Source organism: Mobula hypostoma, chromosome 4 (assembly GCF_963921235.1).
Source record: "Mobula hypostoma chromosome 4, sMobHyp1.1, whole genome shotgun sequence".
Taxonomy (NCBI): domain Eukaryota; kingdom Metazoa; phylum Chordata; class Chondrichthyes; order Myliobatiformes; family Myliobatidae; genus Mobula; species Mobula hypostoma.
The window spans coordinates 9,168,971-9,241,059 of record NC_086100.1 but is presented as its reverse complement, the minus strand read 5'-3'; the positions used below and the strand labels follow the sequence as shown (position 1 = coordinate 9,241,059).

The following is a 72,089-nucleotide window of genomic DNA, read 5'->3' as shown; positions in this document are numbered from 1 at the left end:
CATCATAAACTCCTCATTCATTAACTCTATTATTCCTGGGATCATTCTTGTGAACGTCTACTGGACCCTTTCCAATATCAGAACGTTCTTTCTGGATCAGTGAGATCTCTTCTGGGGAAAGTATGACATATACAAAAAGAACAGGTTACACCTGAACCGGAGGGGGACCAATATCTTTGTGGGCAAATTTGTTAAAGTTGTTGGGGAGGGTTTAAATTAATTTGGCAGGGGGATGCAAACCAGAGTGATAAGGCTGAGGATGGGGCTGTTGGTGTACAACCAAATGCAGTGTGTAGTGAGACTGTGAGGAAGGACAGTCAGATGATAGGACAAAATTGCAGTCTGTGGGTTGAGGTGAACTGTAACATGGGGACAAAGTCTAAAAGGCTGATGAATACAGGACTGAAGATGTTATATTTGAATGCGCCCAGTATCTGGAATAAGGTCGATGATCTTGTAAAACAGCTAGAGATTGGGAGGTTTGACTTTGTGGACATCATAGAATCGTGGCTGAAAGAAAATGATAGCTGGGAGCTTAACATCCAAGGATACACATTGCTTCAAAGGGACAGGCTGCTAGGCAGAGGGGTGGCATGGCACCGTTGGTAAAAACTGAAATCACATCCTTAAAAAGAGGTGGCATAGGATCGGAAGATGTTGAATCCTTATGTGTAGAGTTAAGAAACTGCAAGGGTAAAAAGACCCTGATGGGAGTTTTATACAGGCCTCCTAACAATCGTCAGGATGTGGACTACAAATTACAATGGGAGATAGAAAAAACATGTAAAAAGGGCAATACAGCAATAATCATGGAGGATTTCAATATGCAGGTAGATTGGGAAAATCAGGTTGATATTGTATCTCAAGAGATGGCATTTGTAGAATGCCTACAAGATGTCTTTTTAGAGCAGCTCATAGTTGAGCACACTCGGGGAACAGCAATTCTCGATAGGGTGAAGTGCAATGAACCAGAATTGATTAGAGAGCTTAAGGTAAAGGAAACTTGAAGAGTCAGTGATCATAAAATGATAGAACTCACCCTGCACTTTGAGAAGGAGTAGCTAAGGTCAGATGTATCAGTGTTACAGTGGAGTAAAGAAAATTACGGAGGGATGAGAGAGGAGCTGACTGAAGTTGATTGGAAGGGAACATGAGCATGGATAATGGCAGAAAAGCAAAAGCTAGAATTTCTGGCAGCAATTTGGAAGGTGCAGGAAAGATACATCCTAAAGATGAAGTATTCTAAAAGGAGGATGAGGCAACCATAGCTGACAAGGGAAGTCAAAGACAGCATAAAAGCTAAAGGGAGGGCATATCATATGGCAAAAATTTGTGGGAAGGAGTGTATTGGGAAGCTTTTAAAAAACCAACAGAAGGCAACTAAAAAGCCATGAGAGAAAATATGAAATATGAAGGTAAGCTAACTAATAATATAAAAGAGGATACCAAAAGTTTTTCAGCAATATAAAGAGTAAAAGAGAGATGAGAGTGGATATCAGACTGTTGTGAAATTACACTGGAGAGGTTACAATGGGGGACAAAGAAATGGTGCTGATCTTAATAAGTATTTTGTGTCAGTTTTCACTATGGAAAACACCAGCAGAATACCAGAAATTTGCGAGTTTCAGGGGGGCAGAGGTGAGTGTCATTGCTACTACTAGGGAGAAGGTGTTTGGGAACCTGGAAGATCAGAAGATAGATAAGTCACCGGGATCAGATGGACTACACTGCAAGGTTCTGAAAGAGTCGGTGGAAGAGATTGTGAAGGAATTAGTTCTGTAATGATATTTCAAGAATTTCTAGATTCTGGCATGATTCCATACAAATGGAAAATTGCAAATAACACCCCGTTCTTCAAGAGGAGAGGGAGGGAGAAGAAAGGAAATTATAGGCCAGTTAGTCTATGCTCAGTGATTGAGGAAATTCGGGGAGCTTGGAAGCACATGATAAAATGGCCAAAATCAGCATGATTTTCTAAAGGGGAAATCTAAAGGACAAATCTGTGGAATTCATTGGGGAAATACCAGACAGGATAGACAAAGGAGAACCGTGGATGTTGTCTACATGGATTTTCAGAAGACCTTTGACAATGTGCCACACATTGGCTGCTAAGCAAGATAGGAGCCCATGGTTAGATATGGCAGAATTATTTCCCATGGTAGGGGAGTCCAGGACAAGAGGGCACAACTTCAGGATTGAAGGATGTCCATTTAGAACAGAGATGCAGAGAAATTACTTTAGTCAAAGGGTGGTAAATCTGTGGAATTTGTTGCCACGAGCAACTGTGGAGGCCAAGTCATTGGGTGCACTTAAGGCAGAGATAGATAGGTTCTTGATTAGCCAGGGCATCAAAGGGTATGGGGAGAAGGCAGGGGAGTGGAGATGAATGGAAGAATTGGATCAGCCCATGATTGAATGGCAAAGCAGATTCAATGGGCTAAATGGCCTACTTCTGTTCCTATATCTTATGGTCTTATGGTATTACAGAAAGGATTTTAGCATGGATAAAGCAGTGGCTGATTGGCAAGAAGCCAAGAGTGGGACTAAAGGGAACCTTTTCTGGTTGTCCGCCGGCAACTAGTGGTGTGCTACAGGGGTCAGTGTTGAAACCACTTCTTTTCACATTGTATGCCAATGATTTGGATGAAGGAATTGATAGGTTTGTGGCCAGGTGTACGGATGATGCAAAGCTTGTAGAGGAGTAGTTAGTGTTGAGGCAACAAGGTGTCTGCAGATCTACTTAGACAGATTGGGGGAACGGGCAAAGAAGTTGCGGATGGAATATAGTGTAGGGAAGTGTATAGTCATGCACTTTGGTAGAAGGAATAAAGGCATATTTTCTAACTGGAGAGAAAATTCAAAAATCAGAGGTGCAAAGGGATCTGGGAGTCCTCGTGCAGGATTCATTAAAGGCTAACTTGCAGGTTGAGTTGGTGGTAAGGAAGGTAAATGGAATATTAGCATTGATTTTGAGTGGATGAGAATATAAGAGCAAGGATACAATGCTGAGGCTTTACAGTTCATTGGTCAGACTGCACTGGGAGTATTGTTTGCAGTTCTGGGCTCTTTATCTAAGAAGTTCTGTTGGCATTAGAGAGGGTCCAGAGGAGAATGATCCCAGGAATGAAAGGGTTAAAGTATGAGGAGTGTTTGATGGGTCTGCGCCTGTATTTGCTGGAATTTAGAAGAATGAAAGGGGATCTCATTGAAACTTATTGAATTTTGATAGAGTGGATGTGGAGAGTATGCTTCCTATAGCGGCAGAGTCTAGGACCAGAAGATACAACCTCAGAACAGAGAGATGTCCCTTTAGAACAGAGAGGAGGAAAATATTTCTTTAGCCAGAGGTGGTGAATCTGTGGAATTTGTTGCCACATACAGCTGTGTGGGTCAAGTGACTGAGTGTGTTTAAGGCAGAGATTGATAGGTACTTCATTAATCAGGGCTTATGATCTTATAAACTGCTCACAATGGTCCAAGTGCGGTCTGGCGATGCCTTATAAGCCTTCAGCTTACATCCTTGCATTTATTTATTTATTTATTGAGATGCCACGTGGAGCAGTCCCTTCTGGCCCTTCAAGACGTGCTGCCCCAATTCAACCCTAGCCTAATTACAGAACAATTTACAATGGCCAACTAACCTACCAACCTGTATGTTTTTGGACAGTGGGAAGAAACTGGAGCACCCAGAGGAAACCCACGCGATCACGGGGAGAACAGGCAGCAGCGGGGATTCAACCCTGGTTGCTGGACTGTAATGCGCTGTGCTGCCACTACATCGCTGTTCCACATTGCATCCTTGCTTTTATATTCTAGTCCTCTTGAAATGAATGCCAGCATTACATTTGCCTTCCTTACCACAGACTCAACCTGCACGTTAACCTTAACGGAATCTGCACAGTTCCCTTTGCACATCTGATTTCCGAATTTGCTCCCCATTTACAAAATAGTCTATGTCTTTATTCTTTCTACCAGGGGAGAGTTGGGAGCAGGGCGTTTGGCAGCATTCTTTGTGCACTGAAGTTTAATGAAGGCAGAGTATTGTGAGAGTGGAAAGGAGACATTGGAACTGTTTAATCTGCCTGTACTGTATGTGTGGAGAAGGGGCAGATTTATGCAACATGGCTCATCGTTTGCTGAGTTTTCAGTTCTCAGGTATTTCAGACACATGTCATTCCTTGACTGTGTGACTCCACAGTTCTGTGATATCCAGATAATAGTGTCTCCCAGATACCAGCTCCTCTTCGAGCTGAACTCCCACTTGACGATTGATATGAATTTTCTGCGTACTGCCACTGTCTGGGATTGATATAGTTTAATTTAGAGATTCAGCACAGTAACAGTGATTCTGCCCAACAAGCCTGCGCCACCCAATTACATACGTGTGACCAATTAACCTACCAACCTGTACGTCTTTGGTGTGGAGGAAACCAGAGCTCTGGGAGAAAAGCCACACGTGTGTACCACGTATGTACAAACTTGTTACAGGTAGTGCTGGGAACTGAACCCAGGTTTCTGGCACTGTAATAGCGTTCAGATAAACGCTACTCTACCGTGCTGCTCCTAAATTATCTGCAGCAATGGTGTCTCCCACTCCTAATCGCTCTCTACCATGTGTGCTTACTGTTATTGGACTCTGCATTGCAAGTTCTCAACGCAATCTCACACCACTGCTCGGAGAAGATGAGAGGATTCCCACGGTCTCTTTGACCCATTACTGTCAGGGACGAAGTAGAGGAGCGTCAGGACTAGGACTGGTAGACCGAGTAACAGCTTCTTCCCTCAGGTTGTGAGACTAATGACAGCAAGATGTTTACTGTTTACTGCCCATGTTGCACACTTCACTTGCAATTTGAATTGTATTTTTTTAACTTACTTGTGGTTATATTTTGTTTAATGTGTGATATATGTATTTTGGGTTCACCTTGGTCCTTAGGAGCAGTCTTTAATTTGGTTATATATATGTATAATCAGTTGACAATAAACTCAAACCTCAGCTTGAATCGATGGGGAGGGAGTTAAACCTCAGAGGTACTTGATTGAGCAGATGCAGAATTTCCTGTGGTCAGGTCAGGACAGTTAGTCTTAGAGTCATGCAGCATGAATACAGGCCATTCAGCCCAACTCATCCATGCTCACCGGCACACCTACATAAGCTGGACCCATTTGCCTGCATTCGACCCATGTCCCTCTAAACCATTCCTATCCATGTACCTGTCGTAGAGTCACAGAACACTACAGCACAGAAACAGGCCCTTCAGCCCATCTAGTCTGTGCTGAACTATTAATCTGCCTAGTCCCAACGACTGGCATGCGGACCATAGCATTCCATACCAGCCCACCCCATTCATGGACCTATTCAAACCTCAACTAAATGTTGAAATCAAACCTGCATCCTTCACATCTGCTGGCAGCTCGTTCCACACCCTCACTGCTCTCTGCATGAGGAAGTACCCCCTCATGTTTCACCTTTCACCTTTAAACCATAAGCTCTTTATCCATTCTAACTGTACCCACTTCTACCACTTCCTCAGTCAGCATGTTCCATTCACTGACCATCCTCTGAGTGAGGAAGTTGCCTCTCAGATCCCCTTTAAAATCTTTCCCGTCTCACCTTAAACCAATGCCCTCTCGTTTTAAACTCCCCGACCCTGGGAAAAAGACTGTGATTCTCCACCTTATCTATATCCCCTGATTTTATAGACCTCTTTGAGGTCACCTGTCAGCCTCCTTCGCTCCAGATATAAAAGTCCTAGAATATCCAGTCTCCCCTTTATAGACCCAGTGGCTACTTTATTAGGTACACCTGTACACCTGCTTATTATTGCAAATATCTAACCAACCAATCACGTGGTAGCATTTTGATATATAAAAACATGCAGACATTAATTTTATTTTATCTAGAGCGAGGCCTTCTGACTTTTGGAGACATACTGCCCCAGCAGCCCTCGACAACACTGATAAACCCTAAAATAATCACAGGACCATTTACAATGACCAATTAACCTATCCAGTATGTCTTTGGATAGCAGCAGGAAAATGGCAAACCCCAGAGAAAATCCACCCATTCCATGGTCAGGGTGCATGGTCATTACGGGAGAGCTTGTGAGGGCAAGAGTCCATCTTATCAGGCAAGGAAGTAATTCAATAATCATATCAAAGGTTCAAAAGGTTCAAAGGTTAATTTTATTGTCAAAGTACGCATGTGCAATACAACTTTGATATTTGCCTTTTCCAGATAGCCATGACACGCAGAGAAACCATACATCAACTCTCCGCTGCCCCGATAAAGAAAAAGAAACAAAACAATAACAGGAGGTGCTAATAAAGTGGCCACTGAGTGTTTGTTCATGGTCTTCTGCTGCTGTAGCCCATCCACTTCAAGGTTCAATGTGTTGTGCAGTTTGAGATGCTCTGCTGCGCACCGCTGTTGTAACCCATGGTTATTTGAGTTACTGTCACCTTTCTGTCAGCTTCAGCCAATCTGGCCATTCCCCTCTGACCTGTCTCATTAACAAGGCGCTTTTGCCTAGAGGACTGCCACTCACTGGATATTTTTTGCTTTCCTCACCATTCTCTGTAAATTCTAGAGACTGCTGTGTGAGAAAATCCCAGCAGGTCAGCAGTTTCTGAGATACTCAAACCACCCTGTCTGTAACCAACCATCATTCCACAGTCAAAGTCACTTAGATCACATTTCTTCCCATTCTGATGTTTTGTCTGAACAAAAACTGAACCTCTTGACAATGTCTGCATGCTTTTATGCATTGAGTTGCTGCCACATGATTGGCTGATTAAATATTTGCATTAATGAGCAGTTGTACAGTTATACCTAATAAAGTGGTCACAGCAGAATTAGGCCATTTGTCCTATCGAGTTTGTTCTGCCATTTCATCATGGCGGATCCATTTTCTCTCTTAACCCCATTCTGCTGATGTCTCCCTGTAACCTTTTATGTCCTGACTAATGAAGAACCCATCAATCTCTACCTTAAATATACCCAGTGACTTGGCCTCCATAGTCACCTGCGGCAATGAGTTAAACAGATTTACCACCCTCCGGCTAAAGAAATCCCTCCTCATCTCCTCTTTAAATGTTAGCCTCTCTATTCTGACAAGACAACAAGGTAAGAGCCCATGGTATTAAAGGGAAGGTTCTAGCATGGCTAGAGCAGTGGTTAATTGACAGGAGGCAGAGGGTGGTTAGTGGTGTTCCACAGGGGACTATATTGGGACTGCTTCTTCTTACATTATATGTCAATAATTTGGATAACAGAATTGATGGCTTTGTGGCCAAGTTTGCAATCATTGCGAAGAAATGTGGAGAGGCAGGTAGTTTTGAGCAAGCAGGGAGGTTGCAGAAGGACTTGGACAGATTAGGGGAATGGGTGAGAAAAGTGGCGGATGGAGTGCCCTATAGGGAAGTGTATTGCACCTATTAGGAAGTGTACAGTCATGCACTTTGGTAGATAGAGTAAAATCATGAACTATTTTCTAAACAGGAAGAATCTGAGATATAAAGGGACCTGGGAGTCCTCCTGCAGGATTCCCTAAAGGTTGAGTTGTGATGGAGAAGATAAATGCAATGTTAGCATTTACTTCAAGAGGATTAGAATATAAGAGCAAGCATGCAATGCTGAGGCTTTATAAAGCACCTGTGGCATCACTCAGAGTCTTGCAGGACCATGGATCTGCGCCTGGAAAGTCTTCACTCTCCAGGGCACAGGCCTGGGCAAGGTTGTATGGAAGACCAGCAGTTGCCCATGCTGCAAGTCTCCCCTCTCCATGACACTGATGTTGTCCAAGGGAAGGGCATTAGGACCCATACAGCTTGGCACCAGTGTCGTCGCAGAGCAATGTGTGATTAAGTGCCTTGCTCAAGGACACAACACGTTCCCTCGGCTGGGGCTCGAACTCATGACCTTCAGGTCGCTAGTCCAATGCCTTAACCACTTGGCCGCGCGCCCACTCTCGGAGTATTGTGTGTAGTTTTTGGCCCCTGTATCTAAGACAGGATATGCTGACATTGGAGATGGCTCAAAGAAGGTTCACGAGAATGGTTCCAGAAATGAGTGGGTTAACATATGAGGAGTTTGATGGTGTTGGGCCTGTACTCATTGGAGCTCAGAACAATGAAGGGGGATCTCACTGAACCTATTGAATATTGAAAGTGGATGTGGAGAGGATGTTTCCTATAGTGAGGGAGTCCAGGATCAGGGGCACAGTGTCAGAATAGAGGGACGGCCATTTAGGATGGAGTTGAGGAAAAAGTTCTTTAGACAAAGGATGGTGAATCTGTGGAGTTCATTGCCGCAGGCGGCTGTAGAGGCCAAGTCACTGGGTGTATTTAAGGCAGAGGTTGATAGGTTCTTGATTAGTCAGGGCATGAAAGGTGATGGAGAGAAGGTAGAAGAATAGGGTTGAGAGCGATGATAAGTTGGCCATGAATGAATAGCAGAGCAGACTCAGTGGGCTAAATAGCTTAATTTTGCTCCTATATTTTGTGGTCTAATGATCTGATTGATATCTTTCCTGTTCCAACAAACATTGTTCTCTAACCCCTCGACCTACCAATGTTTCTGACAATATGTTTCTTGGAACGAGAGTTGTGAGATTAGTTCCTGTTGAGTTGTGATGAAATGACTGGTTGGGGGCTGGGGCTGGAGTCTCTTGCCATTGTTAGTGGTTTCAAATCCCCATGTTTTTAGCAAACATCCTGGATTGCGGTCACTCTCTTATGCACTAGAAACGTCTGCCATGACATTCCTTTCAAATGAACCGTTCTCAAATGTCCAAGTCAATAGATTTTTTCCGGTAAGTATAGGTGCCTCACCACAAGCCTTTCCTGACAATCCATTAAGTTTCCCTTTCATTATTCCTGCATTTGCCTCGGCAGTCATAGAGGGCCGATTATCACTTACTCTCCAGCGCAGTCCTCTAGTCCCCTCCTGTGAACTGAGCTGTCCATCCCTGTTGACCCTATGGTGATGAAAGAGAGCAGGACATCTGTTCACCGACGTACCCACCTCAACTAGCAGGTAACGCTACACGCCAAAGGTGCACGTTCACCTTGGCGAATTCCCGGACCTGCCAAAGGGGGGAGAGAAACAACAAAAACAAACAAAGATGCCAATTAATAGGGGGCAGCCCTCGTGGGCAACACCATCGACGTGTGCCAGCCGTAACCACAACATCTCGCCTAATGAAAACCCATGTCATTAGCAAGCTGTTCTCAAAACAGCATGCTGTTTGCTAACAAAGGCAGGCCGGGGGCTTTGTGGAGTCACACTAAATCCCACCCTCCACTTCAACCCCCACCCCCTCGGCACCTTCCTGCAAAACACCGGCCCGGCTTCCCAATGGAACAAGGTGACTGCCTTAGCAGAGCATATGTTGGTAATTAATACCAGCCCTCAGCACTGCAGGAGATGGGTGAATGGGGGGGTGGGAGGAGAGAGTCGGCAGTTCCTCAAGCGGAGATCAGATCAGCGCGTACATGCAATGAGGATGAAACTGAAGTCCAGCTGTGCATTGTCCACCGAATTAACTTCAGCCTCCATTGAAAAAAAAACAGCATGAAATTAGCCTTCCAGCGGAAAATAATCAAAATGTCAATCGGCTAATCTGACGAGTGGCTGGCTGCCTGGCCAATCACAGAAGCTTAAATATTTTGGCAGCTCAGCGGATATATAGTTTATTTGCTTATTTTGCTTTTGTGTTGTAATCGTGGAAGGACGTCTTAACGTTCAGTGGGGAGTTCTGTCTCTTTGAAATCATGGTAATTCTATAACTGCTCACTGCAACTCTCTTCTCCCTACACTATCTCACCGGAATGAAAACAGGAGTGATCCAGGTAGGACAATCACTCCAGCCTGTACGCTGTAGTCAAACTGGGAATGTTTCGAGCTAACCCCTTCAGAGAGAACATCGAGGATTGGGCCCTGTTGATATCTGTCTGATTTAACAAGGTGAGTTTTAAGAACTCTCCAGAGTCAGGTCTCAAGTTTGTTTAATGACATTTTCCATACGCAAGTGCAAGGAGAATTAAGTCATTGTTACTCCAGATCTGATGCAGCAGAAAAAAATTTGATGATGTTAAAACAGAACAATTCTCTATAATGTTACGCAGAAATTAACTCCTGTCATAGACCGAGCTATCCTGATCTAGGGTAAGTTCAGGGTGATAATTATCTGCAAATAATACCCTATCACAGATTAATTAACTAGGGTAAAGTTGCCCACCGGGGAGTTATTAATCTGCGAGTGATTGGGTATTTTGTGATCGTTATTCAGGAGTGTTCTGTTCTCCAGACAAGGTCCTCTTTGGGAGCGATTGCCCTCTTCCCTGGTTCCACACAGAAAAGCCAATCATTCCACTGGAAGTGAGGAGATTAAAATCTGTGGCATGTAGAAGGTTAATGTGCAGTGAGAAATGAGAATGTTGAAAGTGAAATAGAAACCAGGTTTTAATAATTTGAAGTCTTTGAAGATCGAGCATAGATGTACATTGAGTAACCACTTTATTAGATACACCTGTATACCTGCTCGTTAATGCAAATATCGAATCAGCCAATCACGTGGCAGCAACTCAATGGATAAAAGCATGCAGACATGGTCAAGAGGTTCAGTTGTTGTTCAGGCCAAATATTAGAATGGGGAAGAAATGTGATCTAAGTGATTTTGACCGTGGATTGATTGTCAGTGCCAGACGGGGTGGTTTGAGTATCTCAGAATCTGCAGATCACCTGGCATTTTCATGCACAATTTACAGAGTATGGTGTGAAAAAAAAAACAATTCCAGTGAGTGGCAGTTCTGTGGGTGAAAATGCCTTGTTAATGAGAGAGGTCAGAGGAGAATGGCCAGACTGGTTCAAGCTAGTAGGAAGGTGACAGTAACTCAAATAACCACAAGTTATAACAGTGGTGTGTAGAAGAGTATTTCTGAGTGTACAACACATCAAACCTTGAAGTGGATGGGCTACAACATTCACTTGTTCCTCTGGAATTATCAGCTGTGTGCAGAAGGGGAGCCTTCCACATGGGCAACAGCTTGTTCTCCATATTGGCTTGCGTATCATGTAAACACTAGGGATGCAACATCTGTGCTCATAGTGGCAGCAGGCTCCTTCTCCAAGGACAGCCAGGTGCAGACGTAACCCTGAAAGAAGGACAGACAGTCAACTTGGGCAGAACCCTTTACTGCCCACTGCTTGGACTCATGAATGACCATCTTGGCCAGGCTCAGAAGCCAACCCACCAGTAGATCCCTGAGCGACCCACCCCCATCTGTACTGGGTGCCCATATGTCAGGAGTGTGGGACTGATCTGCAGCCATAACTTGAGAAGCAGCCCTTTGGTGACTCAAATAGGGTCTGCAACCTCTCATACTCCATATAAACATTGTAAACATTTGGGTTTTCTTTAGCGTTGGAAATGGTTACATCCCGACACGTGAGACAGAAGGAAGGTCGCATTGTGTATTCCAGAAACCAGCAAATGCCGGCCGATTTAGCGAGTAGAGCGGCGGACACCCCTGCTGAATTCTGGAGGAAAACACACAGAGGATGCAAAGGGGTATCACAGAGCTGAGGAAAGAAGACCAGGTTGAGACAACAGAGACTTTTGAAGAAGAGGAGTTCGGTGGGTAATACCGTTCCGCCTGACCGGAAGTGCACTGAGAGTGCTAAGCGTAAAGGGGTTGGGTGCTTACTGCTCTGGCTAACAACGGATGGTGCAATCCGGGGCATATTACGATCGAGGAATGTGTTTGCAGACTGGATATTGAACTTTTTACTGTTGGACTTCGGCCACATTCCACTGTGATACAACACTTGGCGGCACGGGAGGTCGTTCCTGCCTGTGGCCATCGAACGTGCAGCTCCTCCCGTGGAGAGTCAGACACCCTCAGTCAAATAGACTGGTCCTGGACTTATTTTCCATCTGGCATAGTTTTCATTTTGTTGTTTATTGTTGGGGTTTTTTTGTATTGCTATATTTACGCTCCATTCTTGGTTGGTGCGGCTGTAACGAAACCAAATTTCCCTCGGGATTAATAAAGTATATCTATCTATCTATCTATCTATACCGTCTTCTCCTGGCCACAGAAAGGACAGGAGGATGGGGTGTACGCATCTTGGCTCAATACTCTGTTGCACGGCACTGTGCTATGTAACACTTCCACCCCAGGTCCCCAATGTACAGGGGAAGGACTCCTGAATAAAGAGACTTTCACTGGGGACATTCCTCATCACCAGATGGTAAAGCAGGTCACCACAGCCTGTCCAAATGGCATGGATGAAGTTATTGGCCAATTCAATCAGAGGAAGTGTATTGCTCCCCTTCTCAACGATAGATTAGTAATAATTTTTTTCACTGCACAATGAGGGAGATGTAACCCTGCTCTGACTTGAATATAAACCTTTGATGAGTTTGAACCCATGACCTTTTCCTTAGGAGACTCCTTCCACTCCAGTCGTGCAGTGTGTGATCAGGACAAGGCAGGATGCAGGGCACATCTCAGCCCAAGACAGGTAGGCGACAGGTGGGTAGTTAAAGTGTGAACTTCCCATCTCCTTCTGTGTATTTCTCATTGCATGGCCCAGGTGTCCTCCCCACCATTCTAAAAGACCCTTCACTCTTAATGAGAGCTATGAATTCTCAAGAGTCCATGGCCTCCTCTACTACCAAGACGAGGCCACTCTCAGATTTAAGGAGCAACATCACATATTCCATCTGGGTAGCTATCACTAAAGAGGTAGTGCTGAGCAAACTTGTAGGCCTAAAGGTACATAAGTCCCCTGATGGAATGCATCCCAGGGTACTGAAAGAAATGGCAGAGGTTATAGTTGAGGCTTTGGTGATAATTTACCAAAAATTCTCTGGACTCTGGTTGTATCTAGGTTTTCTGATGACACTACATTGAGTGGAAAAGCATACTGTGCTGAGGATACGGTGAGTCTGCAGAGAGATATGGATAGGTTAAGTGAGTGGGCAAGGGTCTGGCAGATGGAGTACGATGTTGGTAAATGCAAGGTCATCCACTTTGGAAGGAAAAATAGAAGATTAGATTATTTAAATGGTAAAAGATTGCAGCATGCTGCTGTGCAGAGGGTCTTGGGAGAGCTTGTGCATGAACTGCAAATGGTTGGTTTGCAGGTAGAGCAGGCTATCAAGAAGGCAAATGGAATGTTGGCCTTCATTGCTAGAGGGATTGAATTTAAGAGCAGGGAGGTTATACTGCCACTGTACAGGGCACTGATGAGCACTGCATGCAGTTCTGGACTCCTTAATTGAGGAAGGATACACTGGCTTTGGAGATGGTGCAGAGGAGGTTCACGAGGTTGATTCTAGAGATGAGAGAGTTGGACTGTGAGGAGGGATTGTGTTGCCTGGGACTCTCTGGAATTCAGAAGAATGAGAGGAGATCTGATAGAAACATATAAAATTAAGAAAGGGATAGATAAGATAGATGAAGGAAAGTTGTTTCCACTGGTAGGTGAGACTAGACTAGGGGACGCAGCCTCAAGATTCGGGGGAGTAGATTCAGGATGGAGTTGATGAGGAACCGCTTTTCCCAGAGAGTGGTGAATCTGTGGAATTCTCTGCCCAATGAAGCAGTGGAGGCTGTCTCAGTAAATATATTTAAGACACGGTTGGATAGATTTTTACATAGTAGTGGAATTAAGGGTTATGGGGAAAAGGTAGGGAGGTGGAGATGAGTCCATGGCCAGATCAGCCATGATGTTATTGAATGGCGGAGCAGGCTTGATGGGCCAGATGGCTGACTCCTGCTCCTATTTCTTATGTTCTATTGCAGTTCAAATGGAAGTTTATTGTCATTCAGCTGTACACATGTACACTGCCAAATGAAACAACATTTCTCCAGACCAAGGTGCACAACACAGCATGAATACAATAACTCACACATAAGACATAAAGTAATATCACCACCAGTAAATTAACAAATAATAAGGTGCATTTATGACACAAGTCAAAAAGTAAACAGTATAACACTACTTGCACTTCATAGGTGATGAGACCTAGGTGGTGGCAGAGAGTTCATTAGTCTCACCGGCTGGGGGATGTAGTTGTTTCCCATCTTAATATTCCTTGTCTTAATGCTGTGGTATCTTCTGCCTGATGGGAGGAGGACAAAGTTGGATGAATGGGAGGGATCATTGAAATGCTAAGAGCCCTGCCCTACGAAGAGCCTGGCAGAGCAGCATCGATGGGCTGAATGGCTTAATTCTGCTCCTATGTCTTATGGTCTAAATATTTCTGATGAGTGGAAGAGAGATTCCAATGATTCCTTCAGCAGTCCTTGCAATCTTTTGTATAGTCTTGTGGTCAGAATTTCTTTGTATTTCTTTATTTTCCTGTAAATGCCTGTAGGAAAATTAATTTCAAGGTAGTATATAACAACATACACTCAGTTACCACTTTAATAGGTACACCTACTCATTAATGTAAATATCTAATCAGCCAATCGTGTGGCAGCTATTCAATGCATTAAAGCATGCAGACATGGTCAAGAGGTTCAGTAGTTGTTCAGAGCAAACATCAGAATGGAGAAGAAATGTGATCTAAGTGTCTTTGATTGTGGAATGATTGTTGGTGCCAGATGGGGTGGTTTGAGTATCTCAGAAACTGCTGATCTCTTGAGATCTCTAGAGTTTACAGAGAATGGTGCAAAAAAAAAACAAAAAAAAATCCAGTGGGTGACAGGTCTGTGGGTGAAAACCCTTGTTAATGAGAGAGGTCAGAGGAGAATGGCCAGACTGGTTCAAGCTGACAGGAAGGTGACAGTAACTCAAATAACCACGCGTTACAACGGTGGTGTGCAGAACATTGTCTCTGAATGTACGACACATCGAACCTTGAAGTGGATGAGCTACAGCAGCAGGAGACTATGAACATACACTCAGTGGGGACCGTGTGTTTTCTAACATGAGGGGAAGAGGGTTAAGATTAATTAGGTGTTTTGATTTAATTCATTCTGCACCTTATTATTCTACCTTCTGTGTAAACATTACATCATCTAAAGATCTTTTTAATCTTCTGAAAATTTCAACGTGACCTCCTCATTTGAGTGCGTTCACCTCTGGAATACCATTCTACAGCGTTACTTCCTTCTCTGCCTCATTTGAATACTACAGTGCATCTCGCTAGTTGAATCCCAATCTGAATCTGGCTGGCTCAGTGCCAGAAAGCATTTTGTTACACCAATAATCAATCTGGTTCCGTCTCCACCGTGTCGACGTTAAGGGACAAGCAATTAACTGGGGAAACTCAGCAGGCCGAGCAGCATCAGTGGGCGGGCAGCACTGCCGATGTTTCAGGTCAAAACGGCGTAGAACATAGAACATCAGAAAAGGATCTAGTGCTTTCCCGACATACATGACGAATGAAATCTTCTCGCACTTACAGCTGGGTACAGGTATCGATTATAACCAATGTTTCGATGACAAAGATGGCAGAGTTTTTCATCGAAATGTCAGTTATAATTGATTCCCGTACCCAGCTGGAAGCCTGAGAAGAGTTTTCAGAATAGAATATAGAACATAGAATAGAGAATATGAAACATAGAACTTAGAGCAGTACAGCACAGTACAGGCCCTTCGGCGCACAATGTTATACTGGCCTTTTAACCTACTCTAAAATTACCTTAACCCTTCCCTCCCATGTTATCTTCATCATTGTGTGCCATGTCATATAACATTGGCGATTGTGGTCTTTATCACTATGATTATTCTAGCCAAATTTTTCTACAGAAGTGGTTTGCCATCGCCTTCTTCTGGGCAGTGTCTTTACAAGACGGGTGACCAAAGCCATTGTCAATACTCATCAGAGACCGTCTGCCTGGTGTCGGTGGTCACATAACCAGGACTTGCGATATGCACCAGCTGCTCGTACGACCATCCCCCACCTGCTCCACTGGCTTCACATGACCCTGATTGTGGGCTAAGCAGGTGCTACACCTTGCCCGGGGGTGACCTGCAGGGTAGTGGAGGGAAGGATCTCCTGATACCTTCTTTGGTAGAGATGTGTCTCCCCACTCCACCTACCCCTCCCATAAAACCTTCCATTCTTCTATCATCCATGTGCCAATCAAAGAGCCTCTTAACTGTCAGAATCAGAGTCAGAATCAGGTTTAATATCATCATCATGTGATGCGAAATTTGTTAACTTAGCAGCAGCAGTTCAATGCAATACATAATCTAGCAGAGAAAAATAAAATTAAAAAAATAATAAAAAACAAGTAAATCAACTATGTATATTGAATAGGTTAAAAAACATGCAAAAACAAATACTGTATGTTTAAAAAAATATGAGGCAGTGTCCAAAGCTTCAATGTCCATTTAGGAATCGGATGGCAGAGGGGAAGAAGCTGTTCCTGAATCACTGAGTGTGTGCCTTCAGGCTTCTGTACCTCCTTCCTGATGGTAACAGTGAGAAAAAGGCATGCTCTGGGTGCTGGAGGTCCTTAAAAATGGATGCTGCCTTTCTGAGACACCGCTCCCTGAAGATGTCCTGGGTACTTTGTAGGCTAGTACCCAAGATGGAGCTGACTAGATTTACAATCTTCTGCAGCTTCCTTCGGCTCTGTGCAGTAGCCCCTCCGTATCAGACAGTAAGGCAGCCTGCCAGAATGCTCTCCACAGTACAACTATAGAAGTTTTTGAGTGTATTTGTTGACATGCCAAATCTCTTCAAACTCCTAATAAAGTATAGTTGCTGTCTTGCCTTCTTTATTACTACATTGATATATTGCGACCAGGTTAAATCTTCAGAGATCTTGACACCCAGGAACTTGAAACTGCTCACTCTCTCCACTTCTGATCCCTCTATGAGAATTGGTATGTGATCCTTCATCTTACCCTTCCTGAAGTCCACAATCAGCTCTTTCGTCTTACTGATGTTGAGTGGCAGGTTGTTGCTGTGGCACCATTCCACTAATTGGCATATCTCACTCCTGTACGCCCTCTCGTCACCAGCTGAGATTCTACCAACAATGGTTGTATGGTAGCAAATTTATAGATAGTATTTGAGCTATGCCCAGCCACACAGTCATGTGTATACAGAGAGTAGAGCAGTGGGCTAAGCATACACCCCTGAGGTGAACCAATGTTGATCGTCAGCGAGGAGGATATGTTATTACCAATCTGCACAGATTGTAGTCTTCCGGTTAGGAAGTCGAGGATCCAATTGCAGAGGGAGGTACAGAGGCCCAGATTCTGAACCTTCTCAATCAGGATTGTGGGAATGATGGTATTAAATGCTGAGCTATAGTCAATGAACAGCATCCTGATTGTGAAGAGCCATTTAGATTGCATCTGCTGTTGACATGTTGTGACAATAGGCAAATTGCAATGGGTCCAGGTCCTTGCTGAGGCAGGAGTTCAGTCTAGTCTTCCAACCTATCAAAGCATTTCATCACTGTAGATGCGTGTGCTTCTTAGGCACTGGCATAATTGTTGCCTTTTTGAAGCAAGTGGGAACTTCTGCACGTAGCAGTGAGAGGCTGAAAATGTCCTTGAATACTCCTGCTAATTAGTTGGCGCAGGTTTTTAAAGCTTTACCAGGTACTCTATTGGTACCTTCTGCCTTGCGAGGGTTCACTCTCTTTGAAGACAGCATAACAACAGCCTCTGAGACAGAGATCACAGGGTCATCAGGTGCAGCAGGGATCTTCACAGCTGTAGTTGTGTTCTCCCTTTCAAAGCGGGCATAGAAGGCATTGAGTTCATCAGGTAGTGAAGCATCACTGCCATTCATGCTATTGGGTTTCACTTTGTAGGAAGTAATGTCTTGCAGACCCTGCCAGAGTTGCCATGTATCCGATGTCGCCTTCAACCTTATTCAAAATTGTCTCCGCGCCCTTGAAATAGCCCTCCGCAAATCATACCAGGTTTTCTGGTACAGACCTGGGTCGCCAGACTTGAATGCCACAGATCTGGCCTTCAGCAGATGACGTACCTCCTGGTTCATCCACGGCTTTTGGTTTGGGAATGTACAGTAAGTCTTTGTGGGCACACACTCATCCACACAGGTTTTAATGAAGTCAGTAACAACTGCAGCATACTCATCCAGGTTCGAAGATGAATCCTGAGTACAGTCCAGTCCACCGATTCAAACCAGCCCTGTAGGCGCTCCTGTGCTTCCCTTGTCCATACCTTCATGGTGCTGCAGTTTTCAGTCTCTGCCTATAGTCAGGGAGTAGAAGTACAGCCAGGTGATCAGACTTCCCGAAGTGAGGGCGTGGAATAGCGTGGAAGGCATTCTTGATGATGGTGTAGCAATGGTCCAGTGTGTTGTTTCCTCTGGTATTGCAGGTGATCTGTTGATGGTAGCTGCCTAGTGATTTTCTTCAGACTGGCCCAGTTAAAATCTCCCAAAACGACACCAGCACGTCCCACGCATTCACCGCACTCTCTGTTGTTTTGGAAGCCGAATCTGTTCCACCATTAGGAAATCTCCATCCATTCCCTACTCAGCTCTCCCCGCTGCATTGAAACACCAACTGAGTGACATCAGTAGGTTGTTTTGGAAGCCTAACCCTTCCTACCATTATGAAATCTCCATCCATTCACCACTCAGCACTCCCCGCTGCATTGAAACACCCACTTGCCCATGGTGTCACCTAACAGGGCTTTGTGATCCCTTCAAAGGATGAATATCACCTTGCAGCAAGAATCTTGGCTAAGGGTGCAGATTAAGGTCAGTGATATTTCTAGAACATTTAATGCAACCATCCACAAACTTCTTTGAAAGTGTTTGAACACATTATTAAAGCTATCAGATTGCAAGAATTGTAACCCTCTATCCCAGTTACTCCTGTTCCTCTTCCCATCCTAACTTCGCTATGTTTTTAAAGACTAGCTTTATTTGTCACATGTACATTGAAACATCAAATCATAGGGTGAAATGCATCATTTCTAACACAGTCTGACAATGTGCTGGGGGCTTTCCTCAAGAGATTTCACATCGTTGGCACCGACATAGCATGCCGGTACTTACTAACCCTAAGCCATGTGCCTTTGGGATGTGGGAGGAAATCAGAGTACCCAGAGGAAACCCATGCGTTTTACAGGGAGAACATACCAAATCCATATTGTGCTAACTTCAATGCTACCATGTCATTAGACCATAAGACCATAAGACATAGAACATAATTAGACGATTTAGCCCATTGAGTCTCCTCCACCATTCCATCATGGCTGATTTATTATCCCTCTCAATCCCATTCCCCTGCCTTCTCCCTGTAACCTTTGACATTCTGACTAGCCAAGAACCTATGAGCCTCCAATTTAAATATACCCAATGACTTAGCCTCCACATCCTTCTGTAGCAATGAATTCCACAGATTCACCACCCTCTGGTGGCTACTCATGCACCTATTTTCTATGTTTTCTATCGGTGCAGGCTCGAAGGGCCGAATGGCCTACTCCTGCATCCATTTTCTATGTTTATATGTTTTTCTATGAAAGAAATTCCTTCACATCTCTGTTCTGTATGGATGTTCCTATATTCTAAGTCCTCTGGTCCTAGACTACCCACTATAGGAAACATCCTCTCTACATCCATTCTGTATAGGCCTTTCAATATTTGATAGATTTCAACGAGATCACCGCTCACTTTTCTTAACTCCAGTGAGTACAGGCCCAGAAACATCAACCATGCCTCATCTGTTAACATTTACATTCGTGGAATCATTCTCGTGAATTTCCTCTGGTCCAGCTGATCTTTTCTTAGATAAGGGGTCCAAAGCTGCTCACAGTATCCCCAGTGTGGTCTGACCAATGCCCTAGAAAGCCTCAGCATCACATCCTTGATCTTCTGTTCTAGTCCTCATGAAATGAATGCTAACATTGCATTTGCCTTCCTTACCACCCATTTGAACGCACAAATTAACCTTTAGGGATTTCAGTGCCATTGTTGTCACATGTATATCAAAAAATTGAACGTACCCGTACGTAAATGCGTTGTTTTGCATCAATGACCAACACAGCGCAAAGATGTGCTGGGATCAGCCTCAAACATTGTCCCATTTCCAGTGCCAACATAGCATGGCCACAACTTACTAACTCTAACCCGTACGTCTTTGGGATGTGGGAGGGAGCTGGAGTACCCAGAGCAAAGCCACACGGTGTGCGAAGAATATACAGACTCTTTATAGGCAGCAGTGGGAGTTGAAACCAGATTGGTGATCGTTGGCGTGGTACAGCATTGTGTTAACGGCTAACTCACCATGCTGCCTTACTGAGCATATACTGTGCAGAGCTCCAATAATAAGACTGTTTAAAACACTGAAACCTGTAATAACTTCTCCTACTTCCTTCATTCAGTGCAACTCAGATCGCTAACCATTGCCGCACACTCAGAGCAGCTAAATTGGTAAATTGGTTTATTAATATCACATCACACGTACTGAGGTTTGGGGAAAAGCCCTTGCTTAGATCATTTTATCAAGCCAGTACTGTACAACAAGCCAGTACTGTACATCTAGCTAGTACAAGGACGGCAGGAGGAGAGAGAACAGCGCGCAGCCCTCCGGTGAAAAATGATATCGTATCCATTAAATAGGGGCCGTGGACAATTCTGATTTGATGGAGATAGACGTGAAAGCACAGAGGAACATCTGGAGAAATTTCTGAAATGCCAGTTCGCCGCTGTTGTTACTGCACGGTCGGTAATCTTCCAGAGGGAAGGCCTCAAAATCTCCGGCTTTGCCTGCTGTTGGTGACCGAGATTGAGGTCGAACCGTTCGGACAGAGATGGCGCTCAGTACTCGGGGTCGGAGAGCTGATCGGAGGCTCGAACTTTTCGGATGTCTCAGAGTTGGACTGTGGTCGAACATGGCAGGGAGAGTTTTTCTTCCTTCTCCAGTCTGCGTGAAATGTGGGACATTTGAGAAACTTTGAACTTTTTACTGTGCTCATGGACTTCTTCATCAAGTTATGGTATTGTTGCACTGTTGTAACTATATATGTTAGAATTACGTAGTTTTGTTAGTTTTTTCATTCTTGGCCTGTCCTGTGTTTTGTGATATCACACTGGAGGAAAAATTGTATCATTTCTTAATGCATGCATTACTAAATGACAATAAAAGAGGACTGTGTGTCTTCATAATCTAAAGCATTAACAGAACACAAAAAATACTGGAGGGACTCAGCAGATCAGGAAGCATTGATGGAAAAGAATGAAGAGTCAATGTTTTGGACAATATCCTTTCCTTAGGACCTGAAACATGAATAAAGTTATTCATTTCCATAGATGCAGCCTGACCTGCTGAGTTTCTCAAGCATTTTGTGTGTGTGTTACATTGGATTTCTCGCATGCGTAGAATCTCTTCTGCTTAGCACTAGCAGAATACATCCTTACTTTTGCTCAATGATTTAACAGTTCCATTTAATAACAGAGAATGTATACAGTTTACAACCTGAAATTCTTGTTCTTCACAGACACCCATGAAACAGAAAAAAATCCCAAAGAATGAAAGACGGCAAAATGTTAGAACCCCAAAGGAGCCCGCCATACACAAGTAGTATCAAAGCAAAAACCCCACCACACCTGCTTCAGCAAAAGCATCAGCACCCCCCGTCGACACCGCCCTTCATGCAAGCAATAACAAAGCCCCCATAGAGCCCATGATCTAGAGTCCATAAAAAAAAACACTGTTCATCCCAACACTCCAACATCCCACAGGATCTCTCTCTCACTAGTGAGGGAGAGAGTTATTGCTTCTGCCACAGTGAGAGGGAAAACCAACAGTTTGCTGTTTCGATGTTACATTTGACAGCGCCGCTCATTCTGACAGCAGTGTACACGGTTGTCTCTATGTTTCAATCTCCGGCAACACAGCAAGGAATTGGTCATCCACAGGACCATACCCTGAAGACGCATGCCTTCCAGGCTGTTCCTGGAGACATTGAAAATGCTAGGCTGCTAGGCGACCTCCAAGAGCGGGAAGCCACTGGCGTGAAGAACCAGAGTCTGGGTGCAGCTGTAGATCACGGACTCTGACAGGACCGCAGCCACCTTGAAAAGGACGGAAGAGACATTATAGAGAAGAATTTAAACTGTTTCACAGATGAACTGGAAGAAGTCGCTGTCTCGCCCTTTTCAATTACCTCCATGGCCTGAGTCCACTACAACCTATGTACTCTAATTATGTCTGTGAACCCCTCTCTGAATTTAATAGCAATTAACCATGCAAAAGCTGTCTGGGCATTAGGCTCTGGGGAGCCATAAGACCATATAAGACATACAGTTCTGCGCAAAAGTCTTAGGCACATATATATCGTTAGGTTAACTAAGACTTTTCAAAGCAGAATTAGGCAGTTGGCCCATTGAAAATGCTCTGCCATTACATCATGGCTGATTTGTTTTCCCTCTCAACCCCATTCTCCTGCGTTCTCCCTCTAACCTTTGATGCCCCTATTAATTAAGAACTGATAAATCTCTGCTTAAAATATACCTAATGACTTGACCTTCACAGCCAGCTGTGGCAATGAATTCCAAACATTCACCACACTCTGGCTAAAGAAATTCCTCTTCACCTCTGTTCTAAGGGGACACCCTTGTTTTCTTAGGCTGCGCTCCCTGGTCCTAGATTCCCCCACTACAGAAAGAGTCCTCGTTTAAGCCTTTTCCCTTATCACCTTCAAGACATTCTGCTTGCCCAAGACTGGTGAGGCCACATTTGGAATATTGTATTCAGTTTTGGTCATCCTGCTACAAGGAGAATGCCATTAAATTGGAAAGGGTGCAGAGGAGATTTATGAGTGTGCTGCTGGGACTTGAGGGCCTGAACTATAGAAAGAGTTTGATCAGGCTGGGACATTGTTCATTGAGGGACAGTATACAGCTGTATAAAATGAGAAAGGGTATAGGTAGGGTGAATGCATTTAGTCTTCTTCGCAGCATTGGGGAAGCCAAGAGCCAGAACATGGTTAACACTGTCATGCCGCAGTTAGTGCATCTCTATTTCCTGAGGAGACTGAGGTCCTTTAACACCTGTTGGACGATGCTGAGAATGTTCTACGAGTCTGTGGTGGCCAGTGCGATCATGTTTGCTGTTGTGTGCTGGGGCAGCAGGCTGAGGGTAGCAGACACCAACAGAATCAACAAACTCATTTGTAAGGCCAGTGATGTTGTGGGGATGGAACTGGACTCTCTCACGGTGGTGTCTGAAAAGAGGATGCTGTCTGAGTTGCATGCCATCTTGGACATTGTCTCCCATCCACTACATAATGTACTGGGTGGGCACAGGAGTACATTCAGCCAGAGACTCATTCCACCGAGATGCAACACAGAGCGTCATAGGAAGTCATTTCTGCCTGTGGCCATCAAACTTTACAACTCCTCCCTTGGAGGGTCAGACACCCTGAGCCAATAGGCTGGTCCTGGACTTATTTCCTAGCATAACTTACATATTACTATTTAATTATTTATGGTGCAACTGTAACGAAAACCAATTTCCCCCAGGATCAATAAAGTATGACTATGACTATGAGTATGACTTTACAATGTGAGCTATAATACTGGGTTCAAATCCCACCACTGTCTGCGAGGAGTTTATCCCTTCTTCTCTAGGCTGAGTGGGTTTTCTCCAGGTGCTCCTGTTTCTTCCCACATTCCAGCTTAGGGCTAGTTAGTTGTGGTCATCCTGAAAGTGTGGTAACACTTGCAGACTACCCAGCACATCTTCGGACTGTGTTAGGTGGTGATGCAAGCAATGCATTTCACTGCATGTTTCAATGTACATTTGACAAATAACACAAGCCTATAATCTTTAAATCTTTCTTTAGAAGACATAGGTTTAGTATGAGAGAATTAGTAAGAACCTAAGGGCTAACTTTTTCACCCAGAAGATGGTCTGTACATAGAATGTGCTTCCAAAGGAAATAGTTGATGCAGGTACATTCACACTTAATAAGGACAGTAATAACTTTATCAAGCACTTTTCACACAGTCAATGTAGTTCAAAGTGCTTTACAATGGCATAAAAGTACAAACATGAAAATAAAACAAAAAATAAAAAGAAAAATAAGAATAAGCATGAAAATAAGAGGCAAAAAGATGCTCATTAAAAGCAAGGTTAAATGAGTAGGTTTTGAGCTGACATTTATAAGTGTCAAATAAGTCTGCATCCCTTATAGTTTCAGGTACTAAATTCCAGAGTTTAGGAGTATAGTTCAAAAAACCAGACCTGCCAGTTACCTTTTGAGGAAGGTTGTTTAAATTTTTAGAGACTGGCAGAAGAAGACCTGAGAACTTGAGCAGGATAATCAAACGAAAATGCTTCTGTGATGTACTCCAGTTCTAGTGCATTCAGAACTTAAAAAACAAGAAAGAGAACATAAAAATCAATTATAAAAAATACAGGAAGCCAATGCAGAGTAGCTGGGATGGGAAGTGATATGTTCCCTCATCCTGGTTTTAGTTAAAAGTCTAGCAGTGGCGTTCTGAATGAGTTGAAGTTTGTCAATAGAATGCTTTGGATGACCAGTAGGAAGTGTGTTGCAGTGCATTTAGTCTATTCAATATAAAGGGGTGAATTTGTTTTTCAGTATCATTATGTGATTGTAATGGGTGTACTGTATCTTTGCAATATTTCTTCAGCATAAAAATGCTGCTCTGATCACTTTCTTTATGAGGCTTTTAAAATTCAAATTGGAATCAAGGATAATACCCAGGCTTGTTACTTCTGATTTTACAAGGCATTTTGCAAAATACAAGGTACTTACAAGGTATATTTAAAAGGTACTTTGATAGGTGTACAGACAGAAAAGATTTAGAGGGATATGGGCCAAACACAGGTAAATGGGACTAACTTCGAAGCTAATTTTGGTTGGAATGGACCTGTTGGGCTGAAGGGACTTTGTCCATGCTGTATGCCTCTGTGACTTACTTACCCTCAGCCTGTCACATGGGAGGCACTGGAGCAGGGACCCAGATGCAAGACACAGACACTGAAGTACAAGGAACAGGACTTGAATAGAGTAGAGACGTGACAGAATACAGACAAGGAGCAGGGACAAGAATGCAGACTTGGGCTAGGACATGGACTAGACAGGGAACTCAGACAAGGAGCTAAGAACTAGAAGCCTGGGCTTGAGTTCTGAGCCAGAGACTGGACAAGGACCCAGAACTTAGGTCTTGCCTCGGGCTCGGGCCCCAGAACCAGGCAAGGACATGACATGACATGGCTGGGGTCTGGGGTCTGGGGTCTTGGGTCTTGAGGCTTGAGCTTGGAGACAGGCTGGGGTCTTGAGGCTTGAGCTTGGAGACAGGCTGGGGTCTTGGGTCTTGGAATGCGGAGGCTGACAACTCGGAGGCTGGAGCTCGGAGACAGACTGGGAACTGTACATCAACACACAGCCGAGACTTATGTTTCGAAAAGCTGGGACTCATCTTTTACACGAAACCAACATATGACAGGATAGTACATAGACATTGAGCTGGGACTTATACTTAGACAAGCCGGGACTCAACTTCTTCTCCACACCAAGGTGGGACAGGACCATCCATTGGGTAATGGCAGAATGGCCTGACTTACCACGTGGAGGCGAGGACAAGACAAGACAGAAACCCCCGCAGGGCAACGGCAGAACGGCCTGACTTACCCCACGGAGGCAAGGACAAGACAAGACAAACACTGAAGAATGACAGACAGTTCCATCTCTGCATCGGGCGGGGTTAATCCGAGTCGCAGTTACGGCCAGCAACCTCAGCTGGCTACAGAAATAGCCGGATCCCTACCTAGCTCAGAGTGGCTGACGGCCACTCAGCCGGCCCAGGAAATGGCTGAATCCATACTGCAAAGACAGCTCCAACTACCGACAGCAAGGCTCCATGAGGGGATGGTTCCCCAACACAGCCGAAAGATGGCAAGTGGCCACTCTAACCTTCCACCGGCATTGATAGGCATTGATGGGTGTTGATGCTGATGATGTGTGTTGATGGCAGTTAATGAGTGTTGGGCATTGCTAGGCATTGATAGGTGCTGATAGTAATTAATGGATGTTTATGGAAATGATGGATGTTGATGTTCATTAATTGGCATTAATGTGTGTTAATTATGTTGATGGGCATTGATTGGTATTGATGGGCATTTATTCGTATTGATGGACGTTGATTGGTGCTGATAGATATTGGTTGGTATTGATGGGTGTTGATTGGTGTTGATGTGGGCATTGATAGATGTTGATCGGTGTTGATGGAAATTGATTGGTGTTGCTGGTATTTGATTGGTGTGCTGGGCGTTGATTACTGTTGATGGATGTTGATTGGTGTTGATGTGGGCGTTGATAGATGTTGATGGGTGTTAATGGATATTGATTGTTGTTGCTTGGAGTTGATTGCTGTGCTGGGCATTGATTGGTGTTGATGGGCATTGATTGGTGTTGATGAGTGTTGATAATGTTGATGGACATTGCTGGATGTCGATGTGTGTTGATTGGTGTTGGTGGGCGTTGATGAATATTCAATGGTGTTGATGAACATTGATTGGTGTTGCTGGGCATTAATTGGTGTTGCTGGATGGGCATTGATAGATGTTGATTGGTATTGATGGGCATTCATGGATTTCGATGAGCGTTGGTGGACATTGATTGGTGTTGATTGTTGTTAATGGGTATTGACAGGTTTAAAAGTGCATTGACAAGTGTTGGTAGATGTTGATCGATGTCAGTATGTGTTGATAGATGTTGATTGATGTTAATTGATGTCAATGGGCGTTGATGGTTTTGGATGGGTGTTTGGTGCAGATTAAACGGGCAGAAGGGTCTGTTTCTGTGCCGTATGTACAATGCCCTGTGCTACTGAAAGGATGGGTGAGGGAACTTATGCATTAAGATGAGTTCTTTTGAGGATGGAAGACGAGTTAGTAATCTAACTGATCTCTCTAAGTGTAGTTACATTGTTGTCACTTGTAATACATAGAGTGCAAAGCTCCGAATGTGTGACAGCCACTGTTCCCTGTAAGATGCGTCAGAGTGCAGCCGTGCAGCAGCTGAAATGCTCCCATGCACATAGCCTTTGTTGCCGTTCAGCAGGTTTTTTTCTTTTTTATGATTTCATAGAAGAAATGAGAGGGCTGACTATTTTCCAAATGGAAAGAAAATACACACAAAAAAAAAACACTGAGGTGGAAAGGGAACCTGTGCAGGTTTCCCCAAAGGTTAATCTGCAGGTCAAGTCTGTGGTGAGGAAGACAAATACGATGACAAATTCATTACAGGAGGATTAGAATATAGAAGTAAAGATGTAATACTGAGACTTTATGAAATACTGGTGTGGCCTCACTTGGAGTATTGAGAGCAATGTTGGACCCCTTATCTTAGAAAGGATGTGCTGAAACTGGAGAGGGTTGAAAGGAAGTTCACAAAAATGATTCTAGGATTGAATGGCTTGTCAGATGATGAGTGTTTGATGGCTCTGGGCCTGTGTTCATTAGAATTCAGAGGGGTGACTTAATTGAAACCTACCAAATAGTGAAATGCCTTGATAGAGAGGGTGTGGAGAGGATGTTTCCAATGGTGGAAGAGTCTAACACCAGGGGACACAGCCTCAAAACAGTAGGGTATCCTCTTAGAACGGAGATGAGGAGGAATTTCTTTAGCTAAAGAGTCGTGAATTTGTGGAATTCTTTGCCATAGGCAGCTGTGGAGGCCATTTTTATGTATATTTAAGGCAGCATTCGATAGATTCTTGATTGGTCAGGGCACGAAGGGATACAGGGAGAAGGCTGAGAGGAAAATTTGATTAGCCATGATGAAATGGTGGACTGTGGTCGGTTATGCCAGGGAGAGTTTTCTTCTTTCTCCCATCTGAGTGAGATGTGGGACTTTTGAAAGACTTTGAACTTTTTACCGTGCTCATGGCCTGTTCTTCATCAAGTTACGGTATTGCTTGCACTGTTGTAACTATATGTTATAATTATGTGGCTTTTGTCAGTTTTTCAGTCTTGGTCTGTCCTGTGTGTCTGTGATATCAAACCGGAGGAATATTGTATCCTTTCTTAATGCATGCATTACTAAATGACAATAAAAGAGGACTGCGTGTCCTCATAATCTAATCTAAGACTCAATGCGTCTAATGGCCTAATTCTGCTCCTATATCTTATGGTCTTACATAATTTTGAAATTATGCTAATTTAATTTTGAAATCTATGTTAATATAATTATGAAATACCCTGTAATTATGTGTTGATGAATGATCCATAAAATTTCTAAATAACAAACATAACACAACGTTTACTTTGAAACATTTTAGAGCTTCAACATATTTACATTGTCAGTGCTTCAAGTTACAATACTGACACAAATTGAAACAATAAAAATAGAATGGATGTCATTAGCTCATTGTTAATAAACCACCAGCCAACTGAATGCCAAAGCTATTTAAAATGATGCTTAGTTTTCAGGCCCTATAAAAAAATTTCCTGCTCAGAGCAATGGTTGGTCCGTGCAGCTGTGTTAAAAATATGGAAAGAATATTGCTGACAGCATGCTCCCACATTACACATGGCACATTGTATGTTTTGTGATATCATTGGCTTTAGCTTTTCAAGCTTAGGTTTTACATCAAAATATATGTTACCAATCCATTGAGTACCACGAATCACATATAATAATGCCACTTAAAACAGATTTTACAGAGTTTTGAGTCTTCAAGATTCATGATTGTTTATTGTCATTCATCATATATATATTCTGTGGCAATGAATAGCTAGTCGACTTATCGGGCAGAAACCCTTCTTCAGGAATGAGAAGGAAGGAATCCTAACACACTCCTTCTTCCCCAGCGCTTGACGTTTCCCACGCAACCGGCTTCACCAATCACTTCCCAGCTAGCTTCTTTCTCCCCCCCACCACCTACTTAATCCGGCAAATTCCCCCTTCCTTCAGTCCTGCCGGAGGGTCTGGGCTCGAACCGTCGATTTGCATAGATGCTGCCTGAACCGCTCCGTTCTCCATCATTTTGTGCGTGTTACTTTGGATTTCCAACATCCGCAGACTTTCTCGCGCGTACGTACACAGAGTGATTTTATGTTAATGCAGAAGGCGGCAAGCCCATATAATTCCCCGTTGAAACACCGATCTGTCCAAATTGGAAGGTCTGCGAGAAGATGGCACTGTCCGAATGGTGACGGTCATTATTTTACAGATTATCCTCCGCACCTTCCTTGATCTACAAAAGGATCCTACCACCAGACATTATCTTTACCTTACCCCCAAACCCCCCACACCCACACAAACACACACCGCTTTCTGCAAGGATCGCCCCCTCCGTGATTCCGTTCGTCCCTCGCTACTCCTCTCCCACCCGGCACATCCCTGCAAGCGGCCCAAGTGCTACACCTGCCCATTTACCTCCATTCAGGACCCCGAACAGTCCTTCCTAGCGAGGCAACACCTTACAGGCCGAGCGATTATCGGCCTGTAAGTTTGACGTCAGCGGTGGGTAAATTAATGGAAAGTATTCTTAGAGATGGTTTATATTTGGATAGACTAGGTCTGATTAGGAACAGTCAACATGGATTTGTACGTGGAAAGTCATGTTTGACAAATCTTATTGATTTTTTGAAGAGGTTACTAGGAAAGTTGATGGGGGTAAAGTGGTGGATGTTGTCTATATGGACTTCAGTAAGGCCTTTGACAAGCTTCCACACGGAAGGTTAGTTAGGAAGGTTCAATCGTTAGGTATTAAAATTGAAGTAGTAAAATGGATTCAGCAGTGGCTGGATGGAAGATGCCAGAGAATAGTTGTGGATAACAAGCAACACATATAAAAGTTGCTGGTGAACGCAGCAGGCCAGGCAGCATCTCTAGGAAGAGGTACAGTTGACGTTTTGGGCCGAGACCCTTCGTCAGGACATAGTGGTGGATAACTGTTTGTCAGGTTGGAGGCCGGTGACTAGTGGTGTGCCTCAGGGATCTGTACTGGGTCCAGTGTTGTTTGCCATATACATTAATAATCTGGATGATGGGGTGGTAGATTGGATTAGTAAGTATGCAGCTGATACTAAGGTAGGTGGCGTTGTGGATAATGAGGTAGTTTTCAAAGCTTGCAGAGAGATTTGGGCCAGTTAGAATAGTGGGCTGAAAGATGGCAGATGGAGTTTAATGCTGATAAATGTGAGGTGCTACATTTTGGTATGACTAATCAAAATAGGACATACGTGGTAAATGGTAGGGCATTGAGGAATGCAGTAGAACAGAGTGATCTAGGAATAATGGTGCATAGTTCCCTGAAGGTGGAATCTCATGTGGATAGGTTGGTGAAGAAAGCTTTTGGTGTGCTGGCCTTTATAAATCAGAGCATTGAGTATAGGAGTTGGGATGTACTGTTGGAGTATTGCGGACAGTTCTGGTCACCGAATTATTGGAAAGATGTCAATAAAATTGAGATAGTACAGAGGAGATTTACTAAAATGTTGCCTGGGTTTCATCTCCTAAGTTACAGAGAAAGGTTGAACAAGTTAGGTATTTAGTCTTTGGAGCGTAGAAGGTTGAGGGGGGACTTGATAGAGGTATTTAAAATTATGAGGGAGATAGATAGAGTTGACGTGGATAGGCTTTATCCATTAAGAGTAAGGGAGATTCAAACAAGTGGACATGAGTTCAGAGTTAAGGGGTAAAAGTTTAGGGGTAACATGAGGTGTAACATGAGGGGGAACTTCTTTACTCAGAGAGTGGTAGCTGTGTGGAACGAGCTTCCAGCAGAAGTGGTTGAGGCAGGTTCGATGTTGTCATTTAAAGTTAAATTGGATAGCTATATGGACAGGAAAGGAATGGAGGGTTATGGGCTGAGTGCAGGTCGGTGGGACTAGGTGAGAGTAAGCGTTCGGCACGGACTAGAAGGGCCGAGATGGCCTGTTTCCGTGCCGAAATTGTTATATGGTTACCTGCGAATCTGCTGGGGTCTTCTACTGTGTCCGGTGCTCCCGATGCGGCCTCCTCTATATTGCTGAGACCTGTAGTGAATTGGGGAGCAGTTTCGTCGAGCACTTCCGCTCCATCCGCAGAAGCTCCCAGTGGCCAAACGTTTGAATTCCGATTCCCATTCGGACCTGTTGGTCCGTGGCTTCCTGCTGTGCCAAGATGACGCCACCATCAGGGTGGAGGATCAAGAAGTTATATTCCGTCTGGATATCTGGGTATCCTCGAACGTGATGGCATGAATATCGATTTCTCCCTCCGGTAACAAAAATCTCTCCCCCCCCCCACCTTCTTTTGTTCCCCACTCTGGCCTCTGACCTTTTCTCACTTGCCTATCACCTCCTCCTGGACCCTCATCCCCTTTCTCCTATGGTCCACGCTCCTCTCTGATCAGACTCCTTCCTCTCCAGCCCTTTACCTTTCCCATCCACCTGGCTTCACCTATCTGCTTCCAGCTTGCTCCCTTCCCTCCCGGCCAACCCTCTTATTCTGGTGTCCCCTGGATTTCCAGCACCTGCAGAATCTCTCGTGATTATGATCTAGAGAAATTGGATAGTGACGGGCCTCTCCGGCCCAACGTGCCAGCACTGCCCAGTGACACCCACTAACCTACTAACCGGTATGTCTTTGGCATGTGGGAAGAAATCAGAGCATCTGAAGAAAACGCATGCGGCCATAGAGAGAACCTACAAATCTGTTACAGTCAGCGGCGGGAGTTGCACCTGGGTCACGGGCGCTGTACCACTGAACTGGTTCCACAACCACAACACTCACTTCAAGGGCTCTACAACTGATTTTCGCAATATTATCTATCTATCTATCTATCTATCTATCTATCTATCTATCTATCTATCTATCTATCTATCTATCTACTTATCTACCTATCTACCTATCTATCTACCTCCCTATCTCGCTAACTAGCTATCTACTTATTTATTTATCTACTATAAGTACTTTTTATAAACAATAAATTTACTTTGACTTTGAACGGCGCTGTGCTGTTCTCCACCCCTCCCCCCATGTTTGTGATACCGTTGGATTTAACTTCTCGGTCTAAAGTTTTACAGAAAAGTATATGTTACCCAACAATTATACACACGAAACACTGGAGGAACTCGGCAGTTCAGGTAGCCTCTGTGGAAATGAATCAACAGTTGATATTTGGGGCTGAGACACCCTTCATCAGGACTGGGAAGGAAGGGGGGAGTTGATAGGTGGGGAGGGGAGGGGAGGGGAGAGGGAGCAGTATAGGCCAGAGGACGATAGGTGAGACCTGATGAGGGGGAAGGACGGTGAAGGGGAGATGATGTAAAGAGATGGGAAATGATAGGTGGAAGAGCTAAGAAGGAATCTGATAGGAGAGGAGAGTGGCCATAGCAGAAGCATTAGGAGGAGAGGCATCATGGGAAGGTGATAGGCAGGCAGAGTGAGGAATTGAAGAAGAAGGAGAAGATCCTGGAAGTTTGAGAAAGTTTGAGATGTTTATGCCATCAGGTTGGAGGCTACCCAGATGGAATAGGATGTGCTGCCCCTCCAACCTGAGGGTGACCTCATCGTGAAGGATGAGGAGGCGATGGATCGACATGTCGGCAGGGGAATGGAGATTGGAATTAAAATAGTCGACCACCGGGTAATCTTGCTTTTTGCGGATGGAGCGAAGGCGCTCAGCAAAGCCCTCAAATCCATGTCGGGTTTCAGCAACCTAGACGGGGCCGCGTCGGGAGCACCGGGCGCAGTCTGGAGGGAGAGAGTGGCCTGCATCGGTTCCTAATGCGGACACAACAGTGCCATTTAATGTGGAATGGAGAAACAGGGTTAAATGTCGGCACTACACTGAGAGCCGAATGGCCTGCACAGTCCGAAAGACCCGACCGCTAACGACAGCAATGACTTACTCGTGTCTACGCGACACCAAAGTATATGGATCCCGGACTGGTCTGTACAGCCAGCCGAGGACGCACCAATAGTCAGCCCCTGAGGGGAACATCGAATCGAGTGTTTGGACTATTACCAGAGCGCTGTAATGTTCAGTGCTGTACGTTTTAAAATACCGGAGGAACTCAGCAGACCAGGCAGCATCTATGGCGGGAAATGAGCAGGGTCGCAATGAGGTATCAGAGCAGGTAAACCCATCTATCCACCTCCCTCAGAATCAGAATCAGGTTTAATATCATTGACATATGTCGTGAAATCCGTTGGTTTGCGGCAGCAGTATATTATAATACACAATAATAAAAATATATAAATAACAGTAAGTATTTTGAGAAATAAATAACTGGCGCAAAACAAGCAGTAGTGAAGCAGGCAGATGCTCCCTGACTTGCTGAGTTCATCCAGTGTCTTGTGTACGTTGCTGAAGCTTTCCAGCATCGGCGAATTCTCTTGCGCCGGGCAAGTGGAAACGAGTCGGAGGCGGCCGGGTAAATTGCCACTGGGAAACGCAGCGGGCAGATCTCGCACGGTAACTTCCCACAAGCGGCTGCCCGCCCCATGACCGGGGACGCTTGAGTGTATTCGGTCTGTGTGTGGAGCCGCCGCCTCCCCCACCTTCTCTCCTCCCAGGATCAATGTCCGCGTCGCGACTCCAGCCCCCTCTTCGTAAACTCAGTGCGGATCGGATTCTAGTCTTTTAAACCAGAGCGTGCGCGTCATTCATTAATACTCAGTCCAAAACAAGACGCAAGACAATAAGACACAGGAGCAGAATTAGGGTCATTCGGCCCATCGAGTCTGCTCCGCCATCAGTGCTGATTTATTATCCCTCTCAACCCCATTCTCCTGCCTTCTCCCCGTCACCTTTGACACCCTGACTAATTAAGAACCTGTCAACCTCCGCCTTAAATGTACCCAATGACTTGCTCTCCACACCCATGAATTCCATAGGTACACCACCATGTGTCTAAAGAAATTCATCCTCGTCTCTGTTCTATTCTAAAGATGTGCCCGCCGGTCCTAGACTCCCAGGAAACACTTTATCTAGGTTTTCAATACTTGATAGGTTTCAACGAGACGACCAACCGATTCTTCTAAGTTCCACCGCATACAGACTCAAAACCATCAAACGCTCCATTTCATGGCCGGGGTAATCCAGAACCTCCTCTGGACCCTCGCCACTGTCAGCATATCCCTTCTGAGATAAAGGGTGCAAACTGCTCACAACACTGCCAGTACAGTCCGACCAATCTCCACGTTTCGAAGTTCGGAATTAGTTGTGGTCAGGTGGAGTTTTTGGCTCATTGTTACGGAGAACCCCAGACGTACGGGCTCCTTCCTCGACTTCACAAAGCTCTTTTCTGCCAGCTGAACGGTTCCTTTCCTCCGGCTATCGGGACCCTATCTCCCCCTTTTTATTTCTCCAACAGGACCACAAATTTGTCGGGGTTTAGAAGCTTAGACTGAGAGTGATCCACCAGTCCTCCGGGTTCAAGGGCTAAACTCAAGGGCTAACAATCCTGACTGGTCAAACAAAACCGACAAGGAAACAATGAAGAATCGTTCTACATCTGACTGCGAAGGTGTTCCTGAGTCGCCACCCGGGACTTGCCAACAATGAAAACCGTAAGGAAGCTACTGACTCGACGAAGGAAGTCCTGTACGCCCCCCCCCCCCCCGCCCCAGAGATGAAGGATCTTCATTGCTGCCCTGTGTCACCGGTGTAGCGGGCAGTAAGTACGTAGCGACCCTCTCCTCCGGCTTTCCCTCGGGGGTGTACGAACCCTTTCCCTCAGGTCTCTACGGACCCCTTCCCCGTCTGTTCGTGCCCAGCCCCGGGGAGAAACATCAATCATTATTGTTAGTTGGTCGGAGAACGGTACGGTCACATTCTCAGTAACCTGGTGAGCTCCCGATTCATACATCCCGATACCTCGATTCCAAGAATGACTGAGGAACAGTACTCAGCATTGCAACTTCTCAAATGGGTCCGGTCGGTTGAATGAGACCCGCTTTAGAGCGCAGAAACAGGCCCTTTGACCCACAATGTTGTGCCGAGCCAATTAAATTCGGAATCAAATGCATATCTAATCTTCTCTGCCTACACAATTCCCACATCCTTCCATCTTCCTCACATTCTTGACGTCTCTTAAAAGTCTCTAATGTGTTTGCCCCAACCACCACCTCGGGCAGGGCATTCCATGCACCCACCCACCACTCTCTGTGTAAAAACCTACTCCTCACATCTCCTTTGAAATTACCCCCGCTCACCTTAAATACATGTCGTCTGGTATTAGATATTTCAACCCTAAGGAAAAAAAGATATTGTCTCCCTACTCTATCTATGCCTCTCATAATCTTATAAACCGCTCTCAGATCTCACTTCGGTCTCCGGCGCTCCAGAGAAAACAACGCAAGTTTATCCAACCTACCGTTTATAACCTTTATTTGCCCTAGCTCTGGGTATTCAATAGAATTATCCCCAGCAAAATCTGCCAAATATCGAAGGGGTCCTTCCGTAAAGGGAGTAAAGAGAATCGTCACGCCAGTTCTCGGATCCAAAACCCCGCTCCATCAAAACCCTCTAGTATCCACGAACTGGTCTCCAATTTGACCTAACGCGCGGAATCTTTCGTTTTCGTTTGATTTAGCGCTTCTATCGAGGATTCCTCTTCGAGCCACCACACGACCTGGGTCTTGGATGCGGTGCAATATTGGACAAGTGCCCAGCTGCCAACCCCTTCCCCTCTGGCCGACCAGGACCTTTGCGTAAAGCCAGCAGAGCCTTTGAACCATGGAAGGAACCCACGGGCAACCCAACTAAAGGCATACCTTTTCGGGCTATTTATCCCAGCGCATTCGTTAACCCTGCCCTTAGACAAGTCGCCAAGAAAATACCCGGCACCATTAGGGGGCGGTGTCTGAAATATACCAAAGTGAAAACCATAATTTCCCCTAATTTTTATTGCAATATATTTAAATATTTTAATTAATCCAATTTTTTTTTACCAAGGAACTATTTATTCTTCAAACATCTGAAGATGGGAAATAACACAGGAAAGATGCATGAAATAACCTGATATTTTATAAGTACTTGGCAATTCATTATAGTAATTTGCATTATACTTGGGGGGGAAAGCCTCCTTGCAAGTAAAATAACTTGCAATAATTGGTCACCGCACGAACGATAGTCTTAAAATTGATCGAAATTTTTTAAAAATCTTGCAAAAAATTTTAGCGTGCTTATTAAATAACACAGCCAAACGAATTATGCACTAAGAACCCAAATTTGTCATATTTATTCAACAATTATAAATTTTTTTTTGTCTTTGTAAAACTTGCTAGTTTATCTTTCTTCGCTTGGATATGTAAAGGGAATTTGAAATGAACGGAATATGTTAAAATGGTATCGAATATGATGATAATTTTATGGTTCCAAACCAAAAGAGAATAAAACAGATATAATCTAATGGATATTAGACCAGATTGGGCTGTGACCCGTTTGCAGCCACTTGGAGGTAGAAATTGCTGCTGTTCAGCACTCCAACTAATTTTCATCAGAGCAAATTTTGATTGGGATTTCTCTAGACATTAAGATGAGGGTGGGGGATGGGCAATGTGAATTTTAGCAAACTTTGATAAAGTTTTCAAAAAGTTTGGAGTGAAAGTGGACGCAAAGTGATGACGTCAACCTCAGCCAGGCTTTAACCTTTCAACTCTGCAACATGGCGGCAGTCCCGAGGAGTTTTAGGCCGATATTGGGGGCAATTTGCTGGAATTGTGCAAAAGGGCAGGCGCCCCTGAGGGAGCAGAGGCAGCAGGTCGATAGCTGGGTTTCTCCCCTCTGCATATTTTTATTTGTGAGCGATGAAATTGTGGCATTGATGAGTTATTTGGGAGGATTTCATCCCGAGCCGACGTGAGTTGAGGTCTCACAGGGTGCCAGGTTGTACTGCAGATGCAAGGCAGTTAGCATCCATCTATTGCCTAGAACCCTCTATAGTTACTGTGATAACTAAGTAGAACACAGAACCAACACAAGACTAATTCAGAATAGATAAAATAAAATAAAATAAATTAAAATAAAATATTAATTTAAAAAAATAAATAATTAAAAATCCCATCTCTATTCATTGACAAATTCTCTTATTGCATTTAGCGCTTTTGCATCTAGATAGTATCTGATATCACAATAAGTCAATTTAAAATGTGTGTTAGAATTATAATTTTATGTGAAGTGAAACATTTCTCTCTCGTTCCCGAATAACGGGTAAACCTCTTATCACCAATTCAGCAGGTGACCGTGAACTAAAACAGATTAACGAATGTACTTTGATTTTTTTTTTCAAATGCTCTCCCTGAACAAGATGGAAAATGAGCAGATGTGAGGCTTATTACATACATGACATCAAATATTCGTAATACAAACAAATCGGACCGTTTGTTTTGGGTCTTGTTTTGAAATGGTATCATTAATTTATTCATAATCTAAACATTTAAGCTTTCATTTCACTGAGTTTAATTCGACCAGAAAATGGAGAATTGAAAGGCACAGGCTTAATCTGATCGTTTGCAACCCTCCATTCCAAAGGGAGACGGACAGAATTGACATGATGTGGGTTAGTAATTAACCTCAGCACATGTTAGCAGAATGGTTAAATCGTGTTGTGTTAATGCTAATGGGGAAAGATTTGTCCTATTCTATTCATGCAAAATGCCTAATGGGTTAACTTAATGAAACACTCTCCAGGGTAGAATGAAATGTTAACTTTCCATATGTCGGTGTATTTTTTCCACGGGTGTTTTAAGCATCCCTGGGGTTGGATTTACTGCCTCACAGAGGAGAGGGGCGGGGTCAGATTACCTGCACACTCCTCCCCTGACAGCAGGTTATTAAACGCTTTCTCGGAGTCAACTCTAATTGAGATCTCCCCACGCCTTGCTGCCGGGCGCTTTGAAAGCTGAGGAAGTCCTGCTGCACAAAGGTGTCAAACGCCCGCTTGATGGACTTCAGGGCTTAGATGATTTTCATGTTGGCGTTACACGCTTTAAGTAGAGAACCTGGTTCTCAGTATTTAAAAAAAAAACGCACCCCGGTACAGTCTAAACCACAACAGTATGCGCGGTAGGCTGAAGGTCATCTTTTGGTGACCCACTCTTGTATCCTCGGGAGCTAGTTGTGCAGTGCAATAGAGATAAAGGGAGCAGTGACACTCAGAGGAACGGCTGCTCCCCGACAAACTGAAGGCTTTCTTTTTCTGCTTTGCTTTCCCTGACTTTTATTCCAGGAGGTTTGCTGCCCATTGCACGTCACGAAGCTGACAGCTTTTTGCACCAAATCAGATCGCTCGTCGAGCTGCTCCGGGAGGCGTCACTGATTTAGATTAGAAACTCAGCACCACCCTGGGGCCACACTCCGAGGTCGGTTTAAAGGGCTGTAGGAGTTTAAAACCGAACGTGTGCGCCCGTCTCTGTGACTGACTGCCTGTACTGACCTCTCACAGTACTCTTCAGGATGGTAAGTGAATTTGAGTTGGTGACCAAAGTAGAGGAGGGGCTCTTTTTAATAATATATACATTTTTAAAAAAAAGATGCAGCATCAATGGATAGTTTTTGAGATCTTTCAGATCAGTGGTGCACCTAGATTCGCGAGTCAGACTCGCAGCAAGTTGTAAAAAAAAAAGCTGCTCTCAGAGTCGCAGAGAAGGCTTTCTGTTTCTTTCTCGCGAATGCCGATTCTCTGCCTCCCCCCCCCCCCCCCACCCCCAGCTCCTTTCCCAAGCAGCTAAATGAAATCTGTGCTCATCACAGTCAGGCCAATGGAAGTCTCTTGCCCGGCGAGGGACGCTGTGAGGAGAGAGACCAGCAGCCTGAAGGGAAGTTGGAGCACTGCAGAGTCGTGTGAACAGCAGTCTCCTCACTCCACAGCACACACACACAGAGTCCACTCGCAAAGCCAGGCACAACAGTGCCTGGCGCTCCCTCTGCGCTTAGTTGCGCCCTTTTGACGAAACTCGAGGTGTGGAGACTGCATTTCGGTTTGGGGAATCCTCTTGCCCAGAGAGGCATCAGATCGCGGTGATGGATCGAGTCAAGTGTACTGTTCAAGGCCACTTTCTCTGTAGCTTTCCCCATGTGCCACCGAAGCCTCTCAGCTTCAGTTTCGGAAAGCTGGCATAGCCCGTCAGCGCGACCTTACAGAAGTATGCGCCGAAACTGCGCTCGTGCGGTTCGAGGTGAATTGAATTGGACGGAGAACCCGGTGTCTTTAATTCCGAGTCAAGCCCCGAATGAAGAGCCCCCCCCCCCTGAAAACCAGCAACCGAAGCAAATCCGAAACCTTAACTTGTTTCCCAAACTTGTTACCACTTCGTGCCGTGACAGGAGGCGTTTGCTGTGCGGTTTGTGGATTGTGCACTTAGAACACAATATTTCCTCCACTATAATCTGATTGTTGTGGTAGCTTTGTTTATAGTGTGTGGGCGAAGAGTACGATTCATTTCGTCCAATCCTGAAGGAACCTCGAAACTAACGCTCGAATAAATGGGATTGTATTTTTGGCTCTCTTTTCCGCTTCCTCTCTCTCTGCCCTTTTATCCTTTGAAACCCCTTTCTCGCCTCACTCCACTTTTTTTTTCTCCTCCATCCCACCCTCCTCTCCTTCCTTTCCTCTCTCCTTCCTTTCCTCTCTCCTTCCTTTCCTCTCTCCTTCCTTTCCTCTCTCCCTCCACCCCTCCCCTCCTCCCCTCCCTCTTCTCCACCCACCCCCACCCTCCCTCTTCTCCACCCACCCCCACCCTCCCTCTTCTCCACCCACCCCACCCTCCCTCTTCTCCACCCTCCTCTCCACTCTCCACCACTTCCTCTTCTCTCTCGAACCCCTCCATAATTCAATCGTTCAGACGACCTCCCCATCATAACGATGATCCCCTTTGCCTCTCCTCCCTCGACCTTCCTTTTCTCTCCCCCCCCTCACCCCCTTCTCTTCCCGCCCTGTTCCACCTCCGTTCTGTCCTCTTCATCTTCCACAAGTCTATTTCTACCACAGTTCCTGCCTCTCCCCCCTTTTTTTCTCTTCGGCCCTCTCTCCTCCTGCTCTGATGCCCTCTACACTCTTCTGCCTTTGTTTCCCCTCCTCCTCTCCCCTCCATCTTCCCCGCCTCCCCGTGCCCGTCCCCTCCCGCTCCCGTCGGCTTGGTGTCTATTCTCTTCGTTGTCCCTCCCTCTTTCTTCCCGTTTTGAGGCTCCCCTCAGACCGTCCTTCCCTCCTTCGGTACCCAACTCTCCTCGCCACCAGGCTGTGTTTTTTTTCTTACCCACCCCCATATAGTTTTTTTCAAGCGCTTGGTGGTCGCAGGAATTCCGCACACCAACTTGTAAAGCTGAGAATAAGAGTTCTGGATCTTGTGAAGTGGACCGGGGAGGGGGGAGGGGGGAGGGGAGAGGGGGAGTAGTGTTAGGGTCTGCGATCTGCCGCTTCCCGGGAGGTGGGTGCCTTGTGGGCAAACAATTTCTTCCCGGTATCCCACGGTCCCAGAGTGCGGGGAATGGGAACCCGCGCTGAAATGATCACAGGCTCAAGAGCTGGAGGCGTGTGAGGGAGCCTCCAACAAACGGCCACAATCCAGGGACAGAGAAAGAGAGAGAGAGGCGATCACACGCCAGACGTGGCAATGGCGAGGGTCCAACCCGCGAAAACGCGTCGCCGTCTCTGTACAATTTCGCTCATTAGCTTTTATATTGTGCGAATGTGTGTGTGTGTAAAAAAAAATCTTCTCTCACACTCCTCTTCCTTCTTCTTTTATCCCACCCCTTTCCCACACTCCCTCCACTTCCCTGCTCCCGGTCCCCTCTGTTATCCCCTCGCCTTCGCTCCTCTCCCTGTGCCATTCTAATCTCTCTCCCGCCCATTCCCTCCCGTTTCCCACTCCATCCCGTTCGTCCTGCCTCTCCTCGTCAACCCTCTTCCCCTCCGCTCTCTCTCTCCTCTGTCACCCCTTCTCTCGCTCAACCCGCTCGCCCTTTCCCTGCGTCGTCCTCCCTGTTGCTCTCACTCGCCAATCCTCTTGCCCCCTCTCCCTCCCTCCACCCTGCCTCTCCCTCTGTCGCCATCCGCAGAACACAGTCCTCTCCTGCCAGGACCAGCCCTTTGTAGGAGACCACAGCTATGAGTGTTCTTCCTCGCTCTCGACGTCAGCCTCTGTTGACATTTCCATGGAAACCTGGTACTCCCAATGGCCGGGCTGTATCCTGGACAACAGCGCAGGCAGCCAGCGAGAAGCTCCGCCGCGAGGTAAGACCCGCGCTGCGCAGGGCTGCGAGCCGCGAGCCGGGGCCGCCGGGGCCGCTGCACAGACCCCTGGCGGCGTGCATCCACCCTACCTCTCACTGCAGAACCACAGCCGCTACTCCCACCTCGGGTTTAAAACCCTGAACGTTTGCGTGCTCCCTGCCTGAGATTATTTTTCCTTTATTAATTTCTTTGCACACCCTGTTACTTCGACCTTTGGATCTTTTCGCTTGAGAGACTCCATAAATAACCCCGGCTAAACATTAACCGTGCAGTGGCCCCCCTGGCGTGAGGCGCGTGGAGCACCTCGAGTGCCCGCTGATTTACAGCCGCTGCAGTTGGCTGGCACCGCGGGGAGAGGCAGGGAAGTTGGCGGCGCCTCTGGCACCCGCGACCGGGGCTGAGCGCGACGCTTTACGGATCTCAGCGACCCCCGCATGCGGTTCCATTCCGCTGTCTGTACCTTCGTCCCCTGGGTTTCAACCACGTAGGGGTTAAGGTTAGCGAGCGCCGTCGGAAGCTTGTCGGCACTCGGGGGCTCGTCCCCTGCGTCCACCTCGGGCCGTGTTGGTCGTTGACACAAAACGACGCCTGTCACTGTAGGTTTCGATGTACATGTAGCAAATACACCGACCCGCCATCAAGACGATACATACAGAAAAGTATCGGAAAAGGTCGGTGACATTATGAAGGATGTCACCCACTCTACCCATGGATTGTCCATGAGGGAGGAGGATACCAAGCATCCACGCCAGCACCACCAGCCTCAAAAACAGTTACTTTCCCCAAGCAGTAAGGCTGATCAACACCTCCACCTGCTAACTCACCCCTCCACACCCCCAATGCCACTACTTTATCATTTCCTGTCAGAGCCACCTCATGTACAGGCATTCCTGTGCCTAGCATCACTCTATGGAAACAATCAATCCATGTATATAAGACCATAAGATGTTGGAGTTGAATTAAGCCATTTGGCAATCGAGTCTGCTCTGTCATTTCATCATGACTGATCCAATTTTCCTCTCTGCCCAAACTCTTACCCATCTCCCCTTATCCCTTCATGCCCGACTAGTCAGGAGTCTTTCAACCTCTGCCGTAAATACACATAAAGACTTGGCAATGAATCCAGCACTCTCTGGATAAATAAATTCCTCATCATATCCATTCTAAAAGGTCACCCCTCTACTATGAGGCTGTGTCCTGTGGTCTTAGACTCTCCCAGCATAGGAAACATCCTCTCCATATCTACTCTATCAAAGCCTTTCACTCTTTTGATGGGTTTCAATTAATTAAATCGCCCCTCATTCTTCTACATACCAGTGAATACAGGCCCAGAACCATCAAGTGCTCTTAATGTGACAAGCCATTCCATCCTGGCATCATTTTCATGAACCTCCATTGAACCCTGTCCAGTTTCAGCACATCCTTTCTAAGAAAAGGGGCCCAAAACTGCTCACAATACTCCAAGTGAGGCCTCACCAGTGCTTTATGAAGTCTCAACATTACATCCTTGCTTTTATATTCCAGTTCTCTTGAAATGAATACTAACATTGTATTTGCCTTTCTCACCACAAACTCAATGTGCAAATTTACCTTTAGGGATTCCTGCACAAGGACTCCCAAATACCTTTGCACCTCAGTTTTTTTTGGTATTTTCTCTCCATTTAGAAAATAGTTAGCCCTTTCATTTCTTCTACCAAAGTGCATGACTATACACTTCCCAACACTGTATTCCATCTGTCACTTCTTTGCCTATTCTCCTAATTGTCTAGGTCCTTCTGTAGCCTCACTATTTCCTCAAAACTACCCACCCTCCACCCATCTTCATATAGTCTGGAAACTTTGCAACAAATCCATTAATTCTATCATCCAAATTATTGATATATAACACAAAGAGAATTGGAGAGTATGTTTCTATGGTGGGGGTTATCCAGAACTATAAGACTATAAGACATAAGACAAGAATTAGGCCATTTGGCCCATCGAGTCTGCTCTGCCATTCAATTATGGCTGATCCTTTTCTCCCCCTCCTCAGTCCCACTCCCTGGCCATCTCCCTACAACCTTTGATGCCATGTCCAATCAAGAAACTATCTAGTTCTGCCTAAAATACACCCAACGACCTGGCTTCCACAGCTGCCTGTGGTAATAGATTCCATAAATACACCACCCTTTGGCTAAAGAAATTTCTCCTCATATCTGTTTTAAATGAACGCCCCTCTATCCTGAGGTTTCTTCTTGTCCTGGACTCCCACACCATGGGAAACATCCTTTCCACATCTACTCTGCCCAGGCCCTTCAATATTCAAAAGGATTCAATGAGATCCCCTGCCCCCCCAGTACTCTAAATTCCAGTGAGTACAGACCCAGAGTTATCAAATGTTCCTCGTATGATAACTATTTCATTCCCAGAATCATCCTTGTGAATCTCCTCTGAACCCTCTCCAATGCCAGCACATCTTTTCTTGGATGAGGAGCCCAGAACTGTTCACAATACTCAAGGTGAGGTTTCACCAGTGCCTAATTAAGCCTCAGAATCACGTCCTTGCTCTTGTATTCTAGACCTCTTGAAATGAAAGGTGACATTGCATTCGCCTTTCTCACCATAAACTCTACCTGCAAGTTAACTTTTAGATTGTTCTGCACAGGGACTCCCAAGTCTGTTTGCATCTCAGATTCTTCGATTTTTCTCCCCGTTTAGAAAATAGTCTTCACATTTATTTTTACTACCGAAGTGCATGACCATGCATTTTCCAACATTGTATTTCATCTGCCACTTTCTTACCCATTCTCCTAATCTAAGTCCTTCTGCATTCTACCTGTTTCCTCAACACTACCTGGCCCTCCACCATTCTTCCTATCATAAGACCATAAGACAAAGGAGCAGAAGTCGGCCATTCAGCCCATCGAGTCTGCTCCGCCATTTTATCATGAGCTGATTCATTCTCCCATTTAGTCCAACTCTGCCACCTTCTCACCATAACCTTTGATACCCTGGCTACTCAGATACCTATCAATCTCTGCCTTAAATACACCCAATGACTTGGCCTCCACTGCCGCCCGTGGCAACAAATTCCATAGATTCACCACCCTCCTAATCTGTCTACGTCCTTATGCAGCCTGTGTGTTTCCTCAAAACTACCAGCCCCTCCTCCAATCTTTGTATCATCTACAAACTTGGCAACAAGGTCATCTATTCCATCATCTAAATCATTGATATATAGCATGAAAAGAAGCGGTCCCAACACTGATCCCTGTGGAACACCATTAGTCACTGGCAGCAAATCTGAAAAGGATTCCTTTTATTCCCATTCACTGCCTCCTACTAATTAGCCAATGCTCTAAGCATGCCAGTAACTTTCCTGTAATACCATGGGCTCTTAACTTGGTAAGCAGCCTCATGTGTGCCACCTTGTCAAAGGCCTTCTGAAAATCCAAATATACACCATCCACTGCATTCCCTTTATCTATCCTATTTGTAATCTCCTCAAAGAATTCCAACAGGTTCGTCAGGTAAGATTTTCCCTTAGCTAGATGGCATAGTCTTATAATTGAAGGGCAACCCTTTAGAAAAGAGGTAAGGAGGCCAAGTCTGTGGGTATATTTAAGGTGGACTTTGATTGTTTCATGATCGATCAGGGCATTAAAGGATATGGTGAGAAGGCAGGTACATGGGGTTGAGTGGGATCTAGGATCAGCAATGATGGAATGGCGGAGCAGGTTCGATGGGCTGAATGGCCTAATTCTGCTCCTATGTCTTATGGTCTTATGGTCCCGACAAAGACCACTGTGAAACACCACTAGTCACTGGCAGCCAACCAGAAAAGGTTCCCTTTATTCCCACTCTTTGCCTCCTGCCAATCAGCCACTGCTTTATCCATGCTAAAATCTTTCCTGTAAAACCATCTTGTTCAGCAGCCTGGTGTGGCACTTCATCAAAGGCCTTCTGAAAATCCAAGTACAAACATCAACCAATTCTCCTTTGTCTATCCTGCATGTTATTTCTTCGAAGAATTCCAACATCTCTAAAAAAAATTTCAATGGCTCCAACATCTTCCCAACCACTGATGTCGGACTATAATTATCTTTCTTCAGTCTCTCTCCCTGCTTAAAGAGTAGAGTGACATTTGCAATTTTCCAGTCTTCTGGAAGCTATCTTATGTATTTATATTCATTGTTTTTCTTTTTAATTATTGTGTTCTTTATCTTATTGTGTTTTCTTTGTGCTGCCGTGGATCCAGAGTAACAATTATTTTGTTCTCCTTTACTATCTCAGTTACACTTGCATATAGGAAATGACTTTAAATAATCTTGAAGTACATAGTTCTCTGAGAGTGGGTCATAGGTAGGCATGTTGGTGGAGACTAGTTTTTGTATGCTGGCATTCATCAGTCAGGGCAGTCATTGAATCTGTGGCGTTATGTTGCAGTTGTGCAAGATGTTGGTGAGGCTGCTTTTTCAAAATTGTGTTCGGTTTTGGTCACCCTACTACAGGAAGGATGTCATTAAACTGGAAAGGGTGCAGAGGAGATTTATGAGGATGTTGCCGGGACGGAGTTAAGGAGAGGGCTTGAGCGGGTTGGGTCTATTTTGCATGGAGCGTACGAGAAAGTAGGGTGACTTTATACAGGTGTTAAAATTAAAGGGCACAGATCTAGTGAATGTACACAGTCCTTTTTTCAGGGTTGGAGAATCATGAACTAGAAAATATATGAAATCAAATAAATAAAAAGAAAGCAAAACGAGATAAAAATAGTGAGGTGGTTTACATGGATTTGTTGTCCATTTAGAAATCTGATGGTGGAGGGGAAGAAGCTGTTCCTGAAATGCTGAGTGTGTGTCTTCAGGCTCCTGTACCTCCTCCTTCATGGTAGCAATGAGAAGACTGCATGTTCTGGCTGACGGGGGTCCTCAATGATGGATGCCATCGCCTTTTGAAGATGTCCTCAGGGAGAAGGTGGGAAAGTGGGGTTTTGAAAAAATCAGCCACGGTCCACTGGCAGTGAAGACCCAATGGGCTGAGTGGCCCAATTCTGCTTCGATATTCTTCGATATTCAGTATTCATGCACTGATGATATTGATTTCTCTAGACAGGTCATAGTGTTAGTTTGCCGAGATTTAAGGCTGTCACATCTAGTGTGTGTGCGACCAACATTTTTACTCAGTAGTTGTACAGCACAGAAACAGGCCCTTCAGCCCATTGCCTCAATGCTGACCAAAGTGCCCATCTGAGCCAGTCCCATTTGCCTGCCTTTGGCCCATATCTCTATAGAACATTCCTATAAATACACCTGTTACTTTTAAATGTCAAGCACAAGAGATTCTGCAGATATTGGAAATCCAGAGCAATACACACAAAATGTGGAGGAATTCACTAAATCTGGAGGACCTGAGATATAAAGAAAGGTCAAGTAGGTTAGAACTTTATTCTCTGGAATGTGGAAGATTGAGGTGAGATTTGATAGAGGTATACAAAATTATGAGGGTTTAGATAGGGTAATTGCAAGCAAGCTTTTTCCTCTGAGGTTGAGTGAGACTACAACCAGAGGTCATGGGTTAAGGGTGAAAGGTGAACTGTTTAAGGGGAACATGAGAAGAAACATCTTCACTTAGAGGTGGTGGCAGTGTGGAGCAAGCTACCAGTGCAAGTGGTGCATGCGATTTCAATTTCAGCATTTAAGGGAAGTTTTGGATAGGTACATGGATGGGAGGGATATGGAGAGCTATGGTCCTGGTGTAGATTGATGGGAGTCGGCAGTTAAAATGGTTTGACACAGACTAGATGGGCCGAAGGGCCTGTTTCTGTGCAGTAGTTTTCTATGACTCTAAGTCAGGCAGCATCTATGAAGAGGAATAAGATATTTCAGGCTGAGGCCCTTCAACAAGACAAGGTCTCTTAAATGCCGTTATTGTAGCTGCCTCAACCACTTCTTCTGACAGCTTATTCTACTTATAACCATATAACAATTACAGCACAGAAACAGGCCATCTCGGCCGTTCTAGTCCGTGCCGAACTCTTACTCTCACCTAGTCCCACCGACCTGCACTCAGCCCATAACCCTCCATTCCTTTCCTGTCCATATAGCTGTCCAATTTAACTTTAAATGACAACATCGAACCTGCCTCAACCACTTCTGCTGGAAGCTCGTTCCACACAGCTACCACTCTCTGAGTAAAGAAGTTCCCCCTCATGTTACCCCTAAACTTTTGCCCTTTAATTCTCATCTCATGTCCTCTTGTTTGAATCTCTCCCACTCTCAATGGAAAAAGCCTATCCACGTCAACTCTATCTATCCCCCTCATAATTTTAAATACCTCTAGCAAGTCCCCCCTCAACCTCCTACTTTCCAAAGAATAAAGACCTAACTTGTTCAACCTTTCTCTGTAACTTAGGAGATGAAACCCAGGCAACATTTTAGTAAATCTCCTCTGTACTCTCTCAATTTTATTGACATCTTTCCTATAATTTGGTGACCAGAACTGTCCACAATACTCCAAATTTGGCCTCAACAATATTTCAACAATACATCCCAACTCCTATACTCAATGCTCTGATTTATAAAGGCCAGCATATCAAAAGCTTTCTTCACCACCCTATCCACATGACGTTCCACCTTCAGGGATCTATGCACCGTTATTCCTAGATCCCTCTGTTGTATTGCATTCTTCAACCTTTATGTAAAAGATTAGTCCCTGAGTTCCTAATAAATAGTTTCCTTTCATTTAAACCCATGCTGTCTAGTTCTTTATTCCTCAACCCTGGGGAAAAAGATTGTGTGCATTCACCCTAACTATGCATGGTAGGGTGGCAGATAATGTAACGCTTTCCAGTGCCACTGATCACCAAATGGGATTTAGTTACCGCTGCTGCACGTAAGGAGTCTCTGTGTACTTTCTTGACCATGTGGGTTTCCTCCGAGCATTTCAGTTGCCTCCCACATTCCAAAGACCTGCAGGTTTGGGGTAGGGTTAGTAAGTATTGGATAAGCTATATTGGTGCCTGAAACATGGCGACACTTGTGGGCTGCCTCCAGCGTATCCTTGGACTGTGCTGGTCATTGGCACAAACAAAACATTTCACTGTATGTTCCAGTGTACATGTGACAAATAAATCTAAGGTTTATTTTTGCATCTCTATAAGTTCATCTGTCTGTCTGCTAAGTTGCTGTGCCCTCTATTAACTCAATTAACACTTAACAAAAAACAGCTGGTTATCGGCACTTTACCATGGGTGGGGTAGTGTATAGTGATCATATTGGCTGCTGTTTGAACATGGTGCCATGTATACACAGGAGTTTTATTTCTGGAATTGGAGCAGAAGTTGGCCAGGATTTCCTGTGGGGACTGCTCCAGGAATGGGATTGCTCTCTGTGTACCTAATATTTACTTACTAATTTGTGCAAGGCAAACTTCCCGCAAGTCCCCTCATTCTTTAGGAGAAATAAGACCATAAGACATAGGAGAAGAATTAGGCCATTTGGCCCATCGAGTCTGCTTCGCCATTCCATGATGTCTGATTTATTTTCCCTCTCAATTGCAATAGCCTGCCTTCTCCCCGTAACCTTTGATACTCTTACATATCAGCATCTACATTAGTACACCCAATGACCTGGCCTCCATAGCCATCTATGGCAATGAATTCCACAGATTCACAGAAGTTAAAATACTAAGTAGATTAGATACTACTGATCAGATAATCTAAGCTGAGACCCAGTGGTTATCTAAATGATGATCAGCGAGGATCAAATTGCCTAATTACTTACTTAAGCCCATCACCTCATTGGGCATAGGTGAAAGCAGCTCACCAGAGTCCTCTATCCGAGGCGAGTCTTTCCCAAGTGTAAATCATCTTCAAGGAGTCTTCCTTTCCCGGGGTTGAAGTGTTTGGGGCTTTTGTTGGCATTTTTCCAGCTCTGGGTTTTTATGGATGGGGTTGCTAGCCCCCTTCCCAACCACCTTCCTTTCACAGCCAGGCTTGGGACCATCCATGGTGGCGTGGCGATCTGCGATAGTTTACAAAGAATAGGTCTAATTATGCGGAACAGGTATCTAACATGGAATCCATGTTTTTGTAGACAGAGATATTAAAGCTTGCATCTATGCTCTGAGATCATTTATTTGGTCTGGAACTCTGTGATAATAATAGCTTATTTAGTTCAGAGCTTACTGATAATGATTTATTTAAAAACAAAAAACACAAGGAAGACTGCAGAGGCTGGAAATCTAAAGCAACACACACACAAAATGCTGGAGGGACTTGGCAGGTCAGGCAGCAGCTATGGAAAAGAGTGAACGGTCAACGTTTCGGGCTGAGACCCTTCTTCAGGACTGAGAAGGGAGGGGGACTATGCCTGAATAAAAAGGTGGGAGGGGGAGGGAGGCCAGCTGGAAGATGATAGAGGAAGCCAGGTGAGTGGGAAAGGTCAACGGCTACAGAAGAAAGAATCTGCTAGGAGAGGAGAGTGGACGACAGGAGAAGGGGTAGGAGGAGGGGCCCAGGGCCCAGGAGGAAGTAAGAGGCAGTTGAGATGAAGTGAATTGGAATTGGAGGTGGGGGGGGGTGGAAATTTGTTCACTTGAAGGAAAAATCAGTGTTCATGCCATCAGGTTGGAGGATATCCAGACAGAATATAAGGTGTTGCTCCTCCACCCTGAGGGTAGATTTATTTAACCTGTATAATTGGTGATTTTTCTAAACTGGGATTGTTTACCAGGATAAGTGCCCCTCGAATAGGCAAGTTGTAGCAGACATTGACTCGAGGCAACCAATATAATTAGTGTCATCATCATCATTGTGGGCCGTGTCATATGACATAGGTCTTTCTATGACCATGATTGTTCTTGGCAAATTTTTCTACAGAAGTGGTTTGCCATTACCTTCTTCTGGGCAGTGTCTTTAAAAGACGGGTGACCTCAGCCATTGTCAATACTCTTCAGATTGTCTCCCTGCTGTCAGTGGTCATATAACCAGGAATCGTTATATGCACCAGCTGCTCGTACGGCCATCCATCACCTGCTCCCGTGGCTTCACTTGACACTGATCAGGGGGCTAAGCAGGTGTGACACCTTGCCCAAGGGTGACCTGCAGGTTAGTGGAGGGAAGGAACACCTTACACCTCCTTTGGTAGAGATATATCTCCTCTTTGCCACCCAAATTAGTGTAGTTGGGGAAAAAGGTTAGCATGGAAGTGGTAGGCCCAATGGCCTGTTTTAGTGTTGTACAATCCTATGACATCACAGGAGGCCAGGGTTGAATCTGGTCTGGAATTCTGAGGTAATAGTTCCTCATAAATTGATTTATACTGTCACATGTAGTGAGGTACAGTGGAAAAGCTTGTCTTACAAACTATTAATAGGGATAACAGTGTATTGAGGTAGAACAAAATAAAACAATAACAGATTGCTGAATAAAGTGTTACAATTACAGAGGAAGTGGACAATAAGTGGACAATTGCCTGTAGACAATAAGGTGCAAGGTCATAGTGAGATAGATTGTGAGGCCAAGAGCCCATCTTACAAAACTGGGGAGCTGTACAGAAGTTTGATAACAACCGTGTAGAAGTGTTCCTTGAACCTGCTAGTACATTCTTTCAGCTTTTGTACCTTGTGCCCAATAGGAGGGGAGAATAGGGAATGTCTGGGGTGGGGGAATTTCAGAGTCAAAATCAGGTTTAATATCACTGGAGTATGTTGTGAAATTTGTAGTTTTATGGCAGCAGTACATTGCAATGCATAATTAGAAAAAATATATGATATGTGTGTGTGTTCACATTGTTACATTTAATAGAGATTTTTGATGGTCATATTTGATCTGGAGTAAAACTGCGGACAGTGAGAGGAGAAACATGAGAAAATCTGCCGGTACTGGAAATCCGAGCAACACACACAAAATGCTGGAGGAACTCAGCAGGAGTCCTGATGAAGGATCTCGGTCCGAAACTTCGACTTTTCACTCTTTTCTGTAGATGCTGCCTGTCTTCTGAGTTCCTCCAGCGTTTTGTGTGTATTGCTTGGACAGTGAGAGGGTATTGTTTGAATTATTTAGTGTCTGGTTTTGTCCACTAATCAGCTTCTATTTCTCTCCAGAATACTTCTCTATCTTTGACACCTCTGCCCAGGATGATCTCAGATGGACAGCCCATTTATCATCTCAGCTCCATAAAAACAAACAGGTAATGTGATGCAAGAAAAGTTGTCCTGCAGGGTCCTGTTGGTTTGACTGCAAATACGTATTGAATACAGACTGTGTGGGCTGTGTGACTTTATTTCATTCCAAGACAATGAGACATGGGAACAGAATTGGTCATTCGGGTTATCATCTCCAGTTCAATATTCATCGTGGCCGATTTTTTTTAAAAACTACATTCTCCCCATAAACCTTAACCCCTTTACCAATCAAGAACCTATCAATCTCTGTCTTAAGTACATCCAGTAATTTGGCCTCCACAGATTCAACACCCTCTGGTTAATGAAGTTAACATAGAACAGGGCAGCACAGTACAAGCCTTTTGGCCCATAATATTGTGCCAACCTTTAACCTGCTCCAAGATCAATTTAACCCTTTCCCTCCTACATAGCCCTGCGTTTATTTTTCACCCCTGTGCCTATATCTTAAATGTCCTTAATATATCTGCCTCTACGACCAGTCCTGGCAGCATGTTCTAAGCACCCAGCACTCTCCTCCAAACACCTTAAAATTATGCCCCCTCATATTAGCCATTTCCACCATGGAGAAGGGTTGTCTATTCGGTCTATGCCTCTTATCATCTTGTACACCTCTATCAAGTCACATCTCATCCTCCTTCTCTCCAAAGAGAAAAGCACTAGATCGCTCTTATCCTCATATGACATGCTCCCTAATCCAGGCAGCATCCTGGTAAATCTCCTTTGCAGGCTCTTGAAAACTTCCGCATCCTTCCTATAATGAAGCAACCAGAACTGAACACAATATTCCAAGTTCCTCCTCATCTCAGTTTTAAAGGGATGACCCTTTATTCTGAGGCTGTGCCCTCAGATCCTAGACTCCCCCATTAATGGAAGAATCCTCCCCTCATCCACTCTATCCAGGCCTTCCACTGTCTGGCAGGATTCATTGAAACCTTCCTTCATCCTACTTCATTGAGTACATGACCAGAGTTATCAAATGCTCCTCATACATTAAAGACATCTGTGAGTCAGAAGTTTAGCAACATCGGTCAATAAAATCATTGAGCACATCTTCTACTCCCGATTGTGGTAACAGCTGTAGAAGTGAGGCTAAATTACAAGTTCATTCATCATGTGTCATGTCATATGACATTGGCGATCATCTTGACTATGACTGTTCTTGACAAATTTTTCTATAGAAGTACTTTGCCATTGCCGCCTTCTGGGCAGTGTCTTTATAAAACAAGTGACTCCAGCCATTATCAGTACTCTTCAAAGATTGACTGCCTGGCGTCAGTGGTCACATAACCAGGACTTGTGATATAGTCATAGTCATACTCTATTGATCCTGGGGGAAATTGGTTTTCGTTACAGTTGCACCATAAATAATTATATAGTAATAAAACCATAAATGGTTAAATAGTAATATGTAAATTATGCCAGGAAATAAGTCCAGGACCAGCCTTTTGGCTCAGGGTGTCTGACCCTCCAAGGGAGGAGTTGTAAAGTTTGATGGCCACAGGCAGGAATGACTTCCTATGACACTCTGTGTTGCATCTCGGTGGAATGAGTCTCTGGCTGAATGTACTCCTGTGCCCAACCAGTACATTATGTAGTGGATGGGAGACATTGTCCAAGATGGCATGCAACTTAGACAGCATCCTCTTTTCAGACACCACCGTGAGAGACTCCAGTTCCATCCCCACAACATCACTGGCCTTACGAATGAGTTTGTTGATTCTGTTGGTGTCTGCTACCCTCAGTCTGCTGGCCCAGCACACAACAGCAAACATGATCGCACTGGCCACCACAGACTCGTAGAACATCCTGCACCAGCTGCTCGTCCAACCATCCACCACCTGCTCCCATGGCTTCACATGACCCTGCTCTGGGGTGGGGGGGGGGTGCTAAGCAGGTGCTACGCCTTGCCCAAGGGTGACCTGCAGGCCAGCTGAGGAAAAGTGTGGCTTTGATAGAGACCCCACCAACAAAAATTACAAGCAATTTATATGAGGAGAAAATTATACTTGTGTCTTTGGGGTCAAGTATGAATGTTATTCACTATGTACATTTATATCTATTAGGAATTTGCTATGGTGAGTTGGTCAGGGTGCAATATGCAACAGAAAACAACATTCAACAATCATAAGAAAATAAATGTAAAATAAGTTAGAGATTAAAGTACGGATATGGAATAAAATGTGCATAAACACATAGATACCAGAATGTATTTACAATGTAAACAGCATTGTAAAAAGTGGTTTAAAGTGTTTACAGTGCAGTGATGGGGTAGCAGATAAAAGGGGCTGCGGAGGCTGAGAGACGAAGATACAGGAGCAGAATTAGGCCATTCGGCCCATTGAGTCTGCTCCACCATTTCATCACGGCTGATCCATTTCCCTCTCGGCCCCAATCTCCTGCCTTCTCCCCGTATCCCTTCATGCCCTGACCAATCAAGAATTTATCAATCTCTGCCTTAAATACACCCAATGACCTGGCCTCTACACCCGCCTGTGACAATGAATATCTCTGGCTAAAGAAATTCCTCCTCATCTCTGTTCTAAATGAATGCCCCTCTCTTCTGGGCATCCTCTCCACATCCACTCTGCTGGGGCCTTTCAGCACTCGATAGGTTTCGCTGAGATTCCCCCTCGTTCTTCTAAATGGTTGAAGATATTAACAGCCAAATGGACGAAACTTTTAAGATGGTGTGAGGTTTTTGTTTTAATAGCGCTTTCCAGAAAGGGAGCTCTTTGAAAGGCAGTTTGCTGGGTGGATGGGTAGCAATGAGACTGGGGGCACAAGGAACTGCAGATACTGGAACCTGGAACAACAGACAATCTGCCGGAAGGACTCAGCATCTGTGGGAGGGCGAGAGAGGAAATGTCGGCGTTTCACTGAAACCTTGCACCAGGACCCACAGTATAGTCCTAGTTCAGTGTTTCCACACAAGATTCCTTTCCGCCACACAGATCCTGCTAGATCTTCTCAGTTCCTCCAATAGATTGTGTGTTGTCCTAATGTACCAGCTTTTAGAAGCCAGTTTGATAAATAAATAACGGATGGGGTACGAGGGGGAGGTGGGGCATTAGCGGAAGTTTGAGAAGTCAATGTTCATGCCATCAGGTTGGAGGCTACCCAGACGGAGTATGCTTTATATTATTTATTTATATATGCACATTCTTTTTCTCTCTCTCCTCTTTCTCCCTCTGTCCCTCCCACTATACCCCTTGCCCATTCTCTGGGTTTTTCTCCCCCCTCCCCCTTTTCCTTCTCCCTGGGCCTCCTGTCCCATGATCCTCTCATATCCCTTTTGCCAATCACCTGTCCAGCTCTTGCGACTCCGGTCTTCTCCTATCATTTTGGATCTCCTCCTCCCCCTCTCACTTTCAAATCTCTTACTAGCTCTTCTTTCAGTTAGTCCTGACGAAGGGTCTCGGCCCGAAACGTTGACTGTACCTCTTCCTAGAGATGCTGCCTGGCCTGCTGCGTTCACCAGCAACTTTGATGTGTGTTGCTTGAAATTCCAGCATCTGCAGAATTCCTGTTGTTTGCTCTCCTTCAAGTTCTATCTTTATTTTAGGTTTCCAACATCTGCAGTATATTTTGACTTTCAAGCATCAGCCTCCAGTTTGAAAGTTCCTAGTGAATCGTGTGGTGTGTCCCTTATCACAAACGCTGTATAAAAATAAAAATGACCCGTGTTCCCCCGTGATTCACTAAGACCACAGCACAATAAATAGAGCAGAATTAGGCCATGTGGCCCAATGAGTCTGCCCTGCCATTCCATCATGGCTGACTTGTACCTCTCAATGGCAATTAGTTTAGATCGTTGTTCTTCTATTAGTGATTCCCTTGGCTCAGTAAACAGCTACTCCTACATTCAAAGCCTCCACTGGAGCCGACCATGGGTGTTGCATCCTAGCTGTGCAAGCCAGGGCAGTACCATATGGAGAGCAAGCTGTTGCCCATGTAGCAGGCTCCCCCTCTCCACACAGCTGATGAATCCGAAGAAATGGCAGAGACCGATACAGCTTGACACCAGGGACATCGCAGTAGTTGCCTATCTGCATTGAACTCAACATAGGACTGCCTTAGGGGCTTCAGCTCCAGAGTTTTCCTCAGAGTTTACTCCTGAAGCCCTCCGCATGAGTGGATATAGCTGCAAGACAGGGGTGGTTTGAGATCAGAGCTTTCCTCCTCGATGAGTTGCCAACCACGGCTGACAAGCCCCATCTGACTGAAGTGACTGGTTTTAAGGTGTCAGTAACCTGTTTTTGCCTCTTCTCCTGTCAGTAGAAACGTTTCTGCACTTTCACTGTAACTGTAACAGTTTATTCTGCATTTTGGTATTATTTTCCCTTGTACTACCTCAGGGCACTGATGTGATGAAATAATCTATATGGATGACATACAAAAGTTTTCACAGTAACTGCGCTTCATGTGACAATAATTAGCCAATTTACCAATTTACTTCCTCGAATTAACCATCACTGCTTAATGAACAACCTTAGTGTTTATTCTGAGGTCTAGTAAAAGCTACCAGCAATCTATGATGGAAAGCTTCCAGCAGCTGGAATCATGCCAGATATTTCAGACATAGTTTGGACGTCAGAAGCAATGTTTGTGGTTGTTGCTGGAAGATTTTCCAAGGTCATTATCTCTGGACCGGCCATCTTTAGCTTCTTGTTATGGCCCAGAATTCTGGAGAGGTTATGTTCCAAAGAGTGACTTGTCTGAAACAATGGTCTTTCTTCATTATCTCTATAGCTCCAGGAGACACTTGAACAAAAGGAGGAAGAACTGGCCCGGCTCCACGAAGAAAACAGCAAGTTGAGGGAATACCTGAACTCCACTTATGTGAAATCCCTGGAAGACAAGGCGAGGGTATGTGTCCATCAGAACCTACCACAGGATCTCTGCTCCTCCTTGTAGCAAAGCATGATGTAAAAACAGTTCAGTTACGGTCAACCTCCCCCTCAAGTCCATTTTGGAGAATGCCTGTACTCATTCACAAGATGATAATGTGAAGAGCATAATTTTAATATGATTGGAGGAAATTATAGGGGGTATGTCGGAGGTGGGTTTTTTGGTTTCCTGGAACACCCTGGCAGAGATAGTGGCAGAGGCAGATTCCTTAGGGGCACTAAAAAACTCTTAGATCGGCATATGGATGCGGTAGTGTTGTGGTTAGACACCATTACAGCTTAGGGCATCAGAGTTCAGAGTTCATTTCTGACATCCTCGGTACGTCCTTCCTAGAACAGGTGGGTTTTCTCCAGGTGCTCTGGTTTCCTCCTACAGTCCGAAGGTGTACCGGATAGTAGGTTAATTGGTCATTGTAAATTGTCCTGTGATTAGGCTAGGGTTAAATTGGTGGGTTGCTAGCTGGGTTGATGTCAGAGCAGGTTGAAAGGTCAGCACAGCATCATGGACTGAAGGGCCTGTACAGTGCTGTAATGTTCTGTGTGTGTGAGATATTTGTGTTGGGATGTTGGAATGCATCTCCATTTTGGATGTACTGTGCCTACAGCCAGCAGTTACAGAGACCCATTGGGGCAGTGAGTGGAGCTGCTGTCTGGCAGCGTGGTTTCCTCCTATCCGTTGTATTTGCATGTTTTCCTCGTGACCACAGAATATCGAAAGGATGCAGAGCTAGTCGGGGAAGTGGCAGATGGAACTCAATCCAGGCAAGACTGAATGTTGAACTTTAAGGCAGAGTACAAGGTTAATGACAGGATTCGTAACAGTGAGAAGGAACAGAGACATCTTCAAGTCCATGTCCATGGATCCCTCTGGTTGCTCTCAAGTTAATAGGGTAGTTAAGAAGGCTGGCCTCCTTTAGTCAATGGATTGAGTTCAAGGGCTGTGAAATAATGTTGCAGCTCTATAAAACTCTGGAGTATAGCTTTCTATTCTGGTAGAAGTTTTAGAGATGGTACAGAAGAGATTTGTCTCTATGCTGCCTGGAGTAGAGAATGTCTTATGAGGAAAGGTTGAGCCAGCTGTAGCTTTTCTCTTTGGGGTGATGGAGGATGAGGAAAGACTTGATAGAGGTGTATATGATTATGAGAGGCATAGATAGTGTGGACAGCCAACACCTTTTTAGAGTCATAGAGTCATAGGGTCATAGAGAAGTGCAGCTTAGAAACAGGCACTTTGGCCCACCTAGTCCATGCTAAAATAATTTAAACAGCCTACTCCCGTTGACTTGCACCGGGACCATAGCTGTCCATATCCACGCTATCCATGTACCTATTCAAACTTCTCTTAAATGTTGAAATCGAGCTCGCATCCACCACTTGTTCCAGCAGCTCATCCCACACTCTCACAACCCTCTCAAACTTCTCACTTTTCACCCTCAACCCATGACCTCTGGTTGTAGTCCCACCCAACCTCGGGAAAAAGTTTGCTTGCATTTACCCTATCTATACCCCTCATAATTTTGTATGCTGTGCCTCTATCAAATCTCTCAATCTTCTACGTTCTGAAGAAAACAGTCCTAACCTGTATTCTTTCCTTATAAATCAGTCCTCCAGACTAGGTAACATCCTTGTAATTTTTTTTCTGCAGAGAGAGTGGTAGGTTCCTGGAGAACACGTGGTAGAGGCTGATACAATAGGGACATTTCAGAGACCCTTAGATAGGCAAATGGATGTAAGAGCAATGGAGGGTTCTGGGATGTGTAGGAGGGAAGAGATATATTGATCATGGAGGAGGTTTATATCGAGTAGGAGAACATACAAACTCCACACTGTCAGTAGGAAACCCATACTGCTGGATTATGACACATCAGCACTATGCACTGCTCCACTGTACCTTTGTAGGCAAGGTACACCTAACATCATGGTCTGGAGAGCCTGTACTCTGCTGTACTGTTCTATCTTCTATCATGAAAGGTAAAGGTACCGGAGAAACTATTCTTCTTCTTCTTCTCCGCCTCCCCCCTTCCCCTAGATGAAAATCCCCCCTCTCCCAGGCATGAGGTTTCTGCAGCTTCTGTTGATGTTTTTGTAGCTCTGGGTTTTTACCGACTGAGGTTGCTAGCCTCATGCTCAACCCTCCCTCTTTTGCCGATGGGCTTGGGGCCTCCCATGACAGAGTTTGCTTGAGAAATGCGGACAATTTTCTTTCCCCATTGGACAAAACCGAGAAAAGTGTTCGTGTTTTTTTTTTGTCCCTATATGGAAGACGTACTAAGAAGATTTGAAGATATTGTCAGAATTTGAGTGCTTGAATTATGGGGAGAGGTTGAATAGATTAGGACTTCATTCCTTGGAGCATAGGAAACTGGAGTAACTGTATAGAGGGGTAAAGTCATGAGGGACACAGAAAGGATGAATGCACTTAGTCTTTTTCCTGAGGATGGGGAATCAAGCATGAGAGGGATTGAGCTATAAGGTAATGTGGCACCTCTATAAAATCAGGTTTAAGGTGAGGTGGGAGAGACTTAAAAGGGGACCTGAAGGGCAACTTCTTAACTCTGGGTGTGTGGTGGTTATTTAGAACGAGGTGCCACCAAGTGGCTGAGGTACAAATAATAACAACACTTAACAGGTACTCAGAAAGTTACCACCGAGATGATCACCGGGGTCTCTCTCCCCCCATATTTGTGGCATTTATTGGGAGCATTGTAAATGCCCTGAAACATTGTCGAGGACCCCTACCACCCATCCCACAAGCTGTTTGACCCACTACCGTCAGGAAGGAGATTTGGAGCATCAGGACCAGGACTGTCAGACTGGGAAACAGCTTCTCCCCTCAGGCTGTGAGACTAATGACTACCCTGCCACCAACAAGGTCTCGTCACCAGAACACTGAGCTGCTTGCTATTCTATTTACTGTTTACCTCTACTAGGCACTAAATGCATTTTAAATTATATTTTATTAATTTATTTGTGGTAATATTTTGTTTTATGTGCTGTGTGTGATCTAAGTGTTGTGGTGCACCGTGGTCAGGAGAAATGGTGTTTTATTTGATTGTGTATATGTACAGTTGTATCAATGGTCTGGATGATAATGTGGTAAACCGGATCAGTAAATTTGCGATGACACCAAGATTGGGGGTGTAGTGGACAGCGAGGAAGACCATCAAAACTTGCAGTGGGATCTGGACCAGACGGAAAAATGAAATGGGCTGAGGAATGGCAGATGTGTTGCACTTCAATAGGAACACCAGGGTAGGTCTTGCACTGTGAATGGTAGGGAACTGAAGAGTCTGATAGAACAAAGGGATCTGGGAATACATGTCCATAATTCCTTGAAGGTGGCATCACAGGTAGGTAGGGTCGTAAAGAAAGCTTTGGACACATTGGCCTTCATAAATCAAAGTACTGGGATGTTATATTCAAGTTGCATAAGACATTGGTGAGCCTTAATTTGGAGCAGTTTTGGTCACCTACCTACAGGAAAGATGTAAATAAGACTGAAAGAGAGCAGAGAAGATTTACAAGGATGTTGTTGGGACTTGAGGACCTGAGTTATAGGGAGAGGCTGAATAGGCTAGGATTTTATTCCCCAGAAGGTTGAGGGGAGATTTGAGGGAGGTGTTCAAAATTATTAGAGGTATAGATAGGCTAAATATAAGCAGGCTTTTTTCCACTATGGTTGGGTGAGACTAGAACTAGAGGTCATGGGTTAAGGGGGGGGGGAAGATGAAAAATTTAAGGGGAAAATGAGGGAAGTATTCACAGTTGTGCAAGGCCTTGGTGAGACCACACCTGGAGTATTGTGTGCAGTTTTGGTCCCCTAATCTGAGGAAAGACATCCTTGCCATAGAGGGAGTACAAAGAAGGTTCACCAGATTGATTCCTGGGATGGCAGGACTTTCATATGATGAAAGTTTGGATGAACTAGGCTTATACTCGCTGGAATTTAGAAGATTGAGGGGGGATCTGATTGAAACATATAAAATCCTAAAGGGATTGGACAGGCTAGATGCAGGAAGATTGTTCCCGATGTTGGGGAAGTCCAGAACGAGGGGTCACAGTTTGAGGATAAAGGGGAAGCCTTTTAGGACCAAGATTAGGAAAAACTTCTTCACACAGAGAGTGGTGAATCTGTGGAATTCTCTGCCACAGGAAACAGTTGAGGCCAGTTCATTGGCTATATTTAAGAGGGAGTTAGATATGGCCCTTGTGGCTAAAGGGATCGGGGGTATGGAGGGAAGTCTGGTACAGGGCTCTGAGTTGGATGATCAGCCATGATCATACTGAATGGTGGTGCAGGCTCGAAGGGCCGAATGGCCTACTGCTGCACCTATTTTCTACGTTTCTATGTCTCAGAGGATAGTGAGAGTGTGGAATAAGCTGCTAGCTCAAGTAGTGGATGCGGGGTTGATTCAACATTTAAGAGAAATTTGGATAGGTACATGGATGAGAGGCATGGAGGGCTGTGGTCCGAGTGCCAGTCAATGGGACTAGGCGGATTAATGGTTCGGTACAGATTAGATGGGCTGAAGGGCTATTTCTGTACTGTAGACTATGACTCTATGACAGTAAGGTGACAGTAACCTTGAACTTGAACCTGGATATGAAAGGTTTAGGGAAACATGGGCCAAACAGCTTAGATGGTAGTCTTAGTCAGCGTGGAGGAGGTGGGCCAGAGGACCTGATTCCCTGCTGTGTGACTCTGTCTAGGAAGGTATGGTAGAGCAGTGGTTAGTGAATTGTGATCAGGGTTCAGCTGATGGCACTGTCTGTAAGAAATTGGTACGTTCTCCCCGTGACTGCATGGGGTTTCACTGGGTGCTCTGGTTTCCTCCCACGTTACAAAGATGTACGGGTTAGGGTTAGTGAGTTGTTGATGTGCTATGTTGGCGTGGGAAGCATGGTGACATTTGCGGGCAGCCCCCAGCACATCCTTCAACTCGTTGACGCAAACAGTGCGTTTCTGTGTACGTTTCGATGTAGATGTGACAATTAAAACTAATCTTTGTCTTAATCATATGATCTTTGGCCTTTTAACAGAAATTGTTGACGCAAAATGGGCAGAAGAAAAGAGGGATCTTTAAAGTTAAGAAGCGTTTGTTTGAGGAACAGGAGGAAGCTGACATTTACTCGACAGGCCCCACCTACTTCTCCAAGAGGGGACGGAGAGACTCGGCTCTTACAGACCGAAGTAGCTCGTTCTCTGGCCAAGAGGAGCACTGTGTTCCTTGTGTCGACACTTGGGTATTGAAGACTTTGGGATTAAAAGATGCCAACACCATTGACGAGAGTTCCACAGCTAACTACAGTGCCATTGTCAGCGAGGTGTGCCCCGATTACAGAAGGGAGGCTGACTACTGCGCGGACGTCACCACTCAGGGTCAAGGCACTGCCGCCTCGATGGATGTTCACAGCCCTCCTTGCCAGCTGGAGTCTTGCTGCAGCGGTGGGCTGGTCTCCGCCTCACCCTACCCCTTACCGCCTCCGTCCGGGGTGCCGCCTTACCCCAATAAAACCTGCGTGGCCTTCTCCACCTCCCTTAGCCCCCACCGCAACGTCAAAACGCATAGCTTCTGCCAAGGCCAGGCCTTTGTGCAGAGGGACGGGGGAGGAGGCTGGAGGTTTACCTGGGTGCCCAGCCAGAGGGACTGAACATTGAGCTCACACTCTACACGGTGTACCCGCGGGACAATGCCCCCTGACTTCACAAACCAGTTCACCTCGAAGCAGACTCCAGGAATTTGCATGGATAACTGAAACTGCAGCTTCCTTTGGTCTCAAACCTGAAGTATTGACTCCTGATGAAGGGCCTGGCCCATAACGCCAACTCTTTTATTCTTCTCCATGGACGCTGCCTGACCTACTGATTTCCTCTAGTGTTTCGTGTTTGTTGATGTTGACTGCAAAATTAAGATAGTGTGTTGTTTGCCCCACGTTAGTTGGAGATATCCTGCACCCCATGTCCCTCAGGAAGTAGCTCAAATGCCACGAAGCAGCTGAAGCATTTGGCTGCTCCCTGTGATCCTTTTGGCTGACTTTTCTTGTTCATAACCAGGCCCGTGGTAGTGACAGGATCCCACAGCTTCACTCTCGGTCGTGCCTTGGAGAATTAGCTGGCAGTGGGGCAGTGTAAACATCTGAAGTGGCAAGACGTGACCACTCCTGTCTTTCTCTCCCGTCCAGTGAGAGCGAGTTACTCCACGGAGCGACTGAGGTGGAGCACCGCAGGCTCTCTTGCGGCCTTTGCAGAGCGCAGCTCGAGTGAAGCAGCTGACTTGTGCAGAGTGACCGTCTGGGACGAACCTCCCACCCAGGTTCTCTCTGGGAAGAAGAGGTCAACCAACAGTGAGGAAAAGGTGGCACTGTCTCACCCTGACCATAATTACCAAGAGTATACCACGACCCGCAGATCTATAATCTGCAGCAGATGCAACCTGATATTAAATGGTGACCGGATTCTCTTAAAAATTGACCTGGGTCCCAATAGTGCGGGTTATTTACATGTGCAGTACAGTGGATTGCTGTGACTGGCGACTATGTGTTGGGACGGTTTACTCTGAATTTGAGGGGCAGCACAGAGACACAGCCCGGTGGAACTGGGTTTGAACCTGAACCTTTCCTTATGCATGACCGTGTGGTGTTTATACCATCCCTCGGTGAATGCGCAGGGCTTCCCTCCTCACGGTTCTCCAATCTCCTTCCACTTGCCCAAGATACGCAGACTGCTAGGTTAATAACCAATTGGAAATCGCCCCTAGCAAGTGGAATCTGTGGGGAACTGGACAGTAATAACTTGGAGGCCGCTGTGCCCAATTGCTCCCGTGCGACCAATTACCCTACCAACCTGTAAGGTGTGGATCGAGGGAAGAAACCTGTGCCCTCACCGGGAGAATTGTTACAAACAGTAGTGGGAATTCATCCTGGGTCGATTACTCTAGCCACAGCTCCACTGCTTTTGAGTAGGATTGGGGAGTCCTATTCCCCTTAAACCTATCTCTTTCCTACCCTGAATATTCCCATGTCAGCAAGTTCTACATTCACGCTACTCTGGCTAAAGATGTTTCTCCTGAATTTCTATAAAATTTAGTGCAAATGGCCCAATGTTGACAGTCCCTACTTGTGGCCGCTGGCTTTGGTGGAAATGTGCATTCTCTCTAAGTCTGCTCCATCCAGGATCAAAATCCCACCTTGTTTGAAGGAGTTTACGTTATCTTTTAGACACTTCCTTTCTATAGAAAAGTGCCCCAGCTTGATCAGACGTTTCTGAACACTGATTTCTGGGTCATCCTCGTGAGATTTTTCTGCATCTTCTCTAAAAATATCTGCAACCTTTCATCTCTGGATATTCATGAGTTCATTCAGAAGAGCACAAGTTAAGATATAGAGGCAGAATTAGGCCATTCAGCCCATTGAGCCTGCTCCACTATTCAACTATGACAATTCTCCCGCCATCTTCCTGTAACCCTTAACCCATGCTTACCAACCACAAATCCATCAACCTCTGCCTTAAATACATCCTATGTATTTAATTTAATTAATATCCTAAAATACAATCTAACGCCTTGGTTTTCACTGCCCTTCCTGACAACAAATTCCACAAAATTCACCATCCTCTGGTTAAAGAAATCAGTCTTTATCTCTGTGCTTAAGGGACACGCCTTTGTTCTGAGGCTGTGCCCTCAGATCCGTGACTCTCCCACCATAGAAAACATTCTCCATGTCCTCTCAATCCAGGCCTTTCAGTATTTGGCCGGTTTCTGTGAAGTCCATCCCACACCCATCCTTTTAAACCCCATTGAGTGCAGGCCCAGAGACACTAAGCATTCCTCCTATGTTAACCCTTTCATTCTGGGAATCATTCTCGTGTACCTCCTCTGGACCCTCTCCAGGGCCAGCACGCCTTCCCTTAACAAATATGGGGTTCATATTTGTTCACAGAATTGCAAATGCTGTCTGACCAAGGGCTTATACCTCTCAGCGGTGCACACTCGCTTTGAAATGAATGAATTTGCCTTCCTCACTACCGACTCAACCTGCAAATTAATATTACAGAAATCTTGAACTAAGACTCCCAAGTCCCTTTGAAGCTCCTGTTAATGATTTTTCTCCCCTTTTAGAAAATAGACTACACATTTATTCTTCCTACCAAACTACGGTCAGTGGCCACTTTATTAGGTACACCTCGTTAATGCAAATATCTAATCAGCTAATTGTGTGGCAGCAATCAAAACATAAACTTGTGCAGACATGGTCAAGAGGTTCAGTTGTTGTTCAGACCAAACATTAGAATAGGGAAGAAATGTGATCTAGCTGACTTTGACAATGGAATGATTGTTGGTGCCAGATGGGGTGGTTTGAGTATCTCAGAAACTGCTGATCCCCTGGGATTTTCTTGCACAACAGTATTCAGAGTTTGAAAAACTAAAGAAAATGATTTTTAAAAAAATCCAGCGAGTAGCAGTTCAGAGAAGAATGGTTCAAGTAGAGAAGGTACTAATAAGGTGGCCACTAACTGCAGTATTCCATCTGCCACTTCTTTGTCCACTCTCCTAACATGTCCAAGTCCTTTTGCAGACTCCCTGTCTCCAAGATGCTCTTGGTTCTCCCACCTACCTTGTCCCCCTGTCCACCATGCCACTGCTCCTTCATCCATTTAATTATTCTTTGTCCATAACTCTCTTAAAATGCATTACTTCCCAGGATGTGGACACTAGTGGTGATGCCAGAATTTGTCCAACCATTGTTAGTATAATGTCTGCAGGAAGAAACCTTTTCTGGTATTGTGTGATTCCGGGTCCCATAATTGCGTTAGGAGTCTTCATTCTTGTTTTTATTACCTCTCTGAATGGTGCATTCACTGGGTAATTGTGTGTAATTAAATTCTAACACTAATCCTTCTTAAAAAGATTAACAAAGAATGTTTCAAAGGTTTCCTGAAGACCAATGTTCAGTGTATAAATAGAACGTGGAACAGCACAGGAGCAGGCCATTCGGCCCACAGTGATGATGCCAACTTGGATTAATCCCTCCTGACTGCACATAGCCTCATCTCCCATCCTTCCCTGCCTAAACCCCTCTGGAATGCCACTGTGGCACCTGCTTCCACACCAACACTGGCAATAAGTTCCACTTTTAAAACAAAATGTGTCTTGCACATTCCCCCTCCTCTCACCTTTAATTCGTGCCTTCTAGTATCAGTTCTTTTGATTCTGAACAAAGACCGTCTACCCTACCTGTGTCTCTCACAATTTTATAGACTAATGAATGGCAGTGGAGAGGAAATCATTTGACAGCAGGGTTGTGTGAGTGTATTATTCTGATTAGAGATACAGTACAGTATCTTCTGGCCCAACGAGCCCGCACTGCCTAATCACACCCATGTGACCAATTCACCTAAATCTTTGGAATGTGGGAGGAAACTTTAATGAAATTTTCATTAATTAATGGGTGTTGTAAGTGAGAGAAGAAATGATATTTCTTGATGTTTAGCGTTGAAGTATGAAGTTGAAGTATGTCCTCGTAAATATTGATTTTAACTAATTAATTTTACTAATGGTTAAGGCTACTTTGTAAGGTCATATCTCTGGAGTTGGGGCTGGACATACCAGTGTTGTTAAGGATCCTACTTGGGTACACTGCCAAAGCTGATCATTTCCGTATTCAGGGGATGGTTCTCATCACAGTGTTGGTGAGAACTCCATTAATGTTTGCTAAGTGCCATCGATGCCAGAGGATTTTCTGAGTCAAATGTCTGCACTACTGCCTGAATGTCCCCGAGCACCTGTGGAGCCAGCTCAGTACTCTACGGTGCAGTTATTTGTGGTCAGGAAGCCATTCGGAGTGCAGTCAGATACCACGGGAGAGATCTTCCTTGCTCTTTGCCTCTGTAAATTTCCTGTCCTCTTGTTAAGGGCCCTCCCTATACCCAGCCTGTCTGTGTTCATGTCTGGACTGGGGCTCGAACTCCCAGCTTTTGCCGAGAGTGACAAGAACGCTGTTCATTGAGCTAGAGGCATCACTTACCAGCTGGATTCCTGCTGGAGCCAACAAGCTATTGAGAGCTGGTGAGGAGCATCGGTGAATAGTCTCCACATCCTGACTCACCCTGACTGGTTCCTCCTCCTTGATGCACACATGTGATGAGACATTTTCCCCACCCTCCCCATCTCCGGAATTCCCCCCACCAATATCCAGCTCTAGGAGGAGTGGAGATGGCCCACCACTCCTCCTTGGAGGCATTTCACTCTCTCCTGATCACCAGTCCCACCAACCTAACACGGGCAGATCACAGCCACAGAGACTAAAAGCTGTAGAAATCCTAACCAAGAAACTAACAATTGTATATAATTGTGTATTTTGTACAGTTTTTAACACTTTGGTGAGAATTAACAGTGTTTTTTTTAACAGATTGTGCCAATGTTTTTGACAATTTAACCGTAGTTGGATATAATTTTTTTTGTACATTGCCGTTCAATTTTGTTCTGTCCGAAACCTAAAGGAAATTAAAAAGACTAATGGTGTTTTGTATTTGGATATCGATTCTAAATAAAGATTTAAACTGAATTGACTGGTAGAGAATGAGGACGTTCTGCCCCTTGAAATGGTTTTGAACCACACACCCATATCTGAACCATTAACCAATGATAGCCACAACCTGCTGGAGGAACTGCTCAGAGCAGGACTGGCCATTCAGCCCATCAAGTGTGCTCTGCATTCTATCATAGCAGGTTTATTATCCTCCTCACCCCCATGCTGCTGCATTCTCCTCATAACCTTTGGCTCCCTTACTAATCAAGAGCCTATCAACCTCCACTTTAAATATCCCCAATGACTTGGCCTTCACAGTTGCCTGTGGCAACAAATTCCACAGATTCACCACCCTCTGGCTAAAGAAATTCTTCTTCTTCTCTGTTCTAAATGGATATCCTTGTATTCTGAGGCTGTGTCCTCTGGTTTTAGACTCTCCCACTGTAGGAAACATCTTGTCCACACCCATGTCTACTCCAAGTAGGACTTTCAACAGGTTTGTGTGAGATCCCTCTCATTCTTCTGAACTCCAGTGAGTACAGGCCCAGAGCCATCAAACGCTCCTCATATGTTAACCCTTTGATCCCCAGGATCGTTCTTGTGAAGCTTTTTTGGACCTTCTCCAATGTCAGCACATTCTTTCTTTAATAAGAGCCGCAACGCTGCTCATTAGTGTGGTCTGAGCAATGTCCTATAAAGCCTCAGCTTTGCATCCTTGGTTTTATATTCAGTCCTCTCAAAATGAATGCTAACATCGCATTGGCCTTCCTTACAAAAAGTCAAGTTCAAAGTAAATTTATTATCAAAGTACACGTATGTTATCATATACTACCCTGAGATTCATTTTCTGGTGGGCATTCACAGTAAATGCACTAGAATCAATGAAAAACTGCACAGATCCCACAGGGGAGAACTTGCTTGCTCTTCGGCCTTGTGACCTTTCCGTCCGCCTGGTTAGGGCCCTCCCCACATCATTGCCGCTGAGTCACCCTGCAGTTCAGGGGGTCAGGCAGGGCACCAGTGGTGAGAAATGGGCTGCCGACGTTTTGTGTCGAGACCCTTTATCTCAGTCCGGATTTATTTATTTTGTTTAGAGGTACAATACGGTAACGGGCCTGTCCGGGCCAGTTGGCCCACACTGCTCAGTTATACCCATCTGACCAATTAACCTTCTGCCCAGGATGTCTTTGGAACGTGGGAGGAAACCGGAGCACCCGGAGGAAACCCACATGTTCACGGGAATAACATACGAACTCCTTATAGACAATGGTGGGAATCAAAGCTGGGTCACTATCACTGTAATAACATTATGCTAATCTCTATGCTACTGTCCCCGCCCCCCAAGATGAAGGATCTTGACTTGAACTGTCAATTGTCCATATCTCACCGGTTTTGCCTGACCCACTAAGCTCCTGCAGTGTTTAGTGTGTTGTGTTAGATTCCAGCATCCACCCCCTCCTGTGTCTCAATAGATGCTGAGTTCCTCTAGCATTTTGAGGGGCATAGACGGGGTAAATGCAAGCAGGCTTTTTCCCTCAGGTTGACTGAGATTAAAATTAGGGGTCACAGATTAAGGATAATGGGTACATAGAGTGCTCGATGATGGGAGTTGTGGTTGTAGAACATAGAACACAGAACAGTACAGCTCAGGAACAGGCCCTTTGCCCCATGCTGTCGAATAGGTGAGGACTTTATTCTCTGGAGTGCCGGAGAATGAGGGGAGATTTGATAGAGGTTTCTAAAATGATGCAGGTAAATGCAAGCAGGCTTTTTCTTTGTGTCTGTTGCTTGGATTTCTAGCATCTGCAGATTTTCACTTGTTTGTTTTTCCAGAGGTTGTGTGAGACCTTAAGGCGGCAAGGTAAGATATTTATGTATGTAGGTATTTGTTTTTTATTTATACAATTATTCAGTTATTTGTTCATCTATTTATTTACTTGTTGATTGATTCATTGAGATACCACATGGAATCAGCCCTTCTGGCCCTTCGAGCTGCACTGCCCTGCAATGGAAACCTAGCCCAATCACGGGACAATTTACAATGACCAATTAAATTTTGGGGCAACCTGAGGGGGATCTTCTTTGCTCAAAGGGTGGTGCATGAGCTGCCAGCAGACGTGGGTTCGATTGCAACACTTGGGAGAAGTTTGGGTAAGTACATGGATGGGAGGGGTAGGGAGGGGTATGGAGGACAATGGTGCAAGTGTGTGTCAGGCAGAATGACAGTTCAGCAGAGACAAGATGGGCCAAAGGGCCTGCATCTGTTCTGCGGCTGTCTGTGACTTATGAATCTACGACTCTAAGACACTATTTTGATGTGTGTGTTGCTCTGGATGAGAATGTTGCCTTTCAGGGTCCCTATCAAATCACTCACCTTAAAAATAATTATGGAGCTGGGGGGAGATTAGAGAGAGAATGAGAGGGCATTGCTAAGGCTGGGAAGGATTTGCAAACAGGAGTGAGAACTTTCAGGCCCAATATGAACCTTAAGTCTCAGTTTTACAGAGAAAGAAATGCAATCATGAAAAAAAGCTCACCAGCGGCTATTTCATTAGGAGTTGGAGGAGATATGGTATGTCACCAAAGACTCCAGCAAATTTCTACAGATTTATGGTGGAGAGCATGCTAACTGGTTATAACACCACCCGGCATGGAGCAGCCACTGCACAAGATCAGAAAAATCTGGAGAAGGTCGCAAACTCAGCCAGCTCCATCGTGGTCACTAACTTCTCCACCACTGAGGACATCTTCAAAAGGTGAAGCCTTAAGAAGGTGGCATCCATCATTAAGGATTTCCACCACCCAGGACTTGTCCTCCTCTCATTACTACATCAGGGAGGAGGTAAAAGAGCCTGAAGACACACATTCAGTGTTTCAGGAACAGCTACTTCCCATCCACTATCAGATTTCTCAATGGTCAATGAAGCCATGAACACCACCTCACTATAATTGTTCTCGTTTTGCACGACTTATTTATATCTGTGTGTATAAGGGAAGGTGACAGTAACTCAAATAACCACACGTTACAACAGTGATGTGCAGAAGAGCATCTCTGAACGCACAGCACATCGAACGTTGAGGTGGATGGGCTACAGCAGCAGAAGACCACAAACATACACTCCATGGACACTTTACTAGGCACATGAACATAGAGATGTCTGTTCTGGATCAGGAGATGATTGAGATGGACTCAAATGCCAAATAAGTGCTGAAGCTGCTGGACTTTGGCAAGCTTCTTCAATCTACAGGCCACACAGCCTTCATGACTCCTAACCTCTGAAGTTATTTCTGCAGTGCTCTTCGCATGATAAAATGACTAGGTTCCTGAAGTTTGTCATAGCCGGCGGAGACAGGTTGTGGTGGACAGTGGGCAAGTGCACCCACCACCTATCAAATGCTCCAGTGTTGTCCAGCTCTGGCCTTCAAGTGTAGCTTACTTACTAAGGCCGGTGGAGCTGTTTCTACTGACAGGAGAAGGGGCAAAGGTGGGTTACTGGTGCCTTAAAAATAGTCATTTTGGGCAGATGGGGCTTCTCAGCCGTGGTTGGCAGCAAATCGCGGAGAAGGAAAACTCTGATCTCAAACAGCCGCTGCCTTGCGGCTATACCCACTCATGGGGAAGGCTTCAGGAGTAAACCCTGAGGAAAAATCTGAAGCTGGAGTCCCCGAGGCAGTCCCACATTGAGTTCAATGCCGACTGGCAACGCCTGTGATGCTGCTGATACCAAACTGTATGGGTCTTTGTCGTTCCTTTGGATTTATCAGCTGTGTGGAGAGGAGGAGCATGCTACGCGGGCAACAGCTCGCTCTCCATATTGTACTGCCCTGACTTGCATATCACGTAGACAGCTGGGACGCAACATCTACAGTCAACCCCAAATGATGGAGGGCCCCAGAACGGCAGCAAGAAAAAAAAACCTGCACACAATAAAATGTTTAGTGGAAAGGTCAAATGCCTTGGTACCAGGTATGAGGTCAGAAACTTGGACATTGACCTTCCTTTGAAAGATAGGTACAACTAATGAGTTGTTGGGCCAGGTATTACGCAACCACAAAAAATGGGCTTCATAGTAAAATCGGCACACCTTGCAATCACTCACTGGTTGTCATGGCAGCTTCTAAATGAAGTTCAGACTGAATTGTTTACTTTCTGTACTCTTGTTATTAATTTAGGTAATTTACCTTTACAGAGCAAGATAAGGACTATGTTCTCGGAAAGAGAGCATTGATACCTCAACAATTGGTTCAGCTCCACTGACCTCTTCCTTCGAAACTGTCGATATCGTCATCTCCGTTTAAAAGGGGTATGAGGGTGGCAGAGTCACAGAACACAAGCAACCACCAGCATGTCCATGCTGATCACCAGCCACCCCTTTACACTCAGTGGCCACTTTATTAGGTACACCCGTACACCTGCTCGCTAATCAGCCATTCCTATGGCAGCAACTCAATGCATAAAAGCATGCTGATGTGGTCAAGAGGTTCATTTGTTTTTTCAGATCAATCATCAGAATGGGGGGAGAAATGTGATCTAAGTGACTTTGACTTGGCAGTTGGTGCCAGACTGGTGGTTTAAGTATCTCAAAAACTGCTGGCCTCCTGAGTTTTTCATGCACAACGCTCCCTGGGGTTTACTGCTGCAAAGAAACAAAAGACATCCAGTGAGTGGCAGTTCTGTGGGTGAAAATGCCTTGTTAATGAGAGAGGTCAGAGGAGAATGGCCAGACTGGTTCAAGCTGACGGGAGGGTGACAGTAACTCAGATAAACACGCATTACAACGGTGATGTGCAGAAGAGCATCTCTGAATGTACAACATGACAAACCTTGAAGAGGAGGAGCTACAGCAGCAGAAGACTGAAGATACACTTTGTGGCCGCTTTATTAACTACAAGAGTTACCTAATAATATGGCCACTGGGTACCTAGATAGCACACTCAAGAGAGTGGAAGAATTATCAAGTCAGGCAGCAGAAAATAAATTTCCTATCGGATACAAACCCAGTCTGTCTCCTTTCCTTTTTAGACAATCCACTCATTCCAGTAAATATACTCTGAAATGTTCTCAACGCCACTACATCTTGTGTTCGATAAGCAGGCTATACTTGCCCTTGTTCAATAAGTAGCACATTGCACATTTAGATGGAGACATAAGGTAAAGATTTTTACTCATGTATATGAAGGATGTAAGTAATAAAGTCAATTCAAATTCAAACTTACCATGCACAGCAACGCACTCAAAATACTGGAGGAACTCAGCAGGTCAGGCAGCATCCATGGAGGGGAATAAACAGTCAATATTTCAGGCAGAGGCCCTTCGTC

The 72,089-nt window shown here is 45.0% G+C and overlaps 1 protein-coding gene across 1 annotated transcript; it reads left to right on the top strand.

The window, feature by feature from the left end:
- The first annotated feature begins 38,305 nt into the window (after positions 1-38,305).
- Positions 38,306-66,757, top strand: gmnc (geminin coiled-coil domain containing). The gene is made up of 5 exons (XM_063044781.1): positions 38,306-38,396; positions 40,998-41,172; positions 51,256-51,341; positions 56,086-56,202; positions 61,284-66,757. The coding sequence occupies exons 1-5, from the start codon at positions 38,394-38,396 to the stop codon at positions 61,893-61,895; spliced, it is 993 nt and encodes a 330-aa protein (XP_062900851.1). The 5' UTR covers positions 38,306-38,393; the 3' UTR covers positions 61,896-66,757.
- Positions 66,758-72,089: the final 5,332 nt, after the last annotated feature.

Coding starts and splice junctions, on each gene's coding strand:
- gmnc (XM_063044781.1), top strand. Junction 51,342..56,085: donor AGCTCCATAAAAACAAACAG/GTAATGTGATGC, acceptor TTATCTCTATAG/CTCCAGGAGACACTTGAACA. Junction 56,203..61,283: donor CCCTGGAAGACAAGGCGAGG/GTATGTGTCCAT, acceptor GCCTTTTAACAG/AAATTGTTGACGCAAAATGG.